Raw genomic sequence first — 72,089 nt, 5'->3', positions numbered from 1 at the left:
TCAGACACTTGAAACTGGCGGACTGCTGTGTTACAGTTATGAAAAGCTAACATGGGATTGATTTCCCATATTGATTATCTTTGTGTTTATTTCATTTCACTCTGATAGTCTGATACTATTGACTTTTCTTGTTAACAACCGTAGTAGAATTTAGGTGCCTTAGACACTAGACATAACTATATACCAATACACCGTAGAATCATAGTAACCATCTATGAATTCATAAAAAAAAGTTATTTAGTGGTAGATTTGCTTTTATAATTTAGATAAAACATAATATTTATATTACCTTTATCGAGTCACATGTCAACATCTTGTAATCCAAGTTTTAATATAAATGCACGTGACTGACAGTAATACAATGATGGATTTTTTAAAAAAAATGTACAACTTTTTTTAAATTTAGTTACGCGTTTAGTTTTAATAAAACACAACCAGTGCAAGTTTCATCCATCAGATTGTGAAAAACTTTTACAACTATATGTTAACTCAAATATCGAATGTTTATATCATTAAATGAACCATTTTTTTCGAAGTAAAATATTTTCTGAATGTGAGTTCTCTGACATAATTAATAAATATATTATTTTGAAATAAAAAAGATTTTTTCGCAATTATTTTTATTTTTTCATAAAATATTATAAAATTATTTTTCTGTGTTTTTAAAAATTGTCCAACCTTAACACACTTCCATTACCCCTAATATATATGTTATAATTTGTATAAGTATATAGTACCTATAAGCATATTTATTATTCAATACTTATTACCTATGTATAATCATATGACATTCAATATTGTATGTGTATGTATTGATAAGATCAATGAAACCAAATACTCACATTATTTTTTATTAAAATAAGTTTGATACTAAGTTACCTGCTTGATTAAGTCACATAAAGTGAATTCAAAAAGTAATTTTCTTCATACCAAAAAAAAAAGAAAAATCTTAACACTATTAGTTAGCTATTTTCCGGTATGAAAAACTTTTCTAGAAAGAAAACCGTTTAGGAGTGAAGATGAATCGAAGTTAGTGACTGTTTCTGTAAAAGTAACACACCTTTTAACTGATAGGTAAATTTCAAAAAAACTTGTGCTACGTTACCAAAAATGTATGAGAAAACGGTTACTATGTAAAAAATTAGTTTACGTCCTGCTTTAAGTAAATACCTACAGTTTTTTTTTTTAATTTTGATATTTTTTTATACATTTTTTTGGCATACGAAAAAATAATTTTTGAATATCCTCGTATTTTATCGTTGATCAAAATGGTAGAATGAAGATAATTTTTTGACCTTCTTCTAAACCTACAGTGATATTAGATTTAAACTCGAAATTAGAAGCTCGGTCGGTTTATTATGCTTTTACAACAATGTTTACGACGATTCTTTGAAAAAAAAAGTGATTTATATGTGGACAAGGAGATAATATTTTAGGCGGTGGGTTTACTTGGCTTTAAATTTAATAATTTAGTTCGGCGTAGGTGTCCCGTCTTGTATGCATATTTGGTAGTTATACTCGACAAAATTAGTTAAACGCAATAATTCATAAATATATATTATATACATACATATTTATATTAGTAATAAACATCTACATGATAAGTTGTGTATAAATAGTACACGAGAATATAATATATAAAAAAATAAATAAATAAACCGGTCGACAAAATTGTTTGGCTAGAAACATGTCAATAACTAACTGGTCTCAAGGCTAAACTCACGACTATACAATAAGAGACCTTTTCACAACAACTAGTGACCGAACATTTTTAAACTTTATGGTAATATATTATTATAATGGACAATGTCGTATGATAAACCATATTATAAATGTTATAACTTATAACAATATGTGTATTATTCGGGATTTATCGTCGGGACGAATAATGTATAGTTTTTTGCAGAAAATTATGACTTACGTGTTTTTAAATTCAAAGTGCATTGCACGCAATACGTTTGTTATCCAAACCAATTCGAGATTAGATCGTTATTTGGTACAAGTCGGTAGTTCTGGCAAAATTAAATTAAAATTATATGCAAAAATCTTGCATATTTGTTGTTTTTGCGTAACATAAGTTTCAATTTCGAAAGGATAAATGCGAACAGATAGAGGAAAACGTTTGAAATAAAAGTCGTTCTAAATCGTAAATAGTGCGAGACCTTAAGGCGCATATTCGCGTTAAACCTTTGCTTGAGCCAGAAAACGGACTGATAAAAGAAAGAGGGGAAATGCGTAATCGTTTAACGGAGATTGAGATCTATTTTTATGGTATAGCTAAATCACACTGCGAGCGTATTCTCAATATCTGTAGCGGAATGTGAATATTATAAGATTAAATTATATACATATATATATATATATATATACTAAACACACACTCGTACACATGCACTGTTGGCCACAAACCCATAGAGGGTGCGAAAATAAATTCGTTTGAATAAGCGATGAGCTGATAGCTTTCAACAACGCATTTAAAATCTGCGGAAACTTAATAAATCGTTTAAACTGTATAAAATAATGCTAAGACTATGTGATTCGAAACCGGTGTGATAATATTATATAGATATGTCAAAATAATATTGTTGAATATATATTAACATAATATTACATATTAAAATATAATATTAAAAACTTTAAAAAAAAAAATGAATACCTAATTGATTGCATACGACGCGTACACAATACTGCACATACGATATTTCAAATAGATGATTAAACAGAAATACAAAATATAGAATCGCTATTTAGATTATTTAGAACACTTTTCATTTATAACTACATTATATAAAACTGTATGATGTTGGATATTGTAAAAAAAAAATTGCAATCATCATTGGACTAACACGGTGTTTTGATTATTATTTATTATTATAATAAGTAAACATTAAAAATAATGTATTATGGCATTCTTATTGCCTATTAATGTTAATAATTTTTACATTACAGTAAACAAATCCTCAATAATCCAAACTTTAAGAAAAATTCACATCCAGTTTTGTCTAAATAAGTAATTTGTTCAGATAACTGGAGGTTTTTCAAGAATACTTAGGTACCTACACAATTGATTAATAATTATAATATATTAATAAATGTATATAACATATTACTATTGTAGTATATTTAAGAAAATTTGTTTCACTACAATTTTTATTATTTAATTTAACAAATTATAAAACAAACTTATTAAATACACATAATTTAACTATTTATACCTTATGTCTTTATTTGTTAGCAAAAAAAAAAAAAAAAAATCAGTGATTTTTGTGTTAGTAGTACAGTTGATTTTCAGTTAAAAACCTACCTATGTATCAAACTTCACGTCCTTTTTTTTAGATACCGCTCGCAAACCGTGAATTTAAATTGTATAGGAGTTGTCTTGCAGAAGTGCAGTAATATTACAATGATATTCTGTAAAATCGTACGGTTTACAATAAAAAAAATTGTAAGTTTACGTACCTACGGTTATTTATCACTTGTTATCAGTTATCACTATAATTACTGTCAATCGTCTGTTCGCGCGGGCGGCGCACACGCACTTATCTAACCGTATACCGCAGCATATATACAATAATATATACGCACACGTCATATCGATATTGAGATCGCAAAATGTCACCTCCGAACGTCTCGAACCAATTAAAAAGGTCAATAACTCTTGCCGTAAAAAACATGATATAATATACGAACGTATATAGGTAACACACGGTGCCGACCACGGTCCGTTTGATATCGGTCCTGCCGCGAGGTCACGACAACATATTATAATACACGCGCTCCTGCGACGTATTATTATAATATATATATATATATATTGTACATATTATATACATATGCCATTCAAACTGGTGTGTTATACTTATATACGAATGTATATTTATTATTTTACTTTATCACGACCGCGCCGTCGTTTCGATTTGTTTGAGAGAACCGAAAATGCGATGCCGTATACACGAAAACTATGACCGCGCTGCAGTTGCAGTGAGTATATTATAATATTATTATTATTATTATAATAATAAGGAACGCCGCACGCGGTCAGTGGCTCAATGTCTCGTTTTATTTATATTTTTTAATACTGATAATTATTGCAAAAAATCAAGATCCGTGAATAAATTTTGTCGTTCAAACTCATCGGTCGGGTTAGGTATACCTACACTGGCTATACGTCTTTTATCGATTATAATATTATAGGTTGTTTGCATAATCGCGTCCTATCGAATAATTTTTTAAAGACGTAGTCGATTCGTGTGCAATGCATATATAATCATAGCCTTAATAGCCATGATAATTATTAACCGTGTACACAGCGTTATTAATTATTATATTATATTATAATATTGTAATCATCCCTGTCAATGAATTACACATTTTCAAACAACAAAGACTAAAATATTTATTAATATGTTTGTTTTAAAATACTGCAGTTTATAATATCTTTATTTTTATTTAGTTATAACTACTATTTAACTACTAAAAAATATCGATAAAGTATAAAATAAGCGTTTGCCAATATATAGTAGTATGTCTTGGTAGGGATATTAATAATAATTATTTGTTTGATATAATTTGTATTAATCTGCTGGAAGTTCATATACTCGTAAAATAGGAAATATTTGGATAATCCTTTTGAGAAAAAACACATTCATCGCCCCGTTTAGAATCTAAAACGCAGCTTCTCCGTCATTATAATAAGCTATTTCTTCTTAACGTTTTTTTTTCTATATAATTTTAAGGGCGGTTGAGCTGCTCTCCCTAGCGACCTTTCTTTCCCCACAGTCACGACTCACGATTCATGACAATACATGCTCATTGTATCGATACACATAATATATAAAATATTAAAACGACACCATATACCGAGACGTGTTATCCAGAACGACTCGACTCATCGATATTACCTGTATACCTTTAAAACAAATAGTACTGCAGGTACACCAGTACTCGTATATTATACTTATTTGTTGTTTATTTTCCAATGTCGCGCGATCGTGTTGCCGACGTCCGACGTGAGGTCACGGACGCGTTTTGCATTTCGGCGGACCGTAATCGTAAAATATAAAACATAAAAAACGATATTATTATATTGCCTATTATATTGTTATTATTATGAATGTCATAATCGTTATATTGTGTTATATTATTACGATTATAGCGAAAAAATATATACATATAAAATATGTATAGGTTTCGCTAACTGTTCTGTACACTCTTCTCGTCCACGGGTCGTGCACAGATTGTGATATATTATACTTTTATGATCGCGTAAAATAATAATATTATCGTTCGGTTTACTCGCACACACACACACACACACACACACGTATAAATAATATTATATAAGTGTGTAAAAGCCATGTACCAATATATATAATATGCCTACAACGACCACTATAATATGGTCGACCGCCCCCTACGCACTGTGTAGGTCAACAACCGGTTCTCATTTGAGCTTGTGTGTGTATATTATACGACTGATGGTGAACGGTTTTACGACAAAAAATTTACACCGAAAGAAATTCTCCGCCGCCCTCAAAACTGACTACGTAGCCCATAACTACGACTATAACTATATAACGACATTGCCGATCGCGTAAGGAAAAAAATGGGTGAAAAAAAAACAAAACAAAAAATTATCCTGATTTTTATCTCTCTCGACTTCTCGATATTTTTCGGCAGTATATTCTCCTGTTGTTATTACTATTTTGATCCGTGAAACGTTTATATGTTTTCATTATTTTACGTGTTATTTCTTATTTTTATTTTTAACGATCGATATATCATTATTATTATTTATTTTTTTTTCAAAGCATAATACCCGACACGATAAGCTAAACGTCTTTGAACCGTGGTATGCAGTTAAAAAATAAAACACTTAGTTTACTCAATAATAATAATAATATTAACTTTATACATTTATAAATTTCTAGTTACGACTTTACGTTAATATACATATATATGTATATAAATAATACTTGCATTTCAGGGAATAATTTATGAATTTACATTTTGACCTTGTGATGCTTCAGATTTAATGGAGCTGTGAAATTATTATCGTTTACGATTTTACGAATAACTCAAAATATGTCTTAATTGCTAAAACATTAAAATAAAATAATAATATTAGTGTTATGAGAACAGCAAACTAAAATTTAGATTTTGATCAAAATAATAGTTATAATAATTTAGTGTCCATTATATATAATACATTTTAAATTCAAAATAGAGACGACGAGTATCAAATATAATATAATATACCTATACGTTAATACACCAAAATATTGGAAAAGAAAATACCTCAATCTAAATCAATAGAGTTTCGTTTTCGATGCTTCACTAAATACATTATACTTGGGATGCGTGTGTATATAAAATAACGTGCAATGGTTTGATATATTATTGTATACGAGAGAGTATATCGCATACGAATAATTCAACGACAAAAAAACGTTACACGTGCAGTGCACGGCATTCCTCCAAGATTTATTGTGTACTTTTGGCATTTCACATGCAAATTGAACATTGTGTTTTAGATTTTATTGTCATTGACGAGAAATATAAAAAAAATAAATAAACATTAGTATTATAGAAATGCCGATCCTAGGACCTGACCCGCTGACCCTCCTGATCTGATGCCCCCACCACTTGACAATCTACTAGTATCAACTATTTTGTCCCCCCCTCTACTAACCATCCTAATCCGATTCCGAATCCGTAATTGCCGATTCCGAATAAGTATTAAGGATTACATATTTGACCATGTTATTATCTGAAGCCAAATTTTATAGAAATAATTTCAAATTTTAAGATTTCTGATTTTCGTATTAAACTGTTTCTCAATAGCTCAGCGTAATAAGTATTTAGTATAATTTTATGAATAATTATGAAAGAGTTCAAAAAAATATAAATACAACAGTAAGATATACCTACACTTTGAAAATTACCTATCACTTTTTATATTTCAAACTGTTTATGCATCGAATGGCTATAAAATTAAAAACGTTTGATCATTTTTTTGGAATTCCGTCTTAGGATTACAATTTAATTTATTTAAATAAGTTTACATAATATTGTACTCATAGTACCTATTATGAAAACGAAATTCGATAACATTGGTATAGACTGTTGTATATGTTTGCCAAGATAGAATCAGAACTTTCGAAATATTTCAAGTATAGTATCAAACATTCTTTTCTACGAATTCGTTACATTCTGTTCTTATATTTTGAGATTTGCTTATTACTATCTCGTTATTAAATATGAAATTTTCTTTTTAATTTATTTTTTAAATTTATTTTCACTATAATTATTTAGGTAGAAAAAAAAAATAAATATTCAATTGGAATTAAACAAGTTTCGAGTATTAAAATCAAGATTGTTAACTCTGAATAGATTATTCAGAAAAGTGAAAAAATATAATATAATGATGTTTTTATACTTCTATTCTCATACTAAACATTAATGCATCAAAAGTCGAAGCGTATATTATACATTTTGTGTATATAGACATATAGAGGTTTTTTTATTATTTTTTTATACGACTTAAATCATTATCAAGATATAACGAAAATATAATACTACATTATTCTGGTCGCTTCCCGTGTTACCCAAGTACTTGTTTTTGTCGTAAAAAAATGTAAATTCTAGCTGTTTATTGATTCCAGTTTACATATTATATATATATATATATATACATACACGATTTGACTAAAAACTAGTAGTCGATGTATACTCGTAGTGTGTATATAGTGGTCAATAGTCATATCTCATAGGTCTCTAATGATGTGACTATATTAATTAATGGTGTATACTAGTAGAACATTAGATATACAACATACATTTTACATCATTTTAGTCTATATAATTACAGGTACAAGTATAAAACTTCAAAAAAAAACTATAAAATATTCCTAGAATTTGGTTAATTTGTACATATATATACTGGTCCCAAGATCGAGTCTTGTCTAGATATATATAGTATACTCGTATGTTACATGCATATACATATTTGAATTGAAAGTCGTATAATTTATTCGTAATTTATGTACATGAACTATCTCTACAATATTTTGATGTATTTTTAGCCGTAAATAGTTTATTTCAGTACACCTATGGTGAAATTTAATTATTCTGTACCTTTATACAAAAGCAATATTTATGCAGCTATTTTCGTACAATTCAGAAATATTTTTGCATATTTTTTATAAATTTAGTTTCAATTTTAATTAAATATGTGCTATTAGCACATAAAAATAGCTATAGTTTTTAATTTAAATTACTATGAAACAATATTAAAAATATTTCTAAGAATTAATTTTAGATAACAACTCGCATTAATTTGATTAAATTTTACATAAAACAGATCATATTATATTTTGTTGATTTTTTTTGTTATTCATTCGTGGGCTTGATTAATAATTTCTAATACAATAAAACTATTATGTTCCTATGTAAACATATTAATTGGGTAACAAATATCTACGTAAAAAAAAAAAAATAATAACAATTATTGTATTTAAAAAACACTATTTGTTTATTTATTAAAATAATATGATATTATATCAATTTTTATAAAACTTTTTTAGTGTCAACTATAACATCAATAAATTAGTTTGTTCATTTAAACGTAAAGTATTGAAATTGATAATTATATTTTATATCATATCTAAATATATAGAAATTAAGTTAATTTTACGAACATTTATTAGGCTATTTTTCATTTTATTTATTTTTTAATTAAGTGTAATTGGGTTTTCTTTTTGAAACGGCCAAAAGATTTTATACATAATATTTGCTTTACGTAGAAAGTAAATTGTATACAAATGGTACGTAATATTATACAAGGTTTAGAATTTTTTTGGTAGAATTACATTGTCAAATTATAAAATATACAATAGAAACATACATAGTAAACTGAGTTTTCTCAGAGTATAACAATAAATATATTTCGTTTTTATTCACGTGTTATTTTTTATTTAAATATACTTACGTTGTATAACAACAGGGCAACGCTTTGTTTGAAAATATGACTTTTTCACGTTTGTACTTTAAATAAGTCATGTTATTCATCAAAAGTATGGATTCACTCGAAAACGGTTGAATAATATAATAAGTTACCCTTTGAAAACGCAATTGGATGACTACAATTTTTGGAATGCCACACACTATTTTGACGGGAAAGCTGATATAATTAAAAAAAAAAAAAAAAAAACATCCATTAAACGTTATGATGACATAATGTAGTACGAAAATGAGCATTTCTCAATAGAAGACATACACAATTGAAAGAGCCGTTAGTGATGGCTATACGCACGGCAAAAGAGAGGGAAAATAACGACTGTACGTCTGTAACGAAATCGTTGAAGTCATAACGACGAACGGGCTTCGTTCTTTTAATTATTTTACTCTACGTTTATATTGTGTATTGTAATGTAGTCTGAATGTCTGATAGTAGTCAACACAAACCTTTTAATACGGTATAGTGTATATACAGTAATAATTGAAACGAACTAAAAGCACGTACACAGCGTCTTCGCAAATTGTGTGAAAATTAACGATTTAAATCGCTTTGCGACAGTTTCCGGCCCATTATCGTGTAGCGATTGGATCGAGTAAATTATTTCCCAGTTCCCCCCGCGCCCGTTCCATTTTCAATAAGTCGGCTGCATAACAATATATACTGGATTTTTCATGAAATACTACTACAATAATAATAATATTATTATTATTATTGGTATTATTACGGAAACGTATAATATTTCGTAGGAGAGTATAATACGCGTTCTGGCGCGCTCGGCACACGGTCGATTTACATTATTATTAAACGCACGATATTCGGGCGAGTTAAAATAATATTATACCATATTATTATCGTGTATATTTTACGTGCGGTTTGAAAATAAAAATAAAACGCTTTTACGAAACCTTCGCGTTTTCTCTTCTTGTGCGTGGGTTTATACCGATGTTGGTCACCGAAGGGACGTTAACACTATTACCAACCCGTCGAGTGATTTTTCAGCCTCGCCGATGTATGTATGTGTGTGTGTGTGTGTGTTTGTGTGCGTAAATCGTATATATACCTTTATATGTATACAACGACTGCTGCCACCGAACCTTTCCCGCCCTCCCGACCAGTTGGCAGTAATTGCTGGAACCGTATCAGCGGCACTCAGGGATCATTTCTCTTCGATTAAATCGTACGCAGCTGAGGGGGTGCTATCTAATTCTACGCGTGCACCTCTCCTTTCTGTATATATATATACGTTGCACCACCGCCACACCATCGTACACCGTGCCGCGACTACTTCTCACCCACCAGCAAATGCTGCTCAGCCGAATGAAACTATATATCCGAGGGGTTGTCGGTTGTATGTACACATTCGTGTGTGTGTGTGTATTTCATACAATATAGGTACCGTAGTGGTCGTAAGCCAAAGGGTTTCCCAAAATATGGTCAGGGAATTTAAAAACCCAAAATCGATTCGTATACCGTGTCGTGCAAAACATTACTATTGTCAGTATTAGCTTAATTATTATAAATATTATTCCAACAAATCGTCGGTTTAAAAAAAAAAAAATAAATTATTTTCCCTTTGAAACGCATTATTACATTTATAGCTCTAAACAAACAAGGTTACCACTATACGCTGATATAAGGTATTAACACTATAAATAGTAACTTTTTATTTCATAATTAATTGTATATAATACGTAAACACGCAAAAATTACAATAAAGCCCTGCTCAAAGAAATAGTAATACACTATAAATGTATATTAGGTTCACGTTTGTTGATATTATATTTGACTTTTAAATAAACAATTTAATACTGACTGAAATTTTGTTTAATGTTGTACAAATACACACCGTTCATAATAACGCGTATAATATATCATTTAATATCTAAACACTATAAATTATAGTAAACTTTTAAGAGCAAACTTATATCCCATTTTGTAGCTTTTTTTATGTACAATACTAAATAGAGAAACAATAATTTTCATGGAGAAAAAATGTTTTCGAGCGTAAAAATTATGTATTCAGATTAATATAAAACTACTTAAATATGCATTGAAAACTTAAAATACTTACCAAAACGTAGAAATTAATTAAATATATTTGACATTTTACAACGAATGTCGAATTATGCGTATTAGTTATTACGAATGTATTGCAAGTAGACGAATAGAAATAAATATTTATATCAATAAAAAAATAGGCTCCAGTTAAATATTATGTGTATATATTATAATATATGTATATGTTTTACGCATACAATATTATAATATATTTTTATAAAAACAAAGTAAATATACTTCTTTTTTCTTTTTTAAAACAATCGTTTGCTTTTTTAGTTGCTTATTATACGCTTTAAAATCCGAGCTCTATTTATTATAATTAATTTCAATATAAAGGATCTTTACATTCTGTAAATTCTGTACTGGTTAAAAAGGAAGTGGTATCGCATCCATTTATAAATATAATAATATTTAATCCTGTTTAACAAAATAAAATTAAAATTAAAAATATATATATAATTAATAAAGTTAAGATATAATTTCAAGGGTGAGCTATAATAATCATTTATTAACATATTTATTTAAAATAATATATTTGGATGATAATATGTCTTTATTATTATTTAACAATAGTATAGACTATAGTTATTTAAGAAATAATTAGGGAGGGATTAAATAATCATACTGTGTTTTTATGACACTTAAACACTTTCAAACTTTTTAAGAACTAAATACCAAAAATATACCAAATGTGTATTGAATAAATATTTTATATAATAATAAGTTATAATAATAACTATAATATTTAAGTTTTCGAAGGCCTCGAAAATATATTGTAAAATCATCTGGATTGCCACAGAATATAATTTTCTGATCCTGCCCAACGTACAAAGAGCTATCCTGCTGTCTAAACAATCGACCATAAACAGGTTAGTTAATTAGTATTGATTTTTATAAAACAGAAGATGCACGCTTTATTCACTTTCCCCACTGTTGATTTGTCAAACAAAATATAATATAAAACGTTTTCAGACTCTATACATATAGATGGAAGACCTATTTGTAAGTTCATCATGTAAATATTGCCAAAAGTTTCAATATTATGCTCTGCACAATACAATAATTTGATAAATGTGACGATTACGGGAAACAATATATATGGGTCTCGAGTGTTTTTAAGGTCTGGACGTTAACGATTTGGCGACCACTGCACATTATAACGCGCACACATAAAATTATACAACAGCGAGCCAGATAGGTTATCCATTATAATAATATGATCCTGGCCAATGGATTACTATTGCTGATTTCTATCGGAAAGACGCGACCGACTAACGAATTGTCTTTTATCCGTCCCCGGAGAACACTGCAGGACGTCGAGGGCGAGTCTGTGAGTATTATATAAAATGCTGCTGCCGCCAAAATGTCGGGCTGGGGGTACACTATATATTATATTCGGGACCTTATACTATTACATTGTGTGCGAGCGGCTGTCGATCGATCAAACGAATCCGTCTGGTGTTATGCCGCAAAAACGCGTTATCTTAGGTCTGTTGAGTAATAATAATAATAATAATAATAACAGTAATGACATAAAACCACCACCGCAGTACGCTTCACTACGTGGTGGTCCGGAATCGATGTCCCTTTGTCAATATAGTTTTAATTAAACGTGCAAGGAGAAAAGAATCGGGAGTGCGGTTTTTCTGTTGCTATCATATTACACTGTTTGTCAAACGTAATAACGTAAATAATTTTATATACATTTTTATTCATTTCTTTGAATCTCATCTGGTCCACATCAATAGTTGTGATGGTGGCTAATAGTCTGAACAAATAATAGAGCCGATAAAACCCATTTTATGAACATCCTGCAGCAGTGAATAGGTACTCGAAGAAATACAATACGTTTGACCTTCGGTGTAGCATTTGTAAAAATGAAATGAGTATAAATAAAATGTAATCGTTATTATTTGAACGGAAGCAATGACGCGAATTTCTCATAGAAGAATCTGATACAAAATTAAGTACACTATGTAAACACTAAAAAGTCTCGATAGCTTCCTGTACGGTTTGTAAAGTTTAAGTACACAATACATAATAATGATTGATTAATCCATAATTGTTTTAATTTAGATTACTCCTTTAGTACTTACTAGTACATAGTAATATGAAAATTAAACCACATTTTTTATGAAACTACGTAAGTCATAAAATTTCGAAAATTGTGATAAATGATAATGCGTGAGATGTGTTGTCTTTGGATAGATTTATCGAGTATGAAAATTAAAAAAATATATATTTAATTTTAAGACGATGAGACCAAATAATAATCAACAAAATTAGGTTGTTGCTGTAATATACTACTCCTATTTATCCTATCGTTAAAGACAAATTCAAATAATATTTTAATAATATTATTTTATAGACATGATCGGAGCTGACTATATGAGTGTTTGAAAATAAACTTAAGTCCAGTATGAACCTATAGTTATTCAGCCGCACATTTATACGAAGAATAGTGTTGTAAAAATGACGTAAAGTCCAGAAACTTTCAAACTTTACATGGACATCCCTCAGGCCAAAAAGTAGTTTTTTCTCCTTCAAACTCGCTGAATTCTTTCAAATTTCCATTAGATCTCTTGGTTTATCCCCCATATATAACTGATAGCTTAAAAACAGTTTTTTCATTGTTTTCTTCTAATCATCTTTTATCGACTAACATCCTTGTTGTGAGTTCAATTATTGTTTTCATTGATATTAAGTATATTTTTTAAATAAAACTAATTAACAAGTAATGATGCAGTACTAAACGTATACAAATCTATTCATCTAAGTATAAAGAGACAGAATAATTGCTAAGCATGGTTTGAAGAATATCATATCGGAGGAATTAAAAATAGGTTTAAATTACAAATGAAAATCATAGTTAACCAATTGGGAAATCAGGTCATAGAAGAGTGTGTACCAATACCCTTTTAAACATTTTAGTTAAATATCTATTTTTCATTTAAAAATTTATATTTAGATTATATAAATATCTTAATATTACATCGAGACTTATATATTTTAAGAGAATATGACCAGCTATAAACTATAAGACGGGAAATTTAAAAGGGATTTCCGTTTTAATTATTTGTCATAAAATCATAATAATTTCGTTTATAGGTCAACAATCACATTATTATGCTTTTATCATTCCAAGATTTTCATGTTGTAATAATAAATATATTATCTATTTTGTTATACTCTACGTAGTTACTACAATCCCAGTAGCCGATTGCATAATTTTCTTGTTCAAACTTAATTATATATTATATAGTAACAAAAACAAACTGCATAAAATCATATTAAATTGAAGCGTTAGTTAATGTTTGTAATGTCTGTATGCCAAATTGGATAATAGACAATTAAACCTATATTACAACCAAAATGTATGGCGATTATATCTTGGGGTGGTGAGATTTTTATTTTTTTATTTTATTTGAATATAAACAATGAACAACACAAGAGAATATATTACAAATATTTTTTATGTTTTAACTGTTTGAAATACCATTGTACATTCAGTACCGATATTCTCTGAAAAATTAACAAATGATGACAGTGGTATAACTAAATTAACTTAATTACCAATAGTCGTCGAATCGTAACCGGATAGCTTTACATCGGATATTATAATAATTTTATTATTCAAATATACGAACATTGAATACATTTTTATCACCAAAAATCAGACTAGTTCCGTACTTATTTTGTAACGAAATTATAGATTATAGGATATGACAATTTGGTAAAATCCTATAGAATAGATGCTATACCGCTGATTCTTAATGGACCGTTAAGCTGATGAACAACAACAAGGATGTTGTTAATTATGAATGACAGATTAATGAAATACAAAGACATTTATCCTTATATAATCAAGACTATAAATTTATTATCTATATATATATTATATACTTTGTTTGTTAACTAATTAGGAGTATACTTAATGGATATTTGTGTCTTAAGATCACTATATTTCTATTTATCCTCCCCTTTAATCAAACACACTTTTAGTATAATATTTATTCTATTTCCACGTAAACACTAAGCACTTACGTACTTAGTATACATTATTAATATAACTTATACTTCGTATTTCGCAGGAATTCGGTTTTGATTTTATTAATAACCTAATATTATATAGTATCTAAAAACTGAGAACCTCATATGTTTTAATCAAATGTTTACTAATCAAATATTTCTAAAACAAGCTGAAAAATCTATATGATTACAATGCAACGTTTAAACTCTATACCTGAAGTTATTTGATTTGTTTAAGGGATGATCGCTAAACTACAATTATAATATAACTAATGTAGCTATCGCGTTGTTATCAATATAATTTAAATGTTCACAGGAAATTGTCTACATACTATATACCTACGTTATTTTAAACAGGCCTCAACACCGTGTAATTCGAAAATTTCATATCGTCTTAACTCAAGAACTATGTCCGTATTCTAAATATTCTAATGTCATAAAATTAACGTAAACAAATAAAGTCATCAGTAATAGCACTGATGACACTAATGTCTTTACAATGGATTATTATAGAAATAAATATTATGTATTTTCGAAAATATTTCAATGGAAATTAAAAAAAAATATATACATGATTTATTTCTGGTGTCTGGAAACTATTTTAATAATATGATAAAATATTGGAACTCGTCAGATCGATCAACTCGACAACGACGTGTCCGGGTATAGACCGAGCGCATGTACCTACCTATACTACCCGTACGGCTACGGAGTCGTAAATGGCGTGTGGCAATAACCTACACAACAACAAATTATTATACTGCATCGACCACGTGTATGATTGATAGGCCGGGATAAGCGTGCTGCAGTACACAACTGTCGGCTGCTGTCGTACGGGTAAATGGTATATACCTAACTACTATACAGTGGTCGCAGGTACAGAATTATTATTATAAAACGCTATTCGTGATGGTCGGCCGTGTTAAAAATCGCGGACCATATAGGCGGCTGTAACGGGTTAAGGGGGAGGAGGGCACAGAATATAAACAACGGCTACGACGAACGCTAGAGGACACCATCCAATTAGCAATGACAGTCATTTACAAAAAAAAAATAAATAAATAAATAAAAAATATATCGAACACGCGTGTGCATACTGCATAGTAATTTAGTATATTATACGTACCTACCTGTTCGTAATGGCATATATTATTATGTTTATATATAGATATACATGTGTGCCTTGTGCACTGTATATTACGTATACACTATGTGTACACGTAAAACAGCTGATTGTCGTGGAAGTGTGCGTGGCATAAGGTACCTATGTAAGAATATGTAAATGTTCCTACCGACCATCACCACCCCATCTACGTGCATATAATATTATCCGTATACTGTATTATGAACTGGTCGCCTGTAATCCGTTTTATTGGATATTAAAAAAACTATATATGTGACCCTTATCGAAATAGTGAAATCCATAGTTTTCAGAGCACGTCTCTGCAGGACTCTCAAACGCGATGTAGGTACGACGTATAGGTATAGTATACGCGCAGTTTACAACACGTAATACTTATATTATACTTCCGTCCCACCATAAATTATTCATCGGACGTAGTTTTGATAAGCTCACGATATAAACATTGAAATTATTATTATCAACTATAACCGTACTGTGCATCTAAACTATGTACACGTCGTAAGTCGTCTATGAGTCCATACCAAAATAATACGTATAATATATTGTCGTTACATTACACATATATGTGTGTACAGACTACAATGTATACCTACCGATAAATCGTATAAACCGTACTAATAAAACTAAGTACACATATTCTAATATGGTATAATACGTATTACTGTTTCTATATACGCCAAAACAATATTCACGCTGTGAGTAATAAAACGTCTAAATGTAATAAATTTTGAGCAAAACGTTATGCTTCTATTTTCTATTTAACGTGTGCACATTACATTTATTATTATTGCGCGCGTACTTATAATATAATATATTGTATAAACTATATATTTTTAGTCGAACATTTATGTGAATTTCTATCAAATAAACGAATTACCTCGGTTTTCATACTTAACATTTTTTTTTCCAATTACTTTTAAAGTGATTTAAAAAAATATAATAATAAATCTCATTAAAAAAAAACTCATTCTCACTAGTCCCGCTCGTGATAAAAAATTATATTAAATCAAACATACGTTTTAGATGCACACATGCATACAAAATTCGTTTATTATTATGATAATACCGTCTAACAGATTCATTTTTTTCAAATAATATTAAATCTAAAATAAGCACGGCGAACCATATAATTGTTCATAAATAATTCATTCGTAAACTCATATTACTAAAATGTGAATATTTTATATATATATATTATAGGAATATTGTATTTACAACATTGAAATATAAATATTAACGAAATGAATAAATGATTTCATGTGCGTATTAAATTATTGCATCAACACGTTAACCTTGTTTAGTATACTATCAGTTTCGTGTATTCAATTAATTTATTTTACCATTAAAAATAAGTAAATAATTAAATATTACTATTTAAGTACACGCATTTTTTTAAAAAAAAAAAACTATGATTTTTTTTTAAATATTTGACACTTATTAACGAACTCAAGAATATAGAATTAGCCATCAATCTCGAAGCCAAGGTCTAAAGACTAAAACGAAACACACATTTATTTTAATTGATAATATAGTAGTATAGTCTAAAAGTATAGTTTTTCTTCTATCGATTTTACTTAAAATCAAAATCATCTAATAATAATTATAAAACAATATTAAGCTCGTGATTTACAGTTTAAACTAATAGTCTACACTTAAGCTAGAATTAAATATACTTATAAACAGTTTAAAAAAACGTGGTTACAACTTACTGTTGATGATCAATGTCAGTTATGAAATTAATTTAAATTCAATTATTGTATTCGGAAACGTATTTGAAGACCACACGATCAAAATCTTATTAAAAACTAAATACACTTTTGAGTAAATAAAGTAACTTTAATAATGTCTGATTATTTGACGTGTTCAATTTTAAATCTTTCTATAATGGAATTTCCTTTGACTTTTTAAATTTAACCATATTGTATATAAAAAAGATTTTCATGACAAAAAAAAAGAAGTGAACAACATAAAATATCGCTCCAAAAACCAAATAATCATTCAGAGTGTAAAAGTTAAATATTGAAACGACTTTAACATTTACAAGTATACAAAACACTCAGTACTTACTACATAGTATTGTAAACATAAAAATATAATATTGATGAGTATATACATTTTACTGGTACATTTCTATGATTAATTTAACATACCTAAAATTAACATTCTATTTTATTTATTGAGATGAGAATAATATTTCAATAAAGTTATTTGTAATTTTTAAATTTATTAATTTATCATAGAAATATCTAATAAAAATACTAAACATATTCAAAATGAAATATTAGAAATATTTTATTATGTAACTGTAAATTAAACTTAGAATATATATTGTTTTTTATTTTTTTTTTAATTTGTACTTATATATTGCCAAAATATTAGGTATGTTAAATTTATATATTTTAGTGTATAGAAAAGGTAAAAGTATTAAAACGTAAAAGAAAATAGTATTGTAAAATAAAGTTATTAACGACATGTTAATTACAATTTATTGATCAATTTTTAACTCATTCATTTCAAATATTTATAATTAAAGTTAAAAACTTTCTTTCATATTTAACCAGGGAAATGAAAACAATATATGCATTTAAAAGTTTTACATTATAAAATATAGCAGAATTTTGTTTGATGATAATAATATACTAATAGGATTATTTTTAATTATTTATTAAATAGGTATTTAATACAATTTTTACTATCTAACTAGAAAATCAACTACGGACGTTTCTCAATTAATATTTAAGAGCCATTTAAGATATTTAAAATATTAAAATATTAAACTTAAATGTGAAAGCTTAATACTTTTATTTTAATCTATTTATCTGAAATACAATATGTGTGTGACTGTGGTTTATCTCAAATACTACTCTACCTGGTTCACATGTTAAGGTAGCGTGGAACAATTTTTTTTTATACGAATTCTCATATTAAATAAGTGTCACATAAACAATTATTCTAACAGCAATAACGAGTGCTATGTTTTAAAATTGTTAATTTTTTCATATATATATACTATTAAATTATATTAGCGTTACTATTTCCTAACCTCGCCCGGTCAAAAATTAACAATTATAAAAGATCATAGGTACTCTGTGTATTTTTTGTAGTTTACCTCAGATGACGGACATGTCGGTATCAGTGTTTCTCGTTTTGTAAACAAAACGAGTCATTTTCACGGACGGAGGTAGGTACACCTAAATCAATTAACTTTTGAATTTAGTGTACTTAAATTGAAATACACGAAACATTTTATCTAATCCACCGCAGGCTGATTTCCTATTTATTTCGGTTGGATTTTTTCACAAAACGAGTTACACTACAAACACCGACATGCCCTCTAACTGAGGTACACTAAAATCAAAACTCACCGAATTCCATACATATCTTATAATTATTAATTTTTTTCCGGTCGAAGTCAGATAATGCAGTTAGAACAATATAATTTTATTTTAATATGCCACCAACTTAAATATAGACTCGCAGATTACATTTTTTGATATAAAATTATACCTACAGTATATTTAGTCTAATTTTTCGTCTTTTCCATCTTTTTTGAAAGATTTGTTTTTCTCGATTTAAAAAATATGGATACATTATATTATACACTTACACTATTATATATATATATATATATTATAAATAAATTAAATATTTAAAGTGTGTCAGGCGTATTTTGTTTTTGTCACATTATGTTTCTTCTATCACCGAACATATCTTTACTATTTATTAACTAAATGTTAATAACTATATTTTTTTTAACGGTGTGTGTATATTTTTAACTGTTGTTTTTGTAATCAACCTTATGAATTCCATTTCCGTATAATATTCATATAATACCTATATATGAATTCCTATACATTATTATACCTATATTTCCTATATAGGGTATACGAGATTTTTGTGGTTCTCACATAAAATCCAAATTACCATGTTAGTATCTCGTTTATAGTATTTTACGGTCTATTCCTATTTTTTTTTTCATTTCTTTTTGTACATAATATCACGACCGCATTATTGTACCTATATACTATGCGTATACGATGTTGTATACGAGTTGTTGGCGGTAGGACGTAGGAGGCAGACGAAGGCCAAGGTTGAAGTCTTGATTTTCAAGACAACCCCAGCATAATAATAATAATATAGTATACATCGTAGGTATAATATACCGTACGATTTAATTGTATTCTCTACTAATTCTGTACACCATTTTTTCTTTCATTTATGCTCTGTCACCGCGCCTTTTAAATACGACTTATTAACTGCAATATATTGTGTATTATTATATATTGTATATTGTATGATGAGCAACGGATATTCATTCGTACATAATGACCGTATACGATAAATTTCTATCGTTTCCCCGTCGAACTGTGTAAAATATTATATTATTATATGTCGTATTATATAATGAATGCTTTGCATTCAAACTAAAAACGGGATTTTACTCCAAAGCCACCACCTCGTATTATAATACGAGTAGAACTATACAAACCTTCCGAAAATTGGTGGCCGTTGAGAGTTGTTTTGGTCGCTGAATGGAGGAAAAGAGGGGAGGGGGTCTTATACATAAAACCAGACACGCCTAATAACAATTATTCAAAGTGTCAGCGACAAAACCCCGATGTAAATCATGGCATGTACAGAATTTTGTGAAAACCCGCCGTGGAGAGGCAGTACCACTAAACTAGAAAAATTATATTATTATTATATGCAACATGCGAAGGACGAGTGACAACGAGAGCGTTGAAATAATAGAGTATAACTGGTGTATACGGTTATGAACGTAAAAAAAAGTGTACACCCTTTAGTCTCACGGCTAGTGGGCACCCTTTGAACTTGTCGTTTTCGATCGACGTCAATCGAGACAGCTCCAACAGCATTTTGACCGGTCACAATTTGATTTTCAATTCAACACGACCCAACGAATATAATTATTCTATTATCTTTTATTTATATAGCTTCGAGTAAACATTCGATCAACCCTATTAGTTTTCATATTTCAGGCATCAATATTATTATTAAAATAGTGACCAGATTTAGTTCATGTTAAAATCGTTGTAATTGATAACTTCAAAAAAAAAATAAAAATAATTTTCGAATCTTTTATTATATATTTTTTTTTTGTTTCTCGTTTTAAGGGTATACAATAAGAATTTTTCCAGTGTAATAATACTAAAATACTAATACGATATCCAGTGAAAAATAAGAATTAAATAAACCGAGTGCATAATAAGCAGAAAAAGTAAATTATTCGAATTACAATATATAATGACGATAAAAGATACTTCAATACTTGAAAACCTATAGTGAAGTATGCATAGGAAAAAATTATGTGAATAATAATAACGTTGTTATGTAACAAAATCAACACCTGGCATATTGTACGTACCCTTTTTATCCAACCCAGCACCATAGTAAGTATACGCTGGTTTAATACACTCTCCAACTTTTAATGATCCAAAATAATAGCAAATTGTATTCGGATCAATTGTCCTTTAAAAAGGTTGTTATTACATTGAAAATAAAAATATATTCAGCAGATGGTGTGATATAATGAACGTTAAAAACTATTTTATTAAATGCTGATTAAAACATGGTTTTATGTTAATAAATTGATTGTGTTTGCTTTTACTCTTATTTCACATTTATGTAACTATACTAAAGCAAACAGATACGATGATACAATTTGGAATTTATATTTAACTTAGTATCTATCATGCAAGATACGTGTAAGTAAAAGCACTCTATTTTCAGTAATTCAAATAAATATCAAAACTTAAGACAAACTGAGAATCAAACGTTGTTTACTACCGCATTATGTATAAATAAATAATTAAAATTGCTGAATAATACAGCATTATTTTCGTATATTTTACTTAGGTATTCTGAAAATGAATATATTATTTTTATTATAATATAATAGCATGTACGCCTACCCACTATAAGTGAGTGTGAACGGTTGTAATGTATTTATATAGAGGCTCGCGTTTAAAATATTCAAATAGCTTATAAATATTTCCCGGTCATAAAATGCAATGTTTTTATTCACTCATCGTCATATTTGATTCAATAAAAATAACGAGTTCTATACATTAGCGCTTTTCTATACGGTCGAGCAATATTAATATCATACCAAACCGACGAAAATCTCGTATAAAATGATATAAGTACCTAATGTGTAATGTGTATAATATAATTGTGCACGCCTACGCCTCACCGGCGACAGCGAATATGCAGAAAAGGTAATTATAATAATGGCGTTATATTATTATTATACACATATATTAAATACATTACACACGTACCTATATAATATATAACGTGTACTGTGTAGGTATACCTTTAGCTAGTGTAGAGATAAAGATAGTAAACGTTCGTGACTGACTAATAAAAACTCTAATCGTATACCTATAATTTAGTCGTATGTAACTAACACATTAGAAATAATATGTTTATTCCGCAAAACGGTCCGAGTTCCATGTGCAAAATTTTCGAGGCCATAAATTGTCGATGATAATACACGCATATTACAAAGAGTACGTGGGTAGTTAAAGCTTGATTAATTATTAGTTGACGATAATTATCCCATAAAACTTTTCCATATACCTATGAAATAAACTCAAGACAACCGTTGTACTTTTAGACTCAAAAAAATTAAAAAAAAAAAAGATTAAAGTCTAAGATTGTCTATACGATTCTTCGGATTAATAATATATCCAGGAACAAGCAAATAGGACACTTCACTGAGGTCCGAATACTCATCAGTGGTTCTTTTATCACGTCAATTTCATAATATTACTAAGCCCTTACAAAACACCACCCATAATAATGCGTTGCGATTCTTATAATAAGGACCTTCACAACTACATGTAGTAAATTGACGTTGAAATAACACTTCTATGCAAATATTAGCTGCAAAAATGTTTTGTGCCGGTATTTGTTCATCTCGCGGCCTCACCCCTTCCACCAAATTCGACCCGTGGGTCTCCGCTAAATGGTATAAATGGTATAATGTACAGCAGATGCATCAATACACACACACACACACACACACACACTTTTATTTGTATCCTGTCGGACTCTGTAAGGATGGATTTACCTTTATGCGTATATACAAACAGATTCGTTTTCAATCGGCCGCGGAGTGTGTGTTTCCACATGAGACGTTTTATAATTATTGTACTGGAGTCTGGTTTTCATTCGTTAACGTTTCAGCGTTTATGTGTATCGCGAGCGTATATTATGTTATACACATAGAACGATGGCCCGCCATCGTGGCCGGATGTTTATGGCCGAGGACACGTCATATTATTCTTCTTCTGGGGTATATACCTAATAACGTATAGGGTGGTTCAACGTATTTTCCTGTTTTCTTATTTATTTAACATAGAAAATACAACAGTCGTCATATCAGTACTCGACAAAATTTGTTTAGCCTGCAGTATTTAATTAATATTTTGTACACATTAAACATATTATAGTATTACCTATATATTTTTATCAGTCAAATCACAAGATTGTTGTATAAAGTACAATTTTATAAATAGGGTGGTCTAAAATATTTTCAATTTTGTATCTTTCATCATAAGTCATTATACCAAATCAGCACGAATAGGAAAATCATATAATATTTATAATATGTATTTAAAAAAACAATAATATTTGTTTTTTTATTGAAGACAGTTGATTTTTTATTAGATATTTTACAAAAACTTAATTTTAATAAAAATTATTTTGTTAATTATTATTTTTTTTTTGTATTTAACAAAATTTTACAAGATTTTTTTTAAACAAAAATATATTATGAATGAATCACGTACACGTTTATAAAACTACTTTTAAAAAATATTATAATATATACTATATTTATGTATACTCGTGGGTAATTACCTATTTATAACATATGTATGTAGTATATACTAATATAGAAATATATACATAAGTATATTATACGTACAAACATATTTCATTTGCTATAGGTACATAATGTTATAGAATGTATAATATGTTTAGGTGTAATCATAGACTTTAATGCGATGACAAAATAAAACTACCTACATAATAATGGCTAAATAGTTTGTACTTCTGTCAGAACTTCCTCGTAATTATATTTTGAATAAAACCTAATGCATGTATATAGCTATATGTATATTGTACCTATATTATAAAAACGTCGAAAAAAAAATGTTGTAGTTACTAAATTTGGTATTTTTTGCAGTTGTTGGAAATGTTGGATCACGGTTCCCGGCAATTTGTTTAACATCGGCCTTGGATGCCGTCATTGTTCAATTATCGTATCATATATAATAATATGTATTAATAATGTTTTCAAACGCCACGAAACGGATTCGAAGGACCGGATATGTATCGTTATATTATTATTATTATTATGACTATTATTGATGTGCTGCAGCAGTCGCTGCATATTATACGCAGATGATTCTGATTTTCGCATCGTCGAATTCCCATATTTTGCCCCCGAGAACATATAATAATATATAGAACACAATATATGATGTGAAATCGAAAAAAAAATATTGTCGTCGAACTACTACGCGCGCACCTTACCTGCCTACGACCAGGCACGGGGTTCGTTATCGACGTGTGTGGCGGCCGTACATACACATATATTTCGTAACATCACATATTGGCCAGCGCACGAGCATAATATATATATATAATATAATATAACATATTATTCGCCCGACGACGCTATTGTGGTCTATATAATATAACGTATAATATGTACGCGCCGCGAATGCCATCAAATGATGATAATGACTTGGCGTTTCGTTCGACAAATAAAATATTCATATACAGACGCGAAAACGGCACAAACGACCGAAACGCGGTGCGACGAAAATGAAAAAAGAAACTTCGTGATACTGCCGCCGTGGCGAGGTGCGTTTTGTGCGGGGTAGATAAGTACGCATATTATAGGTAAAGCATAGTATACACACAGTTTATACGCCTATATTATATATGTATGTGTGTATATGCCTTATTACAGTATAAATATATTATTACTGTGTCACCCCGCTGTCACCGCCATCGCTCGTTTATTATTGTGTTGCGTGTGTAGGCACACCAATACTCGCGTAATATAATATATTATTATAAGCATAACATATATATATACGATGTATGTATATATAATATTATATATTGTGTATAGGTGGCACTCTTCAGCTGATTTCCAAACCAGTTTACGTACGCGTATGTATATATTATATATATTTAAAATTGTATATAGTATATGTATATATTCTTGCAGATGCAGCGCCGCCGCCGCTAACCGTCGTGCAAGTGGCCGTGTCTCCCCCCCGAAAAAAAAGGGCTATTCATTAATATACTTGTATTAAAAAATATATACGTATATAATATAATATTATGTGTATGTGTATTTTCACTCTCGAACGCGCGCACCGCGGGGGAGACTCGGTGCGCAGTATTTACGCGACATCTGCTAGTCACATGGTCGGGCAACCCGTTTGCGCGCGCGCGATCACACGCACACACACACACCCTCTCTCTAATTAACGATCAAAACCGTTTCGAACCACTGTGCCGTCGGGTAAACAACGCTTTATATTTATATAGGTACGTAATAATATTATGCACACACGTGCTGATGTATAATATTTGTATATACGAGTGCGTTATTACAATTTTGATTATGATTATAATATACGTATATTATGTGAGTGTGTGTCGCGCTGGAGATAAATCGTTTAATATTCAATATTACAATATTATTATTATTGTTGTAGACAAATTATTAATGTGTATATGATAACAAGAAGCGTACTGGTTATTGGTCGCGATAGGTCGTCGACGCGAACTTCAACGTCAGCGGACTTCGGAGTGGTCAATTATAATATAGTGTATATACTATACAAGTATAATATTGCGACGCTAAGACCACACGGTCCGACGGCAATACTACGTTTTCGCGCATATAAACAGTGGCCTAACTGTGTAGATGATTTACGCATAAATTATGTATATAATATTAAGCTGTCCGTCATCTTCGCGTGTGTCGTCTCCGTCTCGCGGACAGCAACGAATCTAATTGACCTATAGTATCGAGTTTAAAGGTTATGTTATATTTACCGTTTTTAGGGCGTACCGAGGAGATTTTTTTTCGTATTTAGATTTCGAGCTTAAAAGCCCGACTTATACCTAATTTTGTATTTTTCTTTTTTTACGAACACAAACATAATATTAAGACTATGCCTACGTGACGCGGGGCACTAGATCTCATATATGTACTTTTAAATTGTTTGATATAGACTATCTAACAATAAACTACTTTTTAACTATATGGAGTCTGCAGACTTACAAATTAAATTTGTTCAAATACCGAATAATATATTGACGAAATAAATTCATATTATATCATTTAGATAACGAATACATAAGTGTTTTTAGTTTAGATGAGTGCAGTAATAAACTAACATTTTGTCTCAGGTATCTCTATTCCACTCCGCTCAATTTAGTTACATTTTATAAGTTTTTTAATTAACTCGTTTTCATTTCAAGTTTAACGATTAAAGATCAAATTTCTCAGAAAAGTATTCTACTGAGGAATAAAATAAAATTCAAAATGTAAGCTCTCATTAAAAAAAAGTAAAAACTTAAAAAATACTGCTTGTAATATATTTATAGAAATACTATGAAGTAACACATAACCTGATGAAACTTTTACACCTATTCGATATAATGTGATACTTATCGTATTCCTATTAAATTATATAGGTACTATAACGACGCCACCGTGAGGTGTTCTCACTGCGCAGACGTTACTGAGTCGGCCTTGAATTTAATAATAATAATAAAAAAAATAGACCCTATAGCCGTTGTCACACGCATTTAGTATATGTACCCGAAATATTTATAGCCCGAGTCCACCTATATAATACTAAACGACCCGGCCGTCTAGTATACGCGTGTATAAAATTATTATTATTATTATTATTATTACGTATTATTATATGTGTGGAATAGTTTTTATACTTTCGTCCGAAGTAAAACCTTAGTAAAATTATTATCGTTAACAGTATAAAATCATTTGAATAGCTTTGATCTGTATCGTTTTATGATGTATCTATTTATACAGCCATATAATATATTATGTAACTTAAATAATATGTACAGTAAATAGTAATGTCAGTTCCGCTGCGTGTTTACATTTATTCTAATCAGTTAGTGTACGGTTGTAGTCTAGGACTCGAAAACGTTTTATTCATATTCGTTACTTGTTGTATAATTATTTTTTAACCAATTTCATTGACATAATATTTTTTACGTCTATTACACATAATATTGTATTATGATAAGTGATAACTGATAAATATAGGACTTGAATTTTAAAACATATGCTTTTTTTTATATATATAAGATAGAAATCGAATTTTTATACAAAAATTCGTTTCACTTCATTCTGATTCCTAATAAATATCAATTTATTTTTGCTTTTTTGATTTTTTCAATTATTCCAGCTGTGATGGATTTTTTTATATGTTTATTATGCTATATTGTAGTATTGTAACAAAATATATAATAAAAATTAATAAGTAATGGAAAAACCCAGAATGCGGAATAAATGATTATATTAAATTATTATTATTTTCGGGTTGTTTATTAAATGTATTAAACGTATAGATTGTCGATCTACATATTATTATAGCTTGCAGTACCTACCTATACGGTCAGTATGCCTTTAACATCGATATCGACCATTTAAAAATTTGAGATTTTGTGTTGCAATTTGAAATCTCTTGTATGAAGTATACATTGATCACTTCAGTGGATGTAAAGAGTTCGTTTTCTATGTTATTTGTTTAATATTTTATCGGATTCAGTTTCACTACTACAAATCAAGGAAAATACACGGTACTTAGTTAATTCTTTATTTAATTTAAATTAATTTTTAAAACTAGTTCACGTTAATTGTTGGTCATTTTTTTGCTTTTTTGAAACAATTGTGTGCTTTTTTAGTTGCTTATTATGCTTTTAAATCCGAGCCCTACTAATAAGTGATATTATAATACCTATTGTACGTCATTTGTATATTATATCATATATGATACGAATTATTTTGAGAGTACTGCACGATCACTTAAAATTGTATTTTATTGATTTTTGATCAATATTTTTTTGATATTTTTGTTACTTTTAAATGTATAATAGATATAGCATTATTTATTACCTATCGAAAATCGAAAATCAATAAAATTGATGTTTAAAACAATACCTATTTGAAATTTTTAAATCGCTGAATTCGTTATAGGTATCATACAAATATTATTATAATTCTTAAAATTATTATTTATTTCATAAAGGTCACTACACACTGCATTGGTACGTTATTGATACTGTCACAGTATCAGTAAAATCACTCTTATGATTTTATGTGAAAACGATTACACTGCTACAATATTCAAACCGGTGACTTAGATATATCATATTATAGTATTATACCATATTATGATCTAAGACTGGTAGACGGCACACGCGCCGATATTGTTTATGTGGTAAAATTTAAAACTGTGCCTATGGGATTAAATGTTTACTCGTATGTATACTGTTACAAGTTACAACATAATGCTGGTACTGTCTTAAACATCTTATCGGAGAATGGACCACTATTCTAGAACGTTCCATACACTACTATCATGTACCGGAATGGTAAAATTAATTTCATGTGCATCAAAACTAAAATTCTATCTGTAGAAACTTTTTAAATATTGATTTTTACCATAATATGCTTATTTTTATGAAATTAAATAAATACAATTTATCACAGTAGAAATATAATAATAATAATAAAATTAATATGCAGTTAGTTGGTTGCTGGCCGAGGTCCAAAAATATATAAGTTTGTACAATATATTGAAGACAAAGTAAGATAATTCAACTTTTAAGAAACGTATTGTTCTTTAATTATTTGCTTTATCATTTTTACCCAACGCTGTGAATAGGCAGTGATTACTTATTAGAGATTAATCGTAGACGTGTCGGTAAAAGACGATATAATATTTTAATAAAAAAAAAAAAGTTATATTGTTTGTAATATAATAATTAATGGTCTTAAAAGTATCTATATGCATTAACATGATGCATACTTCTAAATTTATAGTAGGTATGTGCAACGCAGTACACGACGTCGTTTAATTTTCTATCACGTTTTTGTCGAATTTAAATATTTTATAATAGATATATTATTATTGTAATTAAAATAATGTTGCTTTTTTTTTTTTTTAATCTGGTCGTTGAATATTCGTTACGTCGTTTATTATAGATTTCCTATCAAATTCATTTTTCATAAACCTACTAGACCGCGAAGCACGGCGCTCTTGAACTCCCATTAAACGCAACACGTTTTTTTTTTTTTTATCTATTCGTTTTAGTGCTCGCGTTATAAATTATAATGTATTATCACCGCAGCCCGCCACTGCACCGCGTCGAAAAACACAGCGCGCGTTACACGATATTATATGTATACTTACTATCCAATATTATCCATCGTGTGATATCGAAATATACGGAGGAGGGTCGTCGGGAATCATCTCATGTGGTGTAATTGGCTTATGGAAATAATCAAACATAAATAATAGACATTATTTATTCTCGTATCGCGGTCTATATGGATAAGCCGTTTTCGTTGGACAAGACGCGAGTGTTAAATTCACTGGGCCGTATATATATGTATAATAATAATAATAATGATAAAGTTAATGACTGCCCGCCCCGAAATATACCGATGTAGGTCTGTGTGTGTGTGTGCGAGTGCAATATCATCATTTCCACAACACTTATCGAAATACCAATTATGAGACCGGAGCTGTTCGTTTTTGATTGTTTTCAGATATCACCTACATATACGTCACGGGTTTTCACACGCCCCCGAAAACCAATCATTCGACGTATTAGTTCTCGCCACGGAGAATATAATGACTTTCGACTCCTCGGACTCAGTGCCGGATTAAGTGTTTCACCACGGGCTTTAAGCAAATAAATCAGACGGGGCCAAATTGACCATAAGGACTAAGGAGTAAAAAAAAGGTGTAAATACAAATCAAAAAAAATTTCATTTTTTTAAAATTTTATTTATGAATATAAATAAAAAACATGTCAAACACATTTTTAAATTATAGTAAAGTAGTATAATAAAATATATGTATATTTATTATACAATTAGTCACTGCCATCGTTGTAACTGTTCACTTGTCTCTCCTCTTAATACAAAAAAAAATTACTGGTCGAATTTTTTCGAGGGCCTTAAGCAGTGCTTAATTTGCTTGTAGGTTAATCTGGCACTGCTCGGACCCCTCAATCCTCGCAATATTATACCTGCAATTTATCTGGCAACGACTGTACGCGATACACGTTTACAGCAAAAGTTCGGTCAGGTTAAGTTAAATAGGTTCACGCCGCGGTTTTCCTGTTCGGTTGTGCCACAGATAATTTTTATAATAAGTGTACTCGCCATCTAAAATACAATTGTATTATATACCAAAACAATAGTATGTAATGCGTACTAATAATGTCTTTCCGGCTAAATATTTCGAATTAATACTCATTGTTATAATATATTATTACAAATTATGCATTACAAAACTATATGATGTATATTATAGAGTTCTCTCAATACTACCTAATCAATTAGTTATATCGTTATCAGAAAGTTTTGCGTTCGGCGATTAAAAACGTACGACATCAAAATAATGTAATGTATGTAAAATGCATGTACGCATGCCATTTTATACCCGTTGTAGGAATAATAATCATTTTCGAGCCAGTAGCGTATAATTAATTTATAAGTCGGCATTTAAAGTATATAGTACATATAGGCTTATCGAGTTTTGTATTGCGTGGTACGGAAAGGAAGGTAGATACATTGTTCATTAAAATGTATTATTATTTTTTTTGTGTACTTAAATGTCTAAAGTTTATACGTCAAGATGAAAAATCGTTCTCCGAGTGTATTGAAATAAATTGTTCACTTCAGTGTTGATAATGTCTCAATGAAACACTCAATACACTAAAAAACGTTCAGCACAAATCGACCGCAGTCTGTTTAGTCTACTAAATAATTTATCACCGTAAACAACTGACAGATGTTATAGAAAGTATGTATTAATTAAGAACGCCACACATATTAATTTACTATAACATACCAAAAATAGACTTTGTATTATAATATTACATTGTATATGGTATTTTAAAACGCAAATGCGCAGTCCTTAGTCCTTACACATTAGACGCGTTCTTCGGCATTTTAAAATTGCACTGAACCCAAGTACCCCTCAATCACCGCCTTTAATTGTAATACGAGTAGATTTAATAATTTATCGATATTTTTTTTTTTTTGGGGGGGGGAGGAAGAGAGAGCTAAAACATTATTTCAAATAGGTTTTTAGTATACCTAAATAGTAAACACTATATGGTTTATATACATTTTTACATCTCATGACAAGTCACTAGATTTTTATGCTGTATTTTATTAATACACAGTCGTTATTAGTTACTGTCAGGCCTGTCTCTATTAATTAAGGGCGAAGTGTAACCCCTGTAGTATCCCACTCACATTCCCATTAATAAAAAAATTGAAAACAGATTAAAACTCTATATCGAAATCTAATAAGAAAATAGACGACTAAAAGTTGTTTTCTTACTATTATAGTATAACATACAAATTGGTCTCAATGAACTTTCATTTTATTAATACTTCTATGAGTTCTATAACCTTTAAATATATTTGTTAAAACAACAGATAGTTATATTATATTATAAATATATATATATATTATTATATGATGTGGTCAATACTACAAATAATAAAATAATTATTTAAATATAATCTAATCCATTAAGTATCAAATAATTTTAAGTTAACTTAAGTAAAATAAAAGTTATGTTGTGAGTATACACCGGCTTCGAAAATGTTTTCCTGTAATAAAACTAATTAGTAACAGTGTACTAAGTAAAAGCTTTATTTATATAAAAAATTATTTATCATATAATAAGTTGAATATTAAAATAACTCAGAAATAAACAGTTAATTTTTAAAATTTTATAATTTATAAAAATATGTAGGTATAATAAATATTTTGAGAAAATGTCAATATATTTGTTTTCGAATTAAAAAAATAAAACAAAATAGATTTTGTCAAAAATTCCAAATGAGTAATAGCACCATTATAAAAAAATGTTACATCTGTGTTTTCAACACAAATAAAGTATTAACACGAATGAAGGTACCAATCCCGCTCGAATTAAAGTATATCGATGAAAACCGATAATAATAATGATAACAACACTTGACAGCTGTCGCCCATAACTATATTGCTGTTTCCGAAACGAGATGTTTGATCTCGCGAATTATGGTTAATCAACAATATGTAGTTTGACTTGATTTGTTGTTAATCGTATGTTTTACGTTTTAATAGCTTTATTCTCAGTTTTTTTCACTGCGGTAATGCAGTGAAATACGAATAATTTCTGTTTTCATAATTATTATTTATTACCTTTTTTTTTTTGGTTTTAAATCGACGACGCCGTAATAACGTATCATCAAATTGTGTTTTATAGAATATTTACCCATAAAATAAACAAAATATTAATTAATTTCGAAATAAATGTTCTTAGAAATATCTTGTTATTACTTCTTTAGTTTTAAAAAATCTAAAATAAATAAATAAATATTAAATATATATTTACATTTTTTTTCTTCAATTTATAACCTTGATAACCGCAGGCTGGATATAAATACAGTATTACAAAATGTCTATTATTTAAATAAATTATTAAAAAGTCCATAAAAAGAGTTCGGTAGAGTTGTGGTTTAACTTGACTTAAGAAATGTACGTATAATCTTAAAATATACATGCAAATATTTAGCTGTTATCCTAGAGTGTGTTATAAAAATTAACAAATATCTAAAAGTAGGTATAGTGTTTATTTATAACAAGTCATATAGTATCACCCTGCAGGTTCAACAGCGCCTCTCATTGATTTTCTTCATATTTATCGTTTGTAAAAAAATTTGGCACCAGTCTTGATTTATGTGCATTAAGTCTTAAGTGAGATACCTATACGTGTGTTTACATATTTTTTAACTAAACAAATTTAAATGTTTCAAAATATATTATATTGTTAAAACTGTCTACATGTAACTTCTTAATTATAAGTGCCTCGCGAGACGACAGACGTTAAATTTGGTAACGTGGGCGAAAAGGAATAGATTATATTCGGGTGAAAGGTACCTAACCTAACCGCCCTAACCTAAGGTACCTAGCTCGCCGTCAGTATTACGAGATCTATAGCTGTGGTCACGTTTACTGTTATAGAATGTCATCGTAATAATAACGTATACTTACAAGATTATTATTATTTTTGTGGTCTAAAATAATACAATAAATTATTAAGTATTAATTATTTCGGAAAATGATCGTTGATGATGAAAGTTTTCTATAGTTTTTTCGGTTACGTTTACTGCTCGACGAGAGATTATTTTTCTTCTCGGTTTCCATATTCGTTTGAATTGCGAAGTATCAATATTCTTGAACATTAAAACCTCATTATTGATATTTTTACAATTCACAAACATTTTAACAATTAATTTTTATTTATTGTCCCTCACTTTATACCATCACTGAGTTTTTCGTCGGCTTCCGTTTCCGTATTTACAGTTCACGTAAATTATATATAATATATCCAGATACACATATAATATATTATATATTATATTAAAATATAGTGTTGTACGCATTCCGTATACGGTATACAACAGCTATGGACAAGTGCGTCTTAAATGTTATATTATTATTTCACGAACTGTTGATCGGTTCTTTGCGTTCAGGTAGGTGTACTCGTATAATATATGCATAAGTAATTTTTTTCTCACTATAAATATAATATGTGAATTTAATTACGCTATAAGTCGTAACTCATAACACATTAACGCCTGTCCAGAAAATAATCGTTTATTTTTGTCTATATTATTATGTGTCTCCGATCATCGTAGTGCGTCATCGTATAAAGATATTCGATTGGATCAAAGACAATTATTATATTAATGTTCGGACGATGAACAGTCAACGGTGTGATACATTCAATTTGACATATAGCATTATCTCTTAATTTTCTCTAATCATTTTTTGAAACGTTATAAAACCTAGATATAAAACGGGTATTGTCGTATAACGAGTTTTACCTATTGGTTTAACCTAATGTGTAAATAATAGCGTTGCATAAAAGTAAAACATCAATACTTACATAAACATTAGTGTTCACTTAGTACGCACGGAATAATAATAATAAAAAAAAAAAAAACATTTAATTTCCTTACTATTATTATATATGTAGACATATTAATGAGAATAAAATTATTTTTTGATCAATGTGGTTGCGTAGAGTATTACAAAGTAATTTTTTTTGGTTACTATATACATACCTATTCGTGTATATATATATATATATATATACTGCACCCATATCTTGTGGCCTAATTTGTTTTGTATTTTTATTATGCAAATCTACTCAAATATTTCTAATTACAGCTGGTCCCCTTTCAACCTTTTTCCTAATCACTTAAAATTATAATCATTTTGTATTTCAATTGTTTTTTTTTTATTTTTTTTACACAAAATATCGTTATATTTTTTTTTTTTACACAAAATAACCTATAGAAATACTATACTAATGATTATACAACGTTTTATATTTATCCAACCAATACTTATTTATAGAATTGTTATATTTTTAAACTTAAAATTTGACTTTTATAAATAGTTATAAAATTGTTTTAAATATTAAAAATATCATAAAAGATAAATTACTTTTTAATTTTACCTTTCACAATTTCACATAGCATGTTTAAAAAATACGTATTAAAATAGTAAACATTATAAAATATTCACCATACGCGTATGACTGATAATAATAAAATTACGATGTTTTAATTTCCATTAATGTTTGAATACATCATTGTATTTGTTATTTTACAAATTTCTATGTCGTATTTATACACTCAAGTCAATACAAATATTAATTCAAAACGCAATAATTAACTTATTGCAAAAGTCGATATTATGTACTTGGAGTTTGGCGTTTCATTATTTTCTATACATTGTTCACATTTGAGTCCTTGACAGATCAGAAGTAAATTATACCCTGGCATACGAATATATTATGAAAATAAAAACAATTCAATCTAATATAATCATAATGAATTAAAATTTTAGTTTTTACGCGTTGACAGGCATTGTATAATATACAAGGACGAGAAGTGGAGAGCACTTTAGGGTCAATGTAAAGTATATTCATAATAATAGTTATTATATAAGTTATTAATTAATAAGTATTTTTATTTTTTATTTAATATGTAGGTATTATTATTTTATTATTTTATTTTGAAACCAATTATTAAAATTAGTTTAATGTACCTAATTTAAATTCACAAGTTATGTTGAACTTGTGTTTGCAAAAACAAGGAAAATAAAACCAGTAAAAAACCAGTAAAGAATTATATAATATTATGACTATTATGTGTTTAAAGTTTAAGCCATTATCAAATTTCAGCGGTAAAAAAATAGAATTAATACCTTGATACGTATGTAAATAAATAATTGTTATTTCTGATCGATGTCAAATTGGTTTTACCATATAATAATTATTTTATTTTATTCGATCGTTCACTTTTTACTTGGCTAAATATCATTATATTTTTATTATATTATATTACGTATAATAGGTACAATAACTAATAAGTATTTTAAATACAACTTGTTTTGATTGGGTTTAAAACCTGAAGGCATTTCACTACTACAGCGAACTGTTTAATAGGGTCATACTAACTAACTGTGATAAGTTATTATATTTTTAACGTCGACGTTTTTGGTAACATAGTAATATTGTAATTTATTAATATGTAATAATTTATAATAATTTATATCATTCATTTATTTATGTTATTAAATCTATTATATTATTAGCTTTAAATTTGCTAATTAAATTTACAAAAATTACGAATTATAAGAAACATAAAATTGAAAATTCTATTGTTGATGAAATATATTTTAATCACATATTCACATATACTGCTGTTTACAGTGTACACGTGTCATTCAAATAGTTTTAAAAATAAAATAATTCTACTTAATTTTAATATATTATAATAATTAGTATTTAGTTCCATTAACTAATGAAAAAGTATTAACTAAATTAATATTTAATCGTCAGCCAAACTATTTAATACTCTTGAAGAAAATTCCTGTTTGAACGTGCATCAAAAGATTATATTATAGAAAAGACTCAATACTGTAAAACCACTAATGACTACGTATTTGTGAAATCCTGTCGGAAAGTGTGTTTTTGACGTTTTCGTAATACTCTTTATTATTCTCATGTACTGATGGTTTTTCGAATAACTTTGTTCTGTAATTCCTACAGAATTGTGTATAAAAATTGAGGGAAAATTTATAATACAAGATTGACGTCGTCATATCTTCCTATACACTCCTACTATCTTTATTCTCGACACTAAACAGCAGCAGCGCGCTTTGTGTCACAATAACTAATACTTATAAGAAAAGCTCTGAGAGAACGTCTAAAAACTGTTAACTGAACACATAATCGGCGTGGGTCTTAACTCTTAGAATTCACTAGTATAGCTTATTATTGATAAGCTAACACAAGTTATTATTAACAATATCTCAATAATTGTTACGGCATTATCGCGAAAACATTTTTATGTGTATTTATGCTCATAAATGCACGCGACGTCATTACTTGACATTTTTTAGTTTTTACCTCGTTATAAAACGTCACCGTGTACTCACCGCCCCTTTCTTAAACGAACTCCTCTCTGAATATTATGAATATTGATGGGAGCGCTTCCCTACCAATTTCGTCACACTATATATATCTGCTTCCGCCATCGGAGAATTGAACTCCAGGTGACCGTGCGACACATCGATATACAGTCGAACTTTTTGTAATCTCAGTGTCTTCTGCTGCAGGTTTATTATACTCAAATGAACACCTATAGGCTATAATGTTCTCTCCGTCGACCATATTGGAAAATCATACACAATAGCATACTATTACAATATGATGTGTATAATAATATGTAACACGTTCATCGCTCGTATATTTACAATATAATATTATGTAATAATAACAATACGAGAATTAACGGAATTTTAAAATCATTAACGCCTTTAGTGCTATATTTACATAACTCGTTCGAGCTATTTTTACACCGCAGAGACGCGACGATTTAGCCGAAATGCATCACGAGTACCGCGATCCGTAATTGTAAATATATATTATTTATACGTGTGCGTGTTATGTCATAGCATTGATTATAAATAGTATTTATAATCGATGGTATTAGTTATGCTATATTAGTATTGTCACTACTATAATACTGTAGTACTGTACTGCTAAATTCTTAAAATATTATATTACAATGAGGATGAAACAATGTATATTAGCAGTGCCACAACTTGGTATATATTGGTGAGTGTACAAGCAAATATAGGGCCCGTGTAACCAAGGACTTAAATACCTAATAAATTCTTAAAAATATATCACTAATTTATTCATATGCTCAAATTAGTTTTAAAAAAGTTGCTTGATGCTTCTGTATGAATAACCTTATAAAATATAACTACAGTCTACAATTCTTTTAAAAGTTAGATAGATGTATGTATGTACTAATTGTTTAACACTCGCAATACTTAAATTTATTAGCCACAAGTAATAATGTTAGTTATTATTTAGGTATAAATTTATGCCCAATAAAAATTTTTTTTTATTTTATCCTATTCGGACGCTTATTTGTCAGAATTTTTAGTGGGCATCCGTAAGTTTCTGCCATACACAATGTGGGGGATGGCGGTCTGTGAGGTGCACGCTCGGCCACTCTGTCCCCATATTAAACATGATTGATCGTTTTAACTTACAGAATTTTGGTTCGTGCCAGAGGTTAAAAAACAGATTCAATCGAATAACTATTTATTTTATATATATGTATATATATTTTTTTATTGATTTTTTAAGCCCGGCAACTATGGCCATTAACTGTGTGTATAGGTTTGTTTTTACTGTGTAGGAAGGTGCGGTTATGGTTGGACACGTGTATATGTGGCAAGGTTTTTTACCACTACAATTCCCAGGTGGTCACCCATCCGGGAACTAGTGGCAGCGGCCAGAGCTTACTCTCAATCACGTTGCATGATTAATCGCAGGCACCGCACCACGCCAAGCCAAATATTAAAGTAATATTAGAATATCCGAACAGTGTTTAAACAAATTAGTAGAAAATAATGAAACATTCATAAGCTCAAAGTGATGCTTTTGTATGAATGATTTTATAAAATATAGACTTTAAAAAGTTATACATTTAAAATTTTATTGACACAAACCAACAAAAAACCATAAATCCAAATATTTATTAATTAAATTGTTGAATTCTATGGAGTGATTGACTATGAATCAGGAATTAAGTAAAATAATGTTAAATATATGAACAAATCTAAATATTTAGGTGCTAAAATTCATCAAACTTTAAAATATCAATAAAAAGGATATAATTTAATGAAAAAACTTAAATCACATTTATTTTGAAGTCTTAGACAGGTACAAATGTACAATTACTTTTGATCTAATTAAACAGTTTGCTTTATTCTAATTAGTTACCATACATTTCAATAAACTTTTGTCTTAAACTGATTGAAGAAAATGGATCAAATCCAATAACAATTATAAAATCAATTGACTAAATAAAAATTAATTACCTAAATGAAGAATACACATTTAAGTGAGATAAAAAAGCTAACTTGAAATTCGAAAACTTAGACCAATACAAATGTACAATGACTATAGGCCGGTCAAAAAAATCGAATTCTGGGACACAATTGAAGGGAATTTGAAAGTTGCAATGGAATTCCGTCAAGAAATCAAAATATCCATGAGTTCAGGGTTTTTAATATATTTATTATTTCAATTTTTAATTTTTATTATTCCTATGTTTAGGAGTTACTTTTTGGACCGTCTGGGTGTGGTAAAACATTAATCGCTACGAAAATTACAAATAACCTAGAATAAATATTTTAGTATTAGATATGACAGTATAATCACCAATCAATAGGATCATGGATGCGAACTTACTAGCGCCATATTCAGTTTGACTAAGTTTTGGCTAAGTTTGGCTGTATAATATACATTATACATATAGGTTTATCGAGTTTTGTATTGCGTAGTACGGAAAAGAAAGTATATTCTTACATTGTACATGTATTATTATTTTTTTTTTGTGTGCTTAAATATCTAAAGTTTATACGTCAAGGTGAAAAATCGCTCTCCGAGCGTATTGAAATAAATTGTTCACTTCAATGTTGATAATGTCTCAATGAAACACTCAATACACTAAAAAACGTTCAGCACAGATCGACCGCAGTCTGTTTAGTCTACTAAATAATTTATCACCGTAAACAACTGACAGATGTTATAGAAAGTATGTATTAATTAAGAACGTCACACATATTAATTTACTAAAACATACCAAAAATAGACTTTGTATTATAATACAATTTATTTAATACTATTTATGTATAACACACACAAAAAATGCTGTTCAACAATTTTAGCATTACGCAAACTTCCGTATTTTCGAGTTATACATTTTCTTGGAGATGATAAAGACTAATCTCGCAAGTGATACGGAGTGTCTACGCATAATATATTATAAACCAATAGGTAACATTTATATTGCTTTATATAAAAAGTAATGTTGACTGTATTAGTTTTTTTCCTTTTTATTTATAATATATTTTATCATTATTACATTGTCCAGTTTTTATGCGTGCGTACATGCATTGACACGTCGCGCGTCGAGTATTTTAATTTTGTAAGTGAAATTGAATAAGAATATAAAATTATTTTATTTTTAATGTTTTTTCCTCTTGTTGAACATAAAATAGGAACACCGAACAATAATTGTCTATATCATATTTTATTGTGTTATTGTTTATTATAGAACTTGCAAAGTATGCACATAATTAATGCACGGTTGACTATGGTGAGTATATTATCAAGAAGGTGATGATGTTGTGATAGTTATGGGATTAACTGACAGCTGACACATAAATTAAAATAGGTATACTCCTACTATATGAGTAATTTAAAATTTGAAATCGATTCTATTATTATTTATACTATAAAGAATAATAATAAAACTACAGAAGTGTAGTGTAATCTTCTTTACTGTATAACATTTTTCTAATAATGGCGCTTGGAATTTTCTCTATAGTTATTTGAAAGAAATTTTTTGGAAAACATATTGTTGAATTTTTCAACCTTAGATATAAATACAAACAATTTTATGAATTTCCAATTACCTATACAGTTACTTGTAAATTTTGGCAATTTTGACATTTTCGTAGAAATTCAAACTTTATAAACGCTTATAAGAAAAAATTAAAAGATATTTTTTTTTTTTAACTACCTATTATAAGAATAACTTATAAGAAACTTTGTACTAAATTTTCAAGTTTTTTTATAGACACTTAGAAAAAAATATATATATTTAGAAAAATCGAAAATTTCAGATGTCTATACCTATATAGCTCAAAAAAAGCCAAAATATTTTGAAAATTTAACTGTATATAGTCGTATTACTAATGCCTACCTATGTTATATTATAAATTGTGTGCCGTACGCAAGTCGACCGTTTCCGTGCGACAGCAAAGTTTAATGAACCGCTAAAATTAATAGCCTCGACATTGAAACATTTGAAACAATGGAGTCTGGTATGGTTGGTTTCTCTTTACAGCAGATTCGATATACAGAGTAGGTATAGAGCCGGGTATATAATATAATATCGTAACTCGAACGGACGACGGCGCTGAAATGAAACATTTATATTGTATTATAACTCTGGATTCTATGGCAATTAAAAAATATACTATATTAATTTCCAAACAATTGCATTGGATAATCTGTTGAGTTATACATTGGTCATATAGAGTTTCTACATTGTTCGAGATACGTTGGAATAAATCTATTAGCCATTAGGTGTATTATTGTTTAAATATTATGTGTATACCTATCGATAAAATATATTATTTATATTGTATTTATATTATCTTCTTCGTAGCTTTCATAATAAAGTATGCTCATATTGAATCATACATTCATACGCTAAATAACTGCATGCACGTCGAAATTTGAAAAGTTCGATGTTTGTTCGACGTTTTCTTTTTTTAGCTATAGAAAACGTTTTGAGCAGCATACCTAACGTCAATGAAAGTTAATTGCCAAATTTCGTCGCATTTTATTTGGTTATTTTCACGTCTTAAAGCATATCTAGTAAAAAAAAAAAAAAAACGTTATGGCACTTCACATTTGATTATTACACGCGAGAAAACTATTTCAAAGTATTCAACCTCGGAACAGTGCTCCGCCGCGTGCTGCGTGAGGTACCTATTCCAGTCGAATATTTCACCGCGCGCACAAGCTGCAGATGTACATTCCCGTGGGACTCGCGCTTCCCGTTACCCGTCAATCATATTATAAATTATTATCATCGCATGCGCGTGCCCGTACATAATACGTATTAAATATTTATACAATATTACAATATTATATTTGCAGATTATGCAATAACAATATTTACGGACGGAATGTGCGTGAAAATGTAAAACATTAAACACTTCGCGTATAATATAATCAAACTAAAACGCACGCCGCGTACACTCAACGCCAAAGTGTAATAGACACTCGCGACAAAATAAATAGTATTGCACTATATTGCCCGTTAATTAATCGATAACTTTACTTAATATTATATTGTGTAGTGAATTATCGTACTTTTATAATAATATCGTACTCGCTCTTAATATATTTTTTCGTCTAAAAGTGAATATGTATATATTAATCGTATTCACGTATTGTACACGACTATATACGTTTGCCGCGGCGCGTAAAAACACATCCGACTTCTCGTCCGCCTCTCACGCCGTCTGCCGTTTTGCAGCCCTCGAGACTTTGAAAACTTATTCACTTATACACATACAGTAGATCTGCCATCTGGTATGCAGTGCTATTATACCGTAACACCGTATTATACAAGTCGAGACTCTTATAATATTTATGCGCGACAACGACGACGATAGTCGATCCGTATTATATACGAACTCGCCTCGTGTACGGGTGACGCGCGACGGTCGTATTTCATCTGCGTAGTATATATATACGCCGCCGCCGCGCGCCGCAGCTCGTTCATTTAATCTCGTCCGATCCGCCGGCGCATCTCATTGTATGCTAATATCCGACGCGAGCAATAAATTAACCGACGGAAATCGACAGAGGGAGCTTTTTTTCGCTACGTAAATATACTTTTATTTCTCTCTTTTCGTAACATATTATTATTATTATTATTATTATCGTGTTGCAGGGCGCACGTCCGCGGTACCTGCGGAGCGGCGAGAGATTATTATTACAATAACAATGACGATTGCTGGCTGCGAGTCCGATCTCGCAAAAGTTTGTTCAAAGCGCAGCTGTTCGACGAACGACGTCGGATATAATAATATAATACGCGTGTAGTGTATTGTTCTGTTATGTACCCACCATAAATTGTACGAACCGAATGACGAGGAAAAACAACGTTGTTATAATAATATACGAGAATTGATTTGGTTTTTGTAAATATTTTTTCTTTATCCTTAATTTAATATTTCAGATTCTGAGCGATGCGACGATAAGTAGTCGAAAAAAATATTCGATTTTCAACGTTGAGGGCGGTTTTTAAATAGAAAATCGGATCTAGTTTGTGTTTTAAAGAGGTCGAATTTAAGATTTAAATGAGGTTGTTAATAATTTTGTTAGAATATAAAAACATTATTCGTGGAACTTGTATTTATTTATTATGAATTTTACTATACATAACGACTTAAGATATTATCTATTTTTACTATTTTTAGGTATTTAAAAAAAAAACTAAATTAAATTTCGAGTAGTATAAATGTTTATAATATTATGATGGAAATATAAATAACTACAATAATTAAATCCTAAATTATCTAGAAAAGTTATAACAACATACCATCATACTAAACGTAAAATAAATGTCATCAATAGCCATCTCAAAAAAAAATTTATATATGTATATCATCAAATATACATAATTATATTATAGGTTGATAGTTGATAGATCATTTCCGCTAAGAATCGTTATCTAATATAAAATACATTACGGTATATTATTATGACTTTGCCAACCAAGTCTCTAGAATCGCCCCATAAGTGAATCATCATAGTATTTGCGGATTTGAAATTTCTACTTGTGAATTATTGTGCGAAAATATGATGTTCACTCTTGTAATAAAACATATTTTTCTCTAGACTGAATTGTTACACGTGATATTTTATACTATTTACCTGTTAAGTATAAAATAAATGCTATGTCACTAATGTAACTTCAGCCTAGTTAGTGCTATCTGTTGGATAAACTAAGCACTATTATTACACGAAATAATAATATATATATTTATATACCATACGACTATGTTTGTATGATATCGTAAAAAAACTTTTAAACTTTTTCGAAAACATCGCCACATAAAACAGACAAATTCGGTATTTTATTCTGAGCTATAAGGAATAGGTATTTATTTCATGGTTATTCCACGAATTCAGAGGACATTAGACGTACGTTAAAACGAATGTTATTCAATTATTAAGTAACCATTTCGGAAGATAATATTGTAGTGAGAGGTGTGACGGTCGGCTGAAACTAGTAATTTCGGATACCGTCTACACGTCATGTCGTATTATCTGTGCACTTATACATGCAATACATTCAAATTTAAATTCGCATGCCAGTTTTGCCCTTTTTATTTTGGCGTTCCAGTTTCAAAATTTTCTAAAAAAAAATCTATCATTAAATGTTGTATTGTTCAAAACGATACCATATAATTATAGATTTGATAATACAAAGTGAAGCCAGACGGAACGCGTCCGTCCAGTTCGTGTAATTTAAAATTAAAACGAACAAATTTTAATCGAGGTAATGAAACGATACCAGTAATAATATAAAAGGAGAATTTTAAACGTAAATTCTACATAATATCGTTATATCATTGAATACTCGATTACACGTGTGGATAATTTATCCAAACATATTATTTTCATTATTTTTTTTTTTATTGTGTATTGTATCCGGAATAACGCAGAACGTCTGATTAAACTATATTATAATTTATAACGTTATACCACAGGTGATATTTAAAACGAAAAACGATCTCATCTAATTTGTGTCAGAAAACGAAACCTTATGCTACGAACGCATTTGAATTTTAAATGCATACACATCGGGTAATAATGCATATCTATACTTAAAAATACTGAGAATGATTAATATGAAGGGTTATGTATAATGCATTATTCCTATTGTAACTAAAATATCTATATATATAATATAATCTATATATATTTTTCTTTAAGCAAACATAAAATTATAATAATAATATTATTATATATAGTTTTTATATTACAATAAATATTCATTGTATTTCACTATACCAAACACGCTTATATTTTGACGATTTTACGGAATTCGTGTTATTGTTCTCGATGATGATTATTCATTATATTAAATTGTTATTATGCTTGTGTTATTTTTTAAAGTACCTAATATATGTTATTATAAATGTGTTTAATTATTCTGAGATTTAAGATTTAATGATACGGCTTGACTTCCTCTTAAATGCAAAAACGTTAGAGTTGCGATCAATCCCTATTTACGGGTTTAAAACGAACAATGCACAGACCTCTACAGTATAATACATTGTATTGAAATATTAAATTCACGTTTTTCGTAATTCTTATACCAAAAATCGTATTACATCGTTATAAGTCCACACTATTGTATAAAATTACGAATACATTTTATTGTTTTTTAAACGTTTATAAGTGGTATAATGCGTATTTTAAGTAAATACCTAAGGTCTAATATTTACATTTAAACAAGGTTGATATAATTTCTGATTTCATGCACATAATAAATAAGTTGATGAAGTCACGAGTGAAAATGAAATTAAAAAGGTTTGATCTCAATTCGTTCAAAACGGTTTGGAACGGTTTATATGCTTATATACATAATAGTACCTATCTCCCCTCATACGTATATCATTTGAAAATGTTATTGTAGATCGTGACCAAGTACCATGATAGTATAAATCATATAACTAACATTGGTCATATTTCATTTTTCCGAATTTATTTTTTCGCTGTCTCATTTCTCTGAATTTATTTATTTATTTTTTTAAAAATGTACAAATAATAACTAATGTTAAATTTATAAAAAAAAAATTACATTGTTTATATTTACTCCAAGCAGTCACGTAATTTCTGTATAATATTTCACCATTTTACTTAGTTTTAAATTGAAAGACAAACCATAAACGACAGACAGACAATATTTAATAAAATACCAGATAGATTACATAAATGGTATACCATTACATACAGAAATACGGTTTTATTATTTATAAACTTAGATGTATAGATGTTAAGACAGTGTATAATTTAACTGCATGCAATTTATAAGCATTTCATATAATTTTAGGTACCCAGTATTCTATAAATTAAAAGTTGTACGTTACAGCAGGTTATATTCATTTAAAGTAACTGAATACTTGACATTTTCATTAAATATCAATATTATGTATATTATCAAATTCTAAGGACGATTTTCAAAAAGTGTTAGAAACGTATTATTTCATAATAACTTAAAATCACCGCTACTGCACTATAGGTATTTATATTCTATTATATTATTTAAATTTTAAATACATTCATCCGTGATTTATCAATTGATGATTTCAGATAGAACTGTACTAAAAAAGTCTCAAATCAAAAATCGTACAGTGTACGTCGTTTTACATATTATCCTGCACGATTTGAAACGAAAATAATTTGGGAAATAAACACCCGATGCGGTGGAATGGGACGGCAGAAAAATGGTACTGCGGTGGAATGGGAACTGACCCAAACATTTGTCATCGCGTTGTAATGGAAACAAACTGTATACCTAACCATATATAAATTATAATAACCAGCAGTATAATAATATATCACGAAAAAAAAGACGCTGGCCCCGGCCAGCGACCCGGCGCGACGCGGAGGTATACGATGAATTCACGCACAACCGTATCATCGTATACGCCGCGTAGTACAACGCGGGTCGGTATAATCGTATCGTGACTTCCTCTCGATTTCTCCGACGGGATATAGGTACTTTCAATTGACCGGCCGCAGGAAACCACAGCTACACGTTATACACGAGTAAAAATTCTTACGTGATCACATTATATATGACGTATATAATAATAATAATAATAATATTATATACATACACAATTATAATATCACATCGATCGTTTCCGGTCTCACGGAGTTACGGTTGCAAACGCCGCGCGTCGTCTCGTCTTCCGTTTTTTTTTTTCGTCGCAACATAAAACGTAACGTTATAGAAGAATATTATCATATAATATGTACAGGCGTATTACAGTGTGACTTTACCGCGACCTGTAATACACAATAATATATAGGCGTTTAATACCTATATACGCCAGTGCGTCACGGTGCTACGAAACGCCGTCTCCGGCACAGTTTTCCTCAGCGCGACCCTTTCCTCGGGTGTGGCACCAAACTCGACGGACGCCGTTTCCGGTACCGCTGCTCGCAGGGACGAACCGAACGCGGGAGACCGCTATACAGGTATATAGGTAGGAAGGGTTTACCTGCTGCACAGTTTATTAATACAATGTAATAATAATATAATATTCATAGAAAATGGGATATACGGTTCGGTGGTCTACTATTGAGTCATCCGAGTGTGTACCGGGCGGCGACACCGCCGCCACTGGACGGTCCACTTGTTACGGAGACCTTGACTGAACCGTCACTGCGTTATTCCCGCGTAAGTGTATTATAAGTTATAACAATAATAATATTATATACATGACATAATATTAAATAATATACATATTTTACCCATAGTAACTACTACAGAGTACAATAGTTTATACCTGTTACTCGCTCGCGTGCACTGCGTGTTTTCTGCTAATCTCGTAGTTTAATTATTAAATTTTTTAAATTTTCCAACTAATATGTATATATATGTATAAACTATTTATTCTGATGGAAAAAAACTTATATGTTGGAAAATCCAATTCCGTTAAAAAATAGCCCTGGGGTGTCAAAACTTAATCCGATTTTGCGTACTAATTAGGAAACTTAAACTAAACTGTATCGTAAATTTTAGTTAATTATTGTGCGATAGTTCGTTATTATAATACATAGTACCCAATACCCAACATCCTGTGTACATTAAACACTCGGAATATTTTTGGTATCATTTTATGAATGCATCATTGACCATTGGACGAGCACTATTATACATATCTTTAGGATGATCTATAGTAACACTGTAACATAAGAACAACATAGTATTATATACATTATTATTTCAGAATTATAACAATATCTAAGTAATATTGTGTAAAATGTCCTTGTGATATAATGTAAGTTTGAATAAGTGCATATAGGAAAATGTGTTAAACACCGAAAAACAGAATTATGTATATTTTTATTAGGTATCTTTAAAGTCATTATCAAGACTTTATAGGACATTTTTTCTAATTTATTATTTCGTTTGTTTTAAATATTGTCTTAAATGAATTATTTATTATTTATACAAAATGTTTTTCAGGAAATTATGTTCGACTATTGCATTAAATCTAAAAAAATATAATACTGTGGTTACACGCCATTATTTCAAACATAAAGGTTTTTATTTAATTTGTACGGACAAAGGGCCATGGAAATTATCGACAACTTTATTAAATATACCTAATCAAATGTACATTTTTATAAGATTATAAAACCAGCGTAACCCAATATTAAGCATAATATTCTCCAAAATGGCTGTATCGGTTCATATAGAGACATCGTTTATAAATATATAGTATTATAACTGAACGCCCTACGGTATAGGTATATTTTTGTTCGAATCGAAAGGGATATAAACACAACGAACTCGAATATTGCGTGCGACACGTCATGAATTAAAAGAAAATTATATATTATACTTATACGCATACACATACACACAAGTCTTATATGTCATAAGATATATACTATACATATAATAGGTTTGATTTTCGGGTATAGGCACATTTTGGCTTCGGCAGTATACGAAGACCCAATCGTATATGGCGCTATATATAGGTATATATTTATACACACAAAGTTACAACGATGTGCACTTTTGACTTTTGTGTCTGTGCCGGGAAACCTTTTCGGGAGTTAGCACCGCCGCAAGTTATAATCGGAATCCATTGTAGTTTCTTGGTCTCGATATTTTAAGGCGAGTGTGCAAAAAAAAAATAAGTAAATAAATAAATAGGAAATTGCACATTTAATAATAATGGTTTGTTATAATATTATATTGTACAAATTATCGTTCGGAAATACTCAAATACGCATATAACGTTTGCTTTAATAATATCTATTGAGAAAAAAATATGGATTTATAATATTTTTTACTTGAAAAAATAATATGTGCAACGTTTTAAAATTAATGTTTAAATTATAAAAATTGAATTTCAGCAAAACAGTAAAGTTGGAAACGTTTGCGTGGATCTTAATTAGGTATTAGCATATTGGTAGATTTTTAATAATATAGTGTCAAAACTGCGTGGGTAAAATTTCATATTTCCTGATTATACAGGAGCCACCTTATTATTATTAAATATTAACGTTGATTTTCAAGCCTACAATACCTATTTTAGGTTTATTACGCGCACGCACACAATTAAAACTGAGATTGGAGGCAAATTATTTTCGTTAATTCAATTCAAATTTATTAAAAAGTATACAAAATATGCTAATGAATATAATAAGAACTATTTTAAACACTGTATGATGCCATGTGTAGACTCTAAAGTAATACACTTAAATAAAACTCAGAATTTCATTAAAAACATTTAATAATATAATTCTTTAATTAAAACTTAAACTATTCAAAAAAATACTAATTTATTTTATTACGGTTTTGTTATTCACCGTTGAATGTAGGAATGAAATTGAAATACTTCAGAAACCGCATAAAGTGGAAAAATAAATAATAATATTGGTAAATACAAACACATTCTATTACGGTGGTAAGTCGTGTAATCTAAAAGTCGGTCGATTTAATTAGTTTATTAAAATAGATGATCTACATAGTACATATACACATTTTAAGTTAACGCGCCCTTGAACTTACATAATGTATTCCCTAAGTTTATTATTTGAAGGAAATTATCGAAGCATTTACCACTCAGATGAAATGGCATTCAAAAGAGTAGCTTTACATTTATTTATAACAAACGAGATTATGTATACCATTTTCTACATCAAAGTATCAACAAACCATCAGCTGCCCCATCAGTTTAAATCTTGATAATTCTGTCTTGGCAGACGTCGGTACCCTGTAATCGATCTGCAGTCATCGTTAATTATTTAACTTGACCCGTTATTCTTGATCGGAATAACCGACTTCAATGTCAAACACCATCTGAAAAGCAGTCAAATTATTAGCACCGAGAATTCATCATTTGTTACCAAACTAATACGAAACGAGTATAAAGCTCATTAAGAGGTTAAGACAATATTTCGCCAAAGCATACAACCTATGACCTAATTTTCAAAAGTGAATATCAATGTCAGCTCGACATAATTGATTTCTTTACCGCAAATAACAAATCATCCAAACCGTTAGAACTCTAAAATAAATGATCGCAATGACTCGGCATACGACCCACACACTTTTACTACCGCAAACACCTATACATTATGCTGTACTCACATGATAATATAGACCATAACATTAAGCCGTGACACATCGTGTCAAACCAACTAAAAATCAGAAACTATTTGATAATATTTTGTTATTTACGAAAAAACTCAATGTTTGATAATGTTTTAATAATAAAATTGACTTTCACTATTTTGTGAAGAAAGCTAGTAATTAGTAAATCTCACCACCAAACGTATCTATACTTACAATCGTACACGGAGCTTAGTGTCAAGTCATAAAATCTTGTCACGCCAAATATCATAACAAGCTTTTGATTTTACTATTCAATGTTTTCTTATTTCTCACGAGTCATTACCTACTGTTAAATATATTAAGAAAGTACTCTGTAGGTTAGGTAAAGTGGTATATGCAATAAATAATAAGGGTATTATTTTTCTCAATTAAGGCAATTCAAACGACTGTAACGATGGAATGCGATATCGGATGAGTGCGGCAGACAGCATGGCTTTGGTGAAATTCGGAAAAACAATAAGCGAAAACTTTGAGTTTGACACATTTGAGTTTTCATTTTTCGGCGTGAGTACTAAAGGAAAAAGTGATAGTAAAGTTTATTTTCGTTCTCGATTGGGGACACTTTTGTGTCGGGTGGGCTATAAAATAAAAACTGCCACACCAAGAAGTTGGTTTTAACAAGAGTAGATTTATCGCACTCGCCAACTTTAAAAGCGAACCACTCTCTCCCTCAGTACGTTTATCACTCAACCTCTCCCTTTTTCTATATTTATATATATATACACATGACACAGTCATTTGCAGAGGGAAAACAATTGCTGGGACAATGATAATGAGGTTCCGAGAATATAAAATATATTTTTAAACCATGCCATATTAATGTATATTATTATTATTATTATTTGTATATACTCTTAAATACTAAAAAAAAAAAAAAATAGGTATTATATGCCAAGTACGAGTATATGAAGGTTGTAAAATGAAAATAAAAATAATATTTATAATTTTTAATTTTTAATACAATATTTTATGAATGTTTTTAGATAAGCCAGCTCTAGAACATGCGGTGAATTCAATGGGCTCGCAATAAGGAATCGAGGATATCAGGATAAAGTCAGAATGTCAGAAAAACTGAAGTTGGACTGATAACTATACAGGAAAAATGTTGATTTATGTATTAATATATTGTTTATAAATTTTTAAAATCAGATATTGATGTGTAAGTTTTCTTTTGGCCGAGTAGAAACACAAAGTTCAAACTTGAGTGTACACAACATAATAAACAATGTATATTATACTTTATACTTATGTATATATTTTTATATATATATATATATATATATATGTACACACGCACTGTGCGTGGCACAACATAATAATATTATAATGTATGGCCGGAAAAAATGTTGATGGTATCTCGTTGTTTAACCTTAGGACATTTATAATTTAACGCCGATGCGGATTTCGGCTTGAAGGACGAAACATGTATTAAATTTCTTGTTCGACCGTGTTATTAACATTATTAATGATTGTTATTATCAAAACCATCGAAAACGCTTAAGTATATTATAATATGTGTAGGTATAATATGTATAGATATATATAATATATATATAAGTGTGTGTGTGTATGTGTGTGTACAATTATATGTAATGAATAGGTATACAGACACAGGATGGTAATTTTTTGCCTATTAGAATTATATAGGTAATATTATGTACTGAAACATCACTGGACTATATACATTTAATTTATATTGATTGTCTTTTGAACCAATTATTTGCATATAATCCCGTACTTTACTGCAATATAATCACTAATTATATTATAATTTAATTCGAATACCTCTTTTATAAAATATAAGTAAAGCATATTCTACAAAATAAATGTAATGTAAGTACATTTTTATTATTCAACAATTATTTATTATGTTTTAATTAAATATCTCAAGTACTCTTATTTTCTCATTTCTGAACTATATTTTTATGTATATACCTAGTAATTTAACGACTATGGTTTTAGTTCACTATTACGTAATCGTTTAAATAGTAAGTGATTCTTTCATTCTTTGTATAATATTATACACCACCTATATATATATGTAATATGTATGTATATTGTTAATGTATATAGATTGAGTTATTACGCGAAACTATATGTGTACCTACGTTATTTTCTTGATTGTAAGATAATTTATATGGTTGTATCCATCACTAATGAATAACTAATTTACACATTTATATAAAATAGTTATACGGACAAATTTTGATTTTAGATTCAGGACGAAGCGCGTCGTCCATTGGCGTTTTACGTACCTACTAATTAATAGATTTTACATATTATACATTTGTCGTATCATTAATTAATCGATAATCGATATATATATGGTGGACGGTGATCATTTACCATAATATAGAGTCGTATAACTGGATATAGTTTATTTTCGGATCGATAAACCACGAATTGTTTCGTGAATGAAATTCGGTTCAAATGTTGCACTGCAGACGCACTCCGACGTCGCACGTTCGCCACAGTCGCGATAACGGTTTTTTAGCTTTCAGATCGTTATCACGTCTTGTCACCCGTTGTACGTATTTTACTACGCATAATAAATGATAATATTAATATAGAAGGCGGTCGGAACAGGTGCCACGACGGTCTGCCTCCTTATCAAGATGCACCTTTGCAGCACGATATTTTGCATCGCTGATAATATAATACGACCGCGTGTTATATAAATTAAAATATAATTGTTATGCGAAACGTTTTTTGCAAAATATCTAAGTATCAATCGTTCGGCGCGATGGCTCGCGTGTGCATGCAGTTGTGCGCACGACGACCTGTAAAAAAATACAATAGGTAATAGTAATAATAACGATAACAATTAGCATCGGCGTGGTATTTTTACACGAGTTTATGTGCTGTTTTTGACGTGAAGAAATTAATGAAAGCCATGTGTGCCGCGGTGAATTCAAAAGGACGACGTTTAATCGTTATTATGCATACATAATACATATTATATACATCAAACGGACACCGATCGAGAGTATAATGATAAGTATTGTCGGAGTACTTGGTCTACATGTCGGCAACATTACCGTCTGGTCAGAATATATAATGAGAATATTATTAATTATTATTTGATTATGATTTTTATTATGCCCGTCGATTTGCGATCACGCCGACAGTGCGTGTATGTTATTGTCGATCGCCAATACAATTAATTTAAAATGTATATATGTTAATCGTATTTATAGGATTTACTATAAAATACTTTTGTCGAAAGCACGAACAATCATAGTATCGTCGTGCTCGTCTGTAGTGCCCTTTCGCGAACAATACGTGAATTTCGATACAAAATACCCGCGTTAAACCGATGTGACAGTAAAATAAAAAAAAATTTAATTGCCAACAACGGAGAAAATAAAATAAAAATACGAGTTCAGCTTTTCTCGTTTTTAATTAATCGTATTATTACCATAGAGAATTTAGAGAGCGAAATATGTATTGTTGTTTGCGTTGAGGACCCTCTTCTATAACTGAATTCCCTTTCGAGGTCCCCGAACACCGTACGCCACCCTAGAACTTCCCATTAGGGTTTGTGTAAAAACAAATTAAAATCTCTCCCTCAGGAAACTCCCGGGCTCGGGTGAATTTACACAGCTAAAAAATCCGACTGCATTTGCCCACGCTATCCCGACTAAAATCAAACATAATATTATTATCATATTTAACAATCATCACATGATTATGCCGGACCCTGGAATAATAATGACATTGCCACGTATCTACCTATGCGCTTTGAACTCACACACACTCAAAAAACTAAAGTAAACACAATAACACATATTCATGACATTCTTTTTATTTACTGTACATTTCCTACTATCATTAATTACTTTTCAATCCACACAGTTTATTATAATACCTAATATTCTTTGGTCGAATATTATTGACTTTGGTAGTTCGGTGTAGTGGACAAATATTTTATAGATATTGATCCTAAAAAATTAACAAATTACTTAATATTTGGTCTTTTTTAATTAATACATAAATTTAATATTAAAACTTATTTATTTTTTACAACTGTCCGTTAAAAACACGTAGATATAATCAATACATTTTGTTTCGTTTTATTTAATCTTTAGAATATTACGTTTTATTTCATGGTTTTTATGCTATATTATAGTCCACTGATACTCTACTTTAAAAAATAAAACTATTTGAACACATACCTATACTAGTTTGACTTGGTAATATATAATAAAGAAAAAATATGAAATAAATTATTTAAAAAAGTATTTATGACGCATGTAAGCATAGATGTACACGACTTCATTTTTCTATCTATACAATTAATTAATTAGTTTTATTCGTACTATATTATTCTATACCTATTTACTTTTTAGTTTTAATTCTATTTTACAGTAGGTACTTACACATAATTTTAGTTTGTATTTTCAATCGATTCCCTGTGATTAGGAAACCTCCTAGCCACTGAATATAAATGTTTTATAAATATAATATAATACCATAGCTTTATAATTAATAATATATCATTGTATTTTGTTTATTGCGAGGAAAACACTATGAATTACTAAGGTGGTAAAAAATATAAGAACTCGACTTGCAGCAATGTATACTAGACTTTGAATACGCCTCCTATCAGTGGCCCTGTTGTAACGAATAAGTCGCGTACTTGAATCTATCGATAAAACCGTTGTGCTCGAAAAGCTTCAGAAACGTGACCGACTGATATGCCTACATCCGCGCGGTCGTCGATCGCCACTTTGAACATTTCGATATCCACCTACGCCGCAGACGACCGCTATGCGAACATTTCAGATCTATGCCCATCACTATTATACATATACGTATATGATGTACGATAGACTCGACCGTGTACAGTAACAATAATAATAATATTGAGCTGGTAAGTAGTAACGCGACGACGGATCGATGTTTGGCTTTTTTACGCATAATATTAAGGGCGGCGTGTGTGCGTATCTCATCTACCATACGGCTTTGCATCGCTGTGGAATGACGCGCGCGTGGTTCGTCGGGTCTGTCGTGCAAATCCCACATAAAGAGAGAGAGAGAGAGCTAAAGGGGTTCGAGGATTTTTTTTTCTCCCCCCGGTCGTTTTCTATTCATATAATCGTCTGTGGGGTGGCATTCGTCGGCAGGGCGCTGTGGCATTATCAACGCGCGCACACACACACACACGAAAATAATAATATGCCTTAACCCTCCCGATTCCGCTCATCCTATCGGTCGTACGCACACGCACACGGTGTGGCCGTACACAGCTGTATACATGCGGTGTTCCAGGTGATGTGAGCGAGCGAGTGAATAGCAAAGTAAATAATATATATATATAATATTGTAAAAGCGAGCGAGTGAATAGCGAAGTACATATAATATCGTAAATTAAACATAGGCGACGGATGCTGTCGGCTGTTGTTCCCGCCGCCGCCGCCGCGATAATAAACGTATAGGTATATATTATTATTATAATATACGCGTACATACAGTGTGAGTTCTCCGGGCCGGTGCAGGGTTTGTATATGAGTACAGCAGCAACGGGCGCGTATATAGCTAATAACGATGACGACGACGATGATAATAATAGTACACAATATTAATAATAATAATAATAATGATACGCGTCTGTGATAACATGCGTGTGACCGTTATATAGCTGCTCCACACCCGCCGCAATAGTGGGCGATGGCGGGTGGGGGTGTTTTTGACGGGTGGATGTGTTTTTTTTTTCTAAACCTACACAACATAATATAATTCAATAACAATACGTCAAATACGTTATTTTATATATTATTATAATTGCGAACGATATACGGTGGCTCGTTACTACACGTACACATGCGCATCTAACAACACGAGTCGTAGACCGTAGTATATAGGTTTTCGAGTAAATGTAGGCGCATAAGCCGTGCACACAGCGTAGTCTGCAGAGTATATAAGTTATAGCGTGTAACCATACGTTCTAATTAAAACGGGATTGTTTTTTGAGCATCGTGTTCCCGACAAACTTGGAACGGAAAGCTTTTCGTCTCGTTTTTTAGAAAATATAAGTATTAATCCCGTTATCTCCATATATTATAATAATATTATTATGTAGGTATATCGTATGAGCGAAATAAAGCCGTTTACATGCAACAAATACAAAACGATATTTTTACAGTTTCATTAATTAAATTATTGAAACCATACTTGAGATAACAAACATCGAGTGCCGACGAACGATATTGTCAGCAATATAACCATACGAATTATATGCAGCACCCATATCGTATTGGTAATATACACTCGGTGTAATATTATGAACCCACACCGAACCTATCATCCTTTCCCGCAACTCACCTTATCTAATATACTGTAAACATTTTTTACAAAAATATCTCCAAAAGCATAAAACATTTTAACATTAGTTAGGAACTCTGTGAACATTTAATTAAGTGCACAAGATTATAATATTATTATATGTACCTAATATACATCATCATGTTTTAGTTTACACAAAATAAAAATACGTAATTTTTATACTAAATAAGTTATCGTTTAGGTTTTTTGATTTGAAATAAAAATAGAACTTATGGCTACAATTATTGAGTATTTACTTGTAGTACACTATAGTGTCTATAACCGACTAACTACCTTAATAATAATATACTTATTCAATTTTTTTATGTTACACTGTTACAGTAAATATTGCTGATGATATGTGCTTTTTGATAGTAATAGTGATTAATGATTAAAAAAAAACTATTTTTTAACTTCCGAATAGGTATTGGACCAAAACTTTTATATTATAAATTTGAATTTTATTTATTGCCTATTTATGAATACCCTATACTGATATAGTTTATGCACAAACTTATGTAGATATGCTGTATGCGTATATATGAGTGTATATTTCATATTTTTATCCAATAGATAATAAAGACATTAAAATGTACCATAATTAATCTATTTTATAATATAATCAATGTTAGAAATCTTTAAACTGGTTTTTTATCTTTTCAAATTTTAACCCAGGTATTGCTATATTTTTTGTTGAAAAATAGTAGTTTTGTACTTTCATAATAGTTTTACATATATTATATTATATGATCTGAGTATTTTTTTTACGCGTTCTGGAAAAGCATAATATCATAATGAGTACGTGAAATGACTATCATGCATCACCAGTCACTAACATCCATTTTCAGTTTTTGAAAAATGTTTAAACCTACTTTTAGTATATAAAAAGTATGAGTAATTGTATATGATTTTGTACAAACGTTTGAACATTCGACACTGCGATTTCAATTGTTCAGATGTACTCCCCTCTCCTACAAAAAAAAAACATGACTATGCGCAACTTATATTTTAATGATTTTATTTGTGACAATCGTTTAATTTTGTAATTTTTGTACCGTTTATATATTTTAAGTCTATATGATTTATATTGTACAAATAATATAAACCATTTGCAGGGTGACATGGTTACTTTTCATTTGGATTTGTTTAAATACATTTACAGGTACTTTAGTTAGCCGACTATTGATATTTAATATTATTCAGTTTCCAAAAGAAAAATTGTTTTTAACCAAAAAGACAGAAACCATTTATTATTATACTCGTGATTATGTGTACATTATATATCAGTGAAGAAAATCAAAGAGCTATATGTTAAGGTTGATGAAACGAAAGGGTGAGCATATTGTAATGTTGTCATTAACTTTTTCAAATAAAGTCACCCTATGTAGGTACTTGTTCAGTTGGTGCAATTTATTATTGTTATGTCAGAACACATTAGTCATATTCGCGCGCGTAATATATATATAATATAAATTAATGCGAATTAGGCGCTGTTATTATAAGTATATATATGCATACATATGATCCGGAAGAAAATCGTCATAACTCTTTTTCCTGATTTGACAATATAAATAAAAAAAAATTATGCATTGTGAGGACGTTCATTATTATTTAGAACTTCTAAAACATACCCTTTCGTTGTCTGAAATTTTCCGTAGGCTTTCATTTATTGTTTTTTCAAGTCAACTCGTTTTCAGACGAGCTGCACATTCATGTTGCATGCATTCAATAAAACAATGGGGTTTTCAGTCGTAATTCAACCATACTTGTATTGATGAAAACGGAGAATACCAATAATTTATTATAATAAAGAGCCGGAATACTCTAAAAATGTCGACAATAGAAAGTATAGTATAATGATGACCCCCCAAGATACCCCGAATACTATTATGAACCGGATAAATACGGTGCGTGAAGTATTCGCGTGAACAATTTTTGGCTATTGAAAACAATAAACAAACGAGGATCTATGGAACAGCACATTCAGTGAACAATCGAGGTTCTTACCACGGGTATTTGCGTAAGATACAGGATTTTCAATGTGATTAAATCGCCTTAAAAATTATGGTATTATTGCTGTAATGTTAAGCATACAGATAGATACTATAAAACGTACTAAAATGATTATCAATACGACGTAATTCAATGGCTAGTGGATTAGCTAAGGACAATACAAAACAATTTTAACTCTAAAATATTATCTGATGTGCGCGTGGGCGTGTGGCATTTCTTTTGAATAAAATTAAATATATTATATACACTAATGTCTGAAAAATATATTTTCTTTTCGAAACATTTATTTTCGTGAACCTTGATCTATTGTTCACAACTCTATCGGTGGACACAAATGGATTCACAAAAATAAATTATTTATGACATTAAACTGAACATCCAACATTCTAACTTATAACATTAGAAAAATTGAATTTATTATTGAGCGTGTGACAATAACGGATGAAATTTGAATACTTTAGCAAAAATGTTTATTACTAAGCATATAATCACTCTTAACAATTCCAAAATTGTTTTTGCCTAATCTAAAAGACTAGTAAGATAAATGCATTTTTTTCTGATAGAATAACAAGTACATTAATTAGCGATTTAAATATAGGATGCATATTATAAAAATAATTCATACTCCATATCTTTATATGTTTATAACCATTTTAGTAAAATAATATATCGTATATTTGATTATATCACTTATATTCTATATTAATAACTATACTACATAAATTAATTCAATTATTCACATTTTATATTTTGTAATATAAATTATACTTGAAGTTAAATAAAAAATATAATTAGAATTTTAAATAATACCTAGTTACACAAAGAACAAAATCAATTTAACAATAATAAAAGTTTAGAATACAAATATTTCATATTAATTATATGAATGCTGTTTAGCCCTTTTAAATAATATTAATAATAAAAAGAAAAAACAATAATATACTGTAAATTAGAATAAATACTACCATTCTATTATGAATATGTCTGCAATGCTTATTGTATCAATAATTCATTAGAAAAATTGTATCTTAAAAATGAAGTTTTATTTTTTAACCATAAAAAGTTATAAAATATCATGGGTGGAATAACTTATTTGATTTTAATATTGAACATGAATGATTATAATATTTAATTATAAATTATTTTATAGACGTTTTATTTATAAAATAATTTAATAATTACACAAAATATGATACAAAATGTATTAGGTACCTAAAAATTCACACTAATTTATTTTTTCCTAACGGTTTTTAAATTTAATATGTTTTGATGTAATAAAAAGCCTAAGTTTCATGAAATACTATGTAAGTGAGTGCACCCATAATATGTTATTCATACTTTTCAATCTTTTCGCATAACATTTTAAGTGCAGAAGGGTTAAAATCGTAATACATATTGAGCCTATTGTTATGGATATATAATACATTACATTAAACATATAAGTAGTGTGTGTATGTGTAATGGTTATGATTTGTTGGACGATATGAAAGTCGGTGAAATGTTTGATGTATTGATGGATAATGTAACAATGAAACAGGATTTGCTGAAAACCCTCTTACTCTTTTGAAGATGTTCATAATTTACAGATGAATGGGACATGTAGTTCAAACGTTTTTCGCATAAAAGAACTAAATGGAATGGAATTGACAATACGGTGAAGTAAAATATTATTTAGTATTAGACAACACTTAGGCTGCTTCTTCTTCTCCAAAAGACATCAGGGTTAACAGGTGCATTTACATCAGTGATTTGGGTACGAAAAAGTGATGTGTGCGTGTGTTAACGAAAAAGGAAATATTACCAAAATCAATTTAAATTTTATTCAAATCTTACCTTTATAAACTGTCGAGACTTGTGCAGTATAAACGGATATAGTATCATTTTATCTACAAATCTTATAGATCGGTACAATCGAAATTCAGTCGTTTGTGAAGCGCGTTTGCATTAATAATTATTCGTTTTAGGTTTTCGGGTGAATAATTAATTATTACCCACAATGAAGAATAATTAATAAATAATTATTAGATAAAATATACATTGCTCGATAGCGACTGTTGGAGTTAAGACGTGACGTGTATACATTATATAACTAATAGTTAGAATAAATTAAAAATATCATTAACTATGTTAGTGGCAAGTGTGTTTTATTTATATTATGTACGTTTCAGAATTGATAGAAATTAAAAAGAATAGCCGCAATTAAGAGAAACGTGGTATTTACACACCGGTTGCAGTGTACCTACTATTATAACGATGCACGTAATTATGAAAAAAAAAATCGATTATCTCGTACTGTATCCTATCTAAATATAGAGGCGCTACGTACATTTTTAACTTTTTTACTATTTAGAAAACTAAAACGCAAACGTATATACAACTTAAAATTGCTCACTATTCAGCTCAGTATATATATAGGAAAACAATTTAGAGAGAGAAAGACGATGGTCACTACTTCTATCACTTATACAGTTATACGCCATTTGTAAACAAGATTTTTCTTTTAAATGGAGTCATGGAGGTAACGGAATTAACCTGAAACTATCTTTTCAAAGCGAGACAACCTGCAGTACTGCAATTCAAGGGTACTCAATATTGTTTTACTGACTATCCTGGTTATTTCGAAAACTTAATAGTCAAATTGATTACATACAGCCGCGAAGCATATATATATAGTATACGTTGATTATGTTCCGATGTTCGCATAGATATACGCAAATTGCAATTTTACAGTTTTGAACTCGTGTGGGTTTCATGTATTAATTACCTATATATTTGTATAAAATACTATATAAATATTAACACGTGACATATATTTTAGCGACGATTCCCGAAACTTGTGTACCTATGTATGTGTGGAAAATAATATTTAATATTTTGTTTAATAATTTCGGCAACAATTCATATTATGCTATTGCAGCGTGTCAGATGATAAATAGGGAGATGAATTTATAGAAGGACTTTCAAAATCAACGAAACTCATCGATGTGAATAATATTCGGCACGGAGGGAAGCCCGGTGGACAACTTTTAAGCGCGCGCGAGAGAGTGTGTGTTTGTGTATTCAGTGAATTCTTCTCGTAAATAAACATCGCAAACTAAATAGCACGACGAAATTACAAACGAGCACAATGCATTTTCGTCGGGTTCAACGCCCACCGGAAATGTCAGCCGTCCGCACGGACGGTCGTCGAGTAGGCACACATAATATATACAGCATACACACACGTCGCCGTCTCACGTCCTCGGACCACGCGTCCACGCGACGTACACTGTACGATAATATAATATGCGATTCCTTTGCAAGAAAATATTCATGTTTTTTGGTGCTCACGCCGTTTTAAGTTAAGTCCAAAGCAGTGTGTTGGTATACGCGGTTACGGCTGACACTCGAGTAAATAACTTCGGTCACACGATACTTTCGGAGGACCGTCATCCGCTGCGAGTGTGTTTGTTGGATTTAGGGTTTATTTGATTTTCTTAGCAATGAGATAAAGATCTCCGCAAAGAGTTTGTTATTTGTTTGAATGTTTTACGACAATAGTACAAAAAAAAAAAAAAAATACTATCACGTTATAATAGGATGACATATTATTAAAATAACAACTATACGGAAAGCGGCAGAATTCATTTTCGCACCCGACCGATGGAAAAATCGTACATAATATATACAGATAACAGGTATATGATATTATCGTTACTTCATAGACATATTGGAGTGTTTTAATTATATTAACAAACACATCGTGTGACTTATTAAATTATTTACGCTCGTATGGACGCATATAAGTATACGTATAATAAGTAATACCTAGCTAATAATACTATTACGAATTACGCGGCTAATTATATTGTCCAAAATTAACCCGATCGATATTCCTGATGTAATATATTATCGATATTATGTCATGGATACTATCAAACGCTATGGATACTTATTTGGTAGGTATTACATAATCGTGATATAGTCATGATTGGTCGTTCGCCGCAGCCATGATGTGTTATCAAAGGTAGGTGCAGACGAAACAGGATTTCTGGCTCATCATATTTCGTTTTAATTTATTCTATAGAGAATAGAGCTTCTACATAGTTCCATACATATATATATATACGTGGTTTGTTCTGTGAAATGCCCATTAAAACGAATACCTCGGGCATGCATTTTTCATTCAAACAAAAACACCTTATAATGTTTCGTACTTTCGTGCTATGTGCATCGGTAAATAGAACAATACCGCAAAAAAAATGACATCCGCCACAACCTTGTGCCTGCTGCCGGTGGCGCCATTGTTTTTCGACTAGATCCCATTTATAAGTGTACGTGTGGGTATATATATATATAGGCACATATTATACATATATATAATATATGCGACCATACTTCTTTATGTTAAATGTAATTAAAAAGTTTTCCAGAGAACGGGGAACTATATAGGTACACTCGTAAAACTACTTGACTCGTAAAAGTCTGAAACTGTTTTTAAAACGTCAGCAATGTGCAAAACGTAGCGAATGAAATTGTTGAAAACAAATTTCCATCGAATTTCCGCCACAGCAACCGAATAAAAAAAAAACAAGCCTGCTTTTTCGAACTCATAAAAACGTATTTCCATGCGGAAATTAGAGAAGAAAAATGTGTAATCCTAATATATAGGCCTGTATACGTAAATGTAAAAGTGCTCAAATTACTTCCGGAACACATCATGTAAAGAAAATCGATCTCGAAAATAACGCGAACGACGAGTTGAATTATGTTTAGTCATTCGATTCACGCTTCTCAAGTATTGCATTTAAGTTAATATCAATCGTTTCCATATTTCATTGGATTATGGTTAATTATGAATGTTGAATAAACGCCGCACCTGTTTATTATGTTTTCTGTCTTATAAACGCAGGTACACCTTATCAAATTTGCAATTAAGTAAAACCAATTGTGAGTTGTTAGTTTTAATATTAGAGACTAGGGTGAATTATTAACCTATAATCAAACTTAAAGTAAGAACATTATCTGTGATTTTTTGTTGATTTTTTTCAATATTTTAATTTTAAGCGAGTTATGACTATGGATAATACCAAAACATAAAAATGCTCATAACTCGCTAAAAAATTTAAATATTATAAAAACTCAATGACAGATCAAAAATTTGATCATAGACAATAATTCACGTTAATTTGCTATGTTTTACTAACTATTTTGTAATACTATTGAAATTTGAAATTATTATTGACTAAATTCTATTTATAGCTATTTTTTTTATAATATGAATATTATTATTGTGATTTTGGATTTATTCTCTTAAGCCTCGTATAGATCCTTTTAGTAATTCCTTGCGCCAATTTAATAGTGGGCAAACTGCGGAATGTATTTTTACATCAAACGACTCACATTAAGCGCATAGAATAAAATATGGAATTTAAATATCAAGCTTAGTCGCTATTCAAATCTGATTAAAATATTATGCTCCTAATGCCGAATAATTGTGTTTTTAGTTACATGTACGATTTAAAAACATTAGGTGACTAAAAAAATGACTAATATTATGATCATGACGATAATCGTTAACTCGGAAAAATATTACGCACTGTACCTATAATTTAGTTGTGCAATAGTTGTACATTACACTATTAATATTATGTTTTATGATATTACAGTGATATCTTGCATTCTGCAATAGTTCTAATGAATTATCACTGAATCATACTTGTCACCTATTTTTTTTCCGATTCTCTTCGTCTGTGTTTTGTTGGGAGTGGGAGGAGAATACAAAATACTGTTTTGTGATAACGTCTGCAATCTGTGTATAGAAATAATATTTTCTAAAAGTTAAGACTTGAAATAATGAGTGTAGATTCTTATTGAATGGATCAACTTGTACAGATAATGCGATGGCGGTTACAACGGTTTTAATGAATAATTATTTATTGCAGCCGGAGGCCTATAATACGTGCGCTGCGTATGACGTTTGAAAACGGCTATGGCGGCAGTGGCCCCAGGGAAACTATATATACACACACCACCACTGCGGTTATGGTTGTTAGGGGTGAGTTTGTGCGCGCGTGTGTATGTGTGCGTTTTAAGGGTTTTGTACGTATCCGCCCGTGTTCTGGGTACACCCGCCCGCGGACGAACGATCATTAAGCGGGAGACTTCGCACCCCGCGTAGACGCACGAGGGTCGAAGAGTATATAGGACGATGGCGACTGTCAAAAGTTGGGACCACAAATTGGACTGTAAAACTGCTGACGACGGAGAGAGAGAGAGAGAGAGAGGAATCGACGGCGAGACGCACGCAGCCGACAGCGAGTGAAATAGCACGAGTAAAAGCGACGGCGGCGGAGAGGGGAGCGTGAATTAAATTGTTCGACATGGTCGTCAAAACTTTGTCCGGAAATTTGATCTGTCAGATTTTGATCGGATTTATTTGCACGTACCGCATACATAAGTCCTACCGCACGCATATAGCTCTCGTGTACTACGTGTGGGCGAGCGCACGGGCGTGTGTGCTTTGTATATACAATCTTATCGTATATTATATACGGTTCGCATTCACCGCTACAAAAATGCGTTCTTCGGGGCGCATTGTCCATCCGCGTCCGTTTTCGTAATCGATACGCCTTTTGATGTACCGCGGCGACTGGCGTGGTTCACTGCTGTTATAATATATGTGTTATTGTGTGACCGACTCTAAATGCATTTCTATTTGTTTCCCCCCCGCCACGAACGAGCGAAAAAAAACTCTTTTCCATTCGTAACTGTACGTTCCTGTGACTCCCTCGTACCCCCTCTGCAGTCGCCAATCGGTGACCGCCTTTTAGATTTAACGCACTCTTCACGCACACGCACACACATAGTCACAAACGACCGCGTTTGAGGTTAGGCAGAGCAATTTTATCACTTTTATTTCACTTCAATGTCCAGTGAAATGGACACTTTGGTCAGATATACGTGTGCGGCTAACAGCTGCGCATTGTATTTGTAATAAACGTGCACATGCGTGTACACTATACGTACACGATGAAACGCTTACGCTACATTAAACCTAATTGGTTTTTCAATTCATAACCACACCCCGGTTTCGAATTCCAAATTCACGACCTAGGCTATATTATATCTATATAGGTGTACTTCCCCGCACTATAAGTCCGCATGTCGAATGCACCAAATGGTTTCTAACTCTTAGCAAAGTTGATCGTCGTAGGTATTTCTCGTACTGTATAGACACTCAATTATCCAATAAAAATAATATATACTATACGCATTAACTCGGACGTCTAACTTCCAGTGATTCTCTACCTTTTTTTACTTAGTTACACAAATTTTAACTTGTATGTATATATTTTTTACACGAAATAGTTTCACGTTAAAACGCATTTAAACGTAAAACGTGTACTTCTTACCTAATACCTATACCTTTTACTCAGCTATTTTTACTAACCGATCGATCACTCGTCTCAACTTATAATATACTCGACACAAATAGTATAATATAGTATAATATTGAATGTGTTGTATTTTTCACAGTAGGTGTACTCATATACAAGCATCACAATATGAGGGATATAATCTCAGATGTATTATAAATATCAGAAATCTGAATACCTTCGCATTCCCCGTGAATTCCGTATGTGATCTTACTGCACAGCCGTTATTGTGCTCGCGTACCTACAGATTTACAATATATGCATTCCCCGTCAGAAATTCGTAAAACCTTTTGAAACACCGTTTTTACAAAATATGTCCTTTGACTTTCAAATAATATCATTCTTATACGACAGTTTCAAATCGTCACGATTCTTTAAGGTTCAATAGAATATTTCTGTATGATAATTATTGTTCGATAATATATTCTGTTATATTCTGTATAGTATATAATATGTATGATGTATCGTTAATATCATACCACGTGGGTACCTGTATATCTGACTACATACGAATAATAATATCAAATAGTATGTATCATATTATAATAGGCAAATAAACTTTCCATTGGTCGCAGGTTATGTCCCATTTATATGTACGAATATAATATAATTATTATACGTTATGATATTTATTGTAGAGCACCTTTGTCGTCGACCTCGAAGACAGCATCAATAAAACTCAAAGTACGTTGTACGCTGGATAGTTGCATCGATCGAATCGTACATCAAACATGATTTATACGATCCAGTAACATAATAAAATATAGTATATATACGTATATCGCAGACATTCGTTTCGCGTAGTCGTCATTCGTCGTTTTATTTAAAACGTGAGATATTAATACCTATATTATATTATAATACGTTCTATACTATATATTGTAAAAAATATTTAAAATAATAAAGTGAATTTTGTCGTGTCAAGACGTAAGAACACCGCACAATAATATTATTTCGGTATTTATAATAATATCATGATACCTGTGTAATATAACATAGGTATTAACTCGATACCCCGAAAGCGCGGGCTTCTCAAACGTCCTTATACTTCGTTTTTTTTTTATTATTTCGGCGTCTTTATAAAACAGTATACGCGTATTTTGTACCCATATTATAGGTAATTCTTACATTACGTTTACACCGCGCGTATGGAGAGCGGTGTCGACCGCAGTTGAAAATCTCGCCTAGGAAGTAATGAAACCGCGACGCAGATCACGACCTCCGGCCGTTGTGGGTCTTCCGTGGCCCAACGCTCCCATATAATACATATACACGTGTATGCGTGTGTGTGTATTATATTATTATATTATATAGTGAATAACATTTTCACCCGTATAGTTCGGATGTTCTACATTTCGCCGGGGCTTCTTTGCGGGCGCCCCAGTATCTACCTATACAGAGGAAGAAGAAAAAAAATACACCATCCTCATTTCACGCACGACCTATTGTACTTCGTGCGGCCGTTCCGCGAACACACGCAGACGGATGGAATTACTTAAAGATCGTAAATACGCGTATAAGTACGTACCGCACGCCCACCGTAGGTACCTACACGTCATTCGCACGAAAACGAATAGACTATAATATAATATTATTATTATTATTATAACATACAGAGTGATTATTTCGATCGACTTTTCTTTTAGATAATTCATGTAATATTTATTAGGCTATGACATTTTTGTTTCCTATTTCGAATGGAAAAAATGTTCTTCGGAGACTCGATTTTATAAAAATTAAATTTCTATCGAGTATTTAGTCGATTAGTTATGGCTTATTATAACTTATAATTTATATGAATTTTCTATAATGTCAATGCGTGAATCGACATTTTCCTGCTGAGCAGCACCTGTTTCATTCTTTCGTTCATCTTAGTTTTAAATACTTTTTATTATTATTATTATTGATTGAATTGAATTTATACATACTATGCAGTACATGTAATTTACATGTATTTTTTTAACATACAAGAAATGTACAAAACTTTAAAATACATAATATGTCATGTACACGAATAAAAAGTTTCACAAAGATGTGACTCCAAACGCAAATAAGTTTTGTTAAAAAACAGCTCCGATGAGTAGACTAGACCAGTTATACAATTTAGTAACCTTATACAATTTTCTAGAGTCTTAAGAGTTTTTGAGGTTAGTATAATCAGCTGTTATGATATGAGGAATCAGTCAATGTAATGCATTCTGGTTATTGTTTAAAGAATCACTCTGTATATATCTAAAAAAGTATGCTCAATGACCCTAAGTGGTTTTTTTAATTTATGCTGTCGGCGTACTTTTTTTTATTATTTTATTTTCCATACACTCATTTTATTATTATTATTATTATTATTATTATTATTTTTGGAATTTTGTTCCGGTTATTGGTAGCAGGTGGGCGGGCAACTAATATAATAGATATAAGATAGGTATATAATATTTCTTATACGTATGCTACAGTGTTCATAGATTTAGGTGAGACAAGCTTTTTTCGTGATTTCCATGTAATGTACTAGTAATTTTCCACGAGATCATAAAATTTCGTTCAAATTATGTTATTCATTAGAGCATGTTAGTATTTTTTACTCGAATTTTCTTTCTTTATATGATTAGTTTTATTTTTAAGACCCTAAATTAATATCATACAGTGGTTGATTGACGTTTATACGACCCCGTTACAGTATAAACTAGACTACTAGAGTGTTAAAAAGCCATAAATTATTATCGCATAAATCAAATTCGAATTTGTTATTTTGTAATAAAATTGAAATTGTTAATATAGCATAAATTGAGAAAAATAAAAAATCCGTCTAACGAGTAACCTACTATAACTGCTTTTTTATTTAAAAAAATAAAATATTTTTTCAGAAACAATACTAATAAATAAAACAGGATTTAGTAAAACATTAAAAAATACTTTTTTAACATATTATATACTTAATTTATATAACTAAATTAATCATTATGGTTAATTAAGAAATAAAACAATTTTTTAAATATCTGTAAGATAAAATTATTACACAGCCTCGAGCCAATGTTATATAATAATATAGAGATACCAGCTATATATCATATTAAATATTATACATTATATGTGGATTATAGGAAAACCATACACTTCCATGTATGCAGAAATCGTCTGTTTACATTATTGTTACACTATTAACTATTAATAGATGGACTTAGATGAATTATATTTTGTTATATCCCTATAAAAGTTTATTTATACAATTTAGTATTTTATCGTATCAAAAAAGAATACTAAAAATTGTTTACGTTTTTGAAGTATGTACTTAGATCCAATTCGCTACCTGAAACCACTTTTAAAATAGAGAATCGAAGAATTCTGTTGTTTTTCTTACACAGGCAAAAAAAAACATCATTATAAAATCAATACATTCATCGTTCCGCTCAAAATCTAAAATAATCCAAATAATGCGTAAATAAAAAACAGCTAAAAAAAACGAATAAAAGCTTAATAAAATGTTGTACATTTTATTAGCCATAGTATGAATCGAATATAAAGCTTAATATGGCTTTGTACTAGACAGATATAAAATATAGCTACAAAATCCATACTCTATCTAACATTAATAAATAAATAAAAATTATATTTCCCATAAACACTGTAAAAATATGAAAATTATTTTCGAAGAGAAATGCCTGTTTTAGTTTAAACTCGTCATACATATATCTTCGTACATAAACTTGGTGTAATTACGATTAAAGTTAACTTAGAAAGAATACTGTTTACATTAGTTATAATTAAATCGAAATAATAAAGAGATACATTGTTTCATAAATCTGCTCGATAGTATTTTCGGATATAAATAACTCAATATTTAGTAATAATTATCGTTAAAAAAATAAGATATCGAATTAAACAGTTTGAAGACAAATAATCCATTATATTGGTTTCGTCCAAAATTGCAATTTCGTATTAATAAAAAACAATTAGAAAATGTCATGGCTCATGACGAATAGAATTAGGTATCCTTGGGAGCAGTATAACGTCACGGTCATTCTGTGCATCGCATAGTATTACAGCGACATACGTTAAACGTGCGGCAAAACATAATAATAATAAAAGAGTAACGCCGCTCGAGGATTTTCAAAACAAGTCATGCGAATGTTGGTTGAGTATAATATGCGCGGTGATAAAGGGCAAACGCTGCCCCGTACAACCGCAATTATTTTTGTAAATCGCTGGGGTGGACACACGAGGGTTGACGCGGTTTGCTCGAGAGGGTGTAACAAATACGCAGTTATTATTTTAACTTTGGAAAAATAACATATATCTCGTAATTTACATATTAATACAACTCCAGCCATCTCTATATACTATAATAAATTATCGTATAAGAGTGAAGCAGCGGGTGACAATAACCGTTTAACCCCCCCTCCCACCCCCCTCATCACCAGTGGCGCTCGCGAAGAGGTACAGAGATATCAGCCGATACCCCAATAAAATAATGGACGATATTGCTGGTAGTATAGTGGCAAAAGTGACTTAGACCGCAATTAATATTATGCATAGTTATATTATAGGAATTTCAGAGTTCTGGTATAATCTGTATTGTATATTACAGTTGTGCAAAACTTCAGTAATTCGTCTTAGAACATATAATATTATATTAACTGTATATGCACTATAAAATACATGCATATATATAACATAATATAGTATGGTGTAAATACAAAATTTTCTTGTGTTTTAAATCAATAAATAATAAACATAGTGTAAATTGTATAAAATGTATAGGTATATATAATATCAAATTAATTTATTAATTCTTATGATATCGATGTATTGTATTTTCGTGTACAGAATCTAGACAACGATGACGAGCGTTTAATTTTCATACAACGGACTTGGCTGCGTTGCGTAACATAAAATGACGATTTTAGCGATTCCGTTCGAAATCGGCGTTAAAATCTTCCGGATTCTCTTCTCCGATTAGGTACAGGTCGTCGTCCGTCGACGCCATATCCGCGCGAGGTCGTCTTCGTGAATATCGTGATCCAGGGCCACGGACGGAGACATTGAAAACGCAATCTTTCCGCACTGGTACTATAGTAGTCAGACATTAATCGTTATGACGTATACTGTAAAATCGTACAGTATAATATGGTATAAAGTCGTAATCGACGCCGTTTTATAGGGGTTTAAAAAAAAAAAAAGGTAATAATTATGGCACAATGTCGATGTACAGTGTAACAAATGCTACGATGGTTTTCATATATATAGCTTTTATTTTTTAATCTATAGTGACCACTATATTATTATTATTCTGGTTGAACGTCGTAGCGGTGTGGGTACGGTGTGTATAACACATCGAACCGTACACGATGCACGTTATTTATAATACTTTATCGTGTACGTTATAGGTAATATTATAGTATACGAACGGACGATCGAGAAGTGATTAAAAATCACGTCGGCTGATTACGGCAGCTTTTTATTATATGTACATCATCGAATCATGACGGGCACAGCGCACTATATTATATACTAATAGTTTAATGTTTTATGGCACTAAAAAAATATTACACTTGCGGTGTACGAAACGAGGAAAACAACGGTTCTGCGTAGATAACGCCTCACATATATGTATAGGCTGCATATATACGAGCGAAATCGAAGTCGGCCGCGGAAAACGGTTTTACAATCAAAAACGTGACTATACGTCATAGAACGAGCGTACCCATAGACGATATATACCTAATCGCTTGCATTTATGTATTATATATATGTGATATAATGTATAGGTATTATTTTATTACCTATATAACAGTTATTGGTACAAAGTCGTCTTTAACAACAATATTGTTATAGATGAATCTTTTCGTCTATAAACAGTATATATAAACTCTCCGATACGTGAATATAACGATATTATTTATTGAGAATTGCTATAACAATATCTGCAGTGGCGTACCACGGACATCGCTGTATGGGTCAGGTATAAGGTACATTATGATGTAGGTATATGGGTACATGCTCGTGCAAGCTGGTTAGATCTATTTCCAGGAATTCGCTGTATTCAACTCCAGCAGATATATAATTTCCGCCTCCGACGCGATAGCCCCGCTACGACGACCTGTGTGTACGGTCCCGATGAATTCTGCTCAAAGACGACCG

The 72,089-nt window shown here is 30.1% G+C and overlaps 2 long non-coding RNA genes across 3 annotated transcripts; one reads left to right on the top strand and one right to left on the bottom strand.

The window, feature by feature from the left end:
- Positions 1-44,069: 44,069 nt before the first annotated feature.
- On the bottom strand, positions 44,070-47,224 carry LOC126551354 (uncharacterized). Its single transcript, XR_007605245.1, has 3 exons — positions 47,129-47,224; positions 46,679-47,068; positions 44,070-44,184 (listed from the first exon to the last, which is right to left on the bottom strand). It is a non-coding gene; the product is annotated as an uncharacterized LOC126551354 (long non-coding RNA).
- LOC126551355 (uncharacterized) lies at positions 46,901-51,397 on the top strand. 2 transcript variants are annotated; one of them, XR_007605246.1, is made up of 3 exons: positions 46,901-47,042; positions 47,115-47,244; positions 51,183-51,397. It is a non-coding gene; the product is annotated as an uncharacterized LOC126551355 (long non-coding RNA). The 2 variants fall into 2 exon arrangements; XR_007605247.1 differs by having other exon boundaries at positions 46,944-47,050.
- Positions 51,398-72,089: the final 20,692 nt, after the last annotated feature.

This window comes from Aphis gossypii, chromosome 3 (genome assembly GCF_020184175.1).
Source record: "Aphis gossypii isolate Hap1 chromosome 3, ASM2018417v2, whole genome shotgun sequence".
NCBI classification, from domain to species: Eukaryota; Metazoa; Arthropoda; class Insecta; order Hemiptera; family Aphididae; genus Aphis; species Aphis gossypii.
This window is presented reverse-complemented; position numbering and strand designations above follow the sequence as displayed.